General features: G+C 38.4%; 4 protein-coding genes across 4 annotated transcripts; all 4 read right to left on the bottom strand.

The window, feature by feature from the left end:
• Positions 1–16,864: 16,864 nt before the first annotated feature.
• LOC110289410 (olfactory receptor 4F3/4F16/4F29-like) lies at positions 16,865–17,803 on the bottom strand. The gene has a single exon (XM_021155603.2). The coding sequence runs from the start codon at positions 17,801–17,803 to the stop codon at positions 16,865–16,867; it is 939 nt and encodes a 312-aa protein (XP_021011262.1).
• Positions 17,804–32,432: 14,629 nt separating this feature from the next.
• On the bottom strand, positions 32,433–33,371 carry LOC110289476 (olfactory receptor 4F3/4F16/4F29-like). Its single transcript, XM_021155693.1, has one exon. It carries the CDS (start codon positions 33,369–33,371, stop codon positions 32,433–32,435), a length of 939 nt encoding a protein of 312 aa, XP_021011352.1.
• A 9,736-nt stretch (positions 33,372–43,107) lies between these two features.
• LOC110289456 (olfactory receptor 4F3/4F16/4F29-like) lies at positions 43,108–44,085 on the bottom strand. The gene has a single exon (XM_021155666.2). The coding sequence runs from the start codon at positions 44,068–44,070 to the stop codon at positions 43,108–43,110; it is 963 nt and encodes a 320-aa protein (XP_021011325.1). The 5' UTR covers positions 44,071–44,085.
• A 13,630-nt stretch (positions 44,086–57,715) lies between these two features.
• LOC110289503 (olfactory receptor 4F15) lies at positions 57,716–58,678 on the bottom strand. The gene has a single exon (XM_021155731.2). The coding sequence runs from the start codon at positions 58,676–58,678 to the stop codon at positions 57,716–57,718; it is 963 nt and encodes a 320-aa protein (XP_021011390.1).
• Between the last annotated feature and the right edge of the window lie 13,411 nt (positions 58,679–72,089).

The raw sequence follows: 72,089 nt of genomic DNA, 5'->3' as shown, positions 1-72,089 counted from the left end.
CCTTCAACTCTTTTGTAAGACTCACTGAGCTCCATCTAATATTTGCCTGTGGGTTTCTGCATCTCTTTCCATTGGCTGATGGGTGGAGCCTCTCAAAAGACAGTTAAGCTAGACTCCTTTGTGCAAGTATAATAGAGTATCATTAATAGCATCAGTGATTGGTTCTTGCCCATGGGGTAGGTCTCAATATAGGGCAGTCATTAGTTGGCCATACCCTCCATCTCTGCTCTGTCTTTGTCCCTGTACTTCTTGTAGGCAGGACACATTTTAGTTCAAAGGTTTTGTGTGTGAGTTACTGTCCTTATCCCTCCACTGGAAGTCCTACCTGGCTAGAGAAAGTGGCCACTTCTGGATCCATACCATCCACTTCTAGGAGTCTCAGCCAGAGTTTCCCCCATAGACAGACACCTTCCCATCCCAGGACTCTGCCTTGTCCTAGACAGTTCCACCCATCCTGACCACTTTTTTCCTTCTCTCTCCCCTGCTCTCCTTAATATGATCCCAACCCCTGCCCCTCTCTCCTTCTTATTGCTTTTCCCTCCCAGTTCCTTCCTTCCATCAACCTCCTATATCTATTTTGTTTCCCCTTCTGAGAACGATTCAACTACCCCCCTTGGGTCTTTCTTGTTATTCTTAGGGTCTGTTGATTATAGTGTGGTTATCCTGTTCTTTATGGCTAATATCCACTTCTAAAGGGGTACATACCATGCATGTGCTTTTGGGTCTGGGTTACCTCACTCAGAATGATATTTTCTAGTTCTATCCATTTGCCTGTAAAATTCATGATGCTCTTGATTTTAATGGCTCAGTAGTATTTCATTGTGCAAATAAACCACATTTTCTTTATCCACTCTTCAGTTGAGGGACCTCTGGGTTGCTTCTAGTTTCAGGGTATTACAAGTAAGGCTGCTGTGAGCATAGTAGAGAAACTGTCCTTCTGGGATGGTGGACCATCTTCTGTGTATATGCCCAGGAGTGGTATAGTTGGGTGATGATGTTCAACTACCCCCAATTTTCTGAGAAACTGCCAAAATAATTTCCAATGTGCTTGTACAAGTTTGCACTCCCACCAGAAGTGTGAAAACACCACAATTTCACAAGTATATGCTGTCACCTGAGTTTCTGATCTTGGCCATTCTCATAAATGTAAGTTGAAATCTCAGACTTGATTTCATTTGCACTTCCCTGATGACCAAAGATGTTGAACATTTTTTAGGTGTTTCTTAGCCATGTAGGATTCCTTGGTTGACAATTCCCTGTTTAGTTATGTACCCCAATGTTTTAACCATCTCAAAATAAATAGATCATATCAGAAAAAAAATATGTTCTGTTGTACAATGACTTATATCAGCAAAACTTATGCTATCCACATATCATTGTTCCTTTTTGCTTTTTTAATTAATTATGTTATTTATTACATCGTAAATATTGCCCCCTCCCAGAGTTCTTCAACCTATCCCTCCTCCCCTTTGCCTCTGAGAAGGTGTCCCCCACCCTCTTTCCCTAGGACATCAACTCTCTATAGAATTAGGCACATCATCTCCCACTTAGGCCAGACAAGACAGTCTTCTGCTACATATGTCCCTAGGGTGGGGGAAGGGTAAGGGAAGGGTGTCTTAAACGAGCCCATGTATGCTCTTTGGTTGGTGGCTTGGTCTCTGGAAGATCCCAGGGGTCCAAGGTTAGTTGACACTGTTGGTTTCCTATTGGGTTGCTATGTTCTTTAGCTCCTTCAATCCTTCCCCCTAACTCTTCCATAGGGGTCCTGACCTTAGTCCAATGCATGGCTATGAGTATTTGCATCTGTCTCAATTAGCTGCTAGTAGATAGAGGCTACATGCTAGGCTCTGAGGACATACATGTCTCCAGAGGACCATCAGTAACAGTGTCAGAGTTTGTTGCCTGCTCATAGGATTCATCCCAAGTTCAGTCAGTCACTGGTCGGCCATTCTTTCAGTCTCTGCTCTATTTTGGTCCCTGAACTTCTTTAGACAGAAACAATTATGAGTCAAAAATTTTGAAGGTGAGTTCGAAACCCATCCCTCCACTGGGGGCCCTGTCCAACTACTAGAGGTTGTCTCTTCAGGTTCCATCTCCCCACTGTTAGGCATTTTGACTAAGGTCACCACCATTGAGTCCTGGGATTCTCATTCACTCCAGGTCTCTGGGACTTACTAGAGGTTCTCCCCCAACCCCCAAGCCTAAGTGTATCAAAGAACTTCATATAAAACCAGAGACATTGAAACTTATAGAAGAGAAAGTGGGGAAGAACCTCAAAGATACGGGCACAGGGGAAAGATTTCCGAACAGAACACCAATGGCTTATGCTGTAAAATCAAGACTGGACAAATGGGACCTCAAAAAATTGCAAAGTTTCTGTAAGGCAAAGAACACTTTCAATAAGATGAAAAGGCAACCAACAGATTGGGAAAAGATCTTCATCAATCATAAATCTGATAGAGGGATAATATACAATATATATAAAGAACTCAAGAAGTTGAACTCCAGAAAACCAAATAACCCTATTTTAAAAATGGGGTACAGAGCTAAACAAAGAATTCTCAACTGAGGAATATTGAATGGCTGAGAAGCACCTAAAAAAATGTTCAACATACTTAATCATCAAGGGAATGCAAATCAAAACAACCCTGAGATTCCACCTCACACCAGTCAGAATGGCTAAGATTAAAAACTCAGGTGACAGCAGATGCTGGCAAAGATGTGGAGAAAGAGGAACACTCCTCCATTGCTGCTGCGACTGCAAGCTGGTACAACCACTCTGGAAATCAGTTTGGCAGTTCCTCAGAAAATTGGACATAGTTCTACCAGAAGATCCAGCAATACCACTCACTCCTGGGCATATACCCAGAAGATGTTCCAACTGGTAATAAGGACACATGCTCCACTATGTTCATAGCAGCCTTATTTATAATAGCCAGAAGCTGGAAAGAACCCAGGTGTCCCTCAACAGAGATATGGATAGAGAAAATGTGGTACATTTACACAATGAAGTACTACTGAGCTCTTAAAAACAATGAGTTTATGAAATTCTTAGACAAATGGATGGATCTGGAAGATATCATCTTGAGTGAGGTAAACCAATCACAGAAGAACACACATGATATGCACTCACTGATAAGTGGGTATTAGCCCAGAAACTCAGAATTCTTCTTAGAAAGGGAAACAAAATACCCATGGAAGGAGTTACAGAGACAAAGTTTAGAGCAGAGACTGAAGGAACGACCATCCAGAGACTGCCCCACTTGGGGATCCATCCCATAAACAACCACCAAACCCAGACACTATGGCAGATGCCAACAAGAGCCTGATGACAGGAGTCTGATATAACTCTCTCCTGAGGGCCTTTGTCAGTGCCTAACAAATAAAAAGTGGATGTTCTCAATCATCCATAGGACGGAGCACAAGATCCCCAAAGAAGGAGCTAGAGAAAGTACCCAAGGAGCTGAAGGAGTCTGAAGTCCCACAGGAGGAACATCAATATGAACTCATCAGTATTCCCAGAACTGCTTGGAACTAAATCACCAATCAAAAAAACACACGGTGGGACATGTGGCTCTAGCTGTATACATAGATGAAGATGGCCTAGTCGGTCAGCAATGGGAGGAGAAGCCCTAGGTCCTGTGAAGGTTCTGTGCCCCAGTATAGGGGAATGCCAGGACTGGGAATGGGTTTGGGTGGGTTGTGGAGCAGGAGGAGGGGGGAGGAAGAGGGGATTTTTGGAGGGGAAGCTAGGAAAGGGGATAACATTTGAAATGTAAATAAAGAAAATATCTAATAAAAAAAAGTCATGTCATACAATAATAGTGGGAGACTTCAACACACCACTTTCACCAATGGACAGATCATGGAAACAGAAACTAAACAGGGATACAGTGAAACTAACAGAAATTATGAATCAAATGGATCTGGCAGATATCTACAGAACATTCTATCCTAAAACAAAAGGATATACCTTCTTTTCAGCACCTCATGGTACCTTCCCCAAAATTGACCACATAATTGGTCACAAAACAGGCCTCAACAGATACAAAAATATTGAAATTCTCCCATGCATCCTATCAGATCAACATGGACTAAGGCTGATCTTCAATAACAAAATAAATAATAGAAAGCCAACCTTCATGTGAAACTGAACAACACTCTTCTCAATGATACCTTGGTCAAGGAAGGAATAAAGAAATTAAGGACTTTTTAGAGCTCAATGAAAATGAAGCCACAACATACCCAAACTTATGGGACGCAATGAAATCATTTCTAAGAGGAAAACGCATAGCTCTGAGTGCCTCCAAAAAGAAACTAGAGAGAGCACACATTAGCAGCTTGACAACATACCTAAAAGCACTAGAACAAAAGGAAGCAAATATACCCAAGAGGAGTAGACTGCAGGAAATAATCAAACTCAGGGGCGAAATCAACCAAGTGGAAACAAGAAGAACTATTCAAAGAATCAACCAATCAAGGAGCTGGTTCTTTGAGAAAATCAACAAGATAGATAAACCCTTAGCCAGACTCACTAGAGGGCACAGGGAAAGCATCCTAATTAACAAAATCAGAAATGAAAAAGGAGACATAACAACAGATCCTGAAGACATCCAAAACACCATCAGATCCTTCTACCAAAGGCTATACTCAACAAAACTGGAGAACCTGGATGAAATGGAGAAGTTCCTAGACAGATACCAGGTACCAAAGTTGAATCAAGATCAGGTTAATGATCTAAACAGCCCTATATCCCCCAAAGAAATAGAAGCAGTCATTAATAGTCTCCCAACTAAAAAAAGCCCAGGACCAGATGGGTTTAGTGCAGAGTTCTATCAGACCTTCAAAGAAGATCTAATCCCAGTTCTTCACAAACTATTCCACAAAATAGAAACAGAAGGTACTCTACCCAACTCATTCTATGAAGCCACAATTACTCTGATACCTAAACCACAAAAAGACCCAACAAAGATAGAAAACTTCAGACCAATATCCCTTATGAATATTGATGCAAAAATCCTCAATAAAGTTCTTGCTAACCGAATCCAAGAACACATCAAAACAATCATCCATCCTGACCAAGTAGGTTTCATCCCAGGGATGCAGGGATGGTTCAATATACGGAAATCCATCAACGTAATCCAGTATATAAACAAACTCAAAGACAAAAACCACATGGTCATCTCGTTAGATGTGGAAAAAGCATTTGACAAGATCCAACACCCATTCATGATAAAAGTTTTGGAAAGATCAGGAATTCAAGGCCCATACCTAAACATGATAAAAGCAATCTACAGCAAACCAGTAGCCAACATCAAAGTAAATGGTGAGAAGCTTGAAGCAATCCCTCTAAAATCAGGGACTAGACAAGGCTGTCCATTTTCTCCATACCTATTCAACATTGTACTTGAAGTCCTAGCCAGAGCAATTCGACAACAAAAGGAGATCAAAGGGATACAAATTGGAAAAGATGAAGTCAAAATATCACTTTTTGCAGATATTATGATAGTATATATAAGTGACCCTAAAAATTCCACCAGAGAACTCCTAAGCCTGATAAACAGCTTCGGTGAAATAGCTGGATATAAAATTAACTCAAACAAATCAATGGTCTTTCTCTACACAAAGAATAAACAGGCTGAGAAAGAAATTAGGGAAACAACACCCTTCTCAATAGTCACAAATAATATAAAATATCTTGGCGTGACTCTAACTAAGGAAGTGAAAGATCTGTATAATAAAACTTCAAGTCTCTGAAGAAAGAAATTATAGAAGATCTCAGAAGATGGAAAGATCTCCCATGCTCATGGATTGGCAGGATCAACATTGTAAAAATGGCTATCTTGCCAAAAGCAATCTACAGATTCAATGCAATCCCCATCAAAATTCCAACTCAATTCTTCAACGAATTAGAAAGTGCAATCTGCAAATTCATCTGGAATAACAAAAAACCTAGGATAGCAAAAACTCTTCTCAAGGATAAAAGAACCTCTGGTGGAATCACCATGCCGGACCTAAAGCTTTACTACAGAGCAATTGTGATAAAAACTGCATGGTACTGGTATAGTGACAGACAAATTGACCAATGGAATAGAATTGAAGACCCAGAAATGAACCCACTCACCTACGGTCTCTTGATCTTCTACAAGGGAGCTAAAAACATCCAGTGGAAGAAAGACAGCATTTTCAACAAATGGTGCTGGCACAACTGGTTGTTAACATGTAGAAGAATGCAAATCTATCCATTCCTATCTCCTTGTACTAAGGTCAAGTCTAAGTGGATCAAGGAACTTCACATAAAACCAGAGACACTGAAACTTATAGAGGAGAAAGTGGGGAAAAGCCTTGAAGATATGGGCACAGGGGAAAAATTCTTGAATAGAACAGTAATGGCTTGTGCTGTATGATCGAGAATTGACAAGTGGGACCTCATGAAACTGCAAAGCTTCTGCAAGGCTAAAGACACCATCAATAAGACAAAAAAAAAAAAAAAAAAAAAAAAAAAAACACCAACAGATTGGGAAAGGATCTTCACCTATCCTAAATCAGATAAGGGACTAATATCCAATATATATAAAGAACTCAAGAAGGTGGACTCCAGAAAGTCAAATAACCCCATTAAAAAATGGGGCTCAGAACTGAACAAAGAATTCTCACCTGAGGAATACCGAATGGCAGAGAAGCACCTGAAAAAATGTTCAACATCCTTAATCATCAGGGAAATGCAAATCAAAACAACCCTGAGATTCCACCTCACACCAGTCAGAATGGCTAAGATCAAAAGTTCAGGTGACAGCAGATGCTGGCGAGGATGTGGAGAAAGAGGAACACTCCTCCATTGTTGGTGGGATTGCAAGCTTGTACAACCACTCTGGAAATCAGTCTGGCGGTTCTTCAGAAAATTGGACATAGTACTACTGGAGGATCCAGCAATTCCTCTCCTGGGCATATATCCAGAAGATGTCCCAACAGGTAAAAAGGACACATGCTTCACTATTTTCATAGCAGCCCTATTTATAATAGCCAGAAGCTGGAAAGAACCCAGATGTCCCTCAACAGAGGAATGGATACAGAAATTATGGTACATTTACACAATGGAGTACTACTCAGCTATTAAAAAGAATGAATTTATGAAATTCCTAGCCAAATGGATGGACCTGGAGGGCATCATCTTGAGTGAAGTAACACAATCACAAAAGAACTCACACAATGTGTATTCACTGATAAGTGGATATTAGCCAAAACTTAGGATACCCAAGATATAAGATACAATTTGCTAAACGCATGAAACTCAAGAAGAATGAAGACCAAAGTGTGGACACTGTGCCCCTTCTTAGAATTGGGAACAAAACACCCAGGGAAGGAGTTACAGAGACAAAGTTCGTAGCTGTGATGAAAGGATGGACCATTTAGAGACTGCCGTATCCAGGGTTCCTTCCCATAAGCAGCTTCTAAACGCTGACACCATTGCATACACTAGCAAGATTTTGCTGAAAGGACCCAAATATAGCTGTCTCTTGTGAGACGATGCCGGGGCCTAGCAAACACAGGAGTGGATGTTCACAGTCAGCTATTGGATGTATCACAGGGCTCCCAATGGAGAAGCTAGAGAAAGTACCCAAGGAGCTAAAGGGATCTGCAACCCTATTGTTGGAACAACATGATGTACTAACCAGAACCCCGGAGCTCTTGTCTCTAGCTGCATATGTATCGAAAGATGGCCTAGTCGGCCATCATTGGAAAGAGAGGCCCATTGGACTTGCAAACCTTATATGCCCCAATATAGGGGAATGCCAGGGCCAAAAGAATGGGAATGGGTGGGTAGGGAAGTGGGGGGCGCTATGGGGGACTTTTGGGATAGCATTGGAAATGTAACTGAGGAAAATATGTAATAAAAATATTAAAAATTTAAAAAAAATCATGAAATTTGCAGGCAAATGGATTGAACTTGAGAATATCATCCCGTGTGAGGTAACTCAGTCCCAAAAGGACATGTATGGTATGAACTCACTTATATGTGGATATTAGCCATAAATTACAGGATACCCATGCTATGCTCCAGAGACCCAAAAAGCTAAATAAGAAGGAAGGCATAGTGAGGATGCTTGAATCTCATTTAGAAGAGGGAATAAAATAGTCATAAGAGGCAGATGGATAGACGGAACTGAGAGGGAGAGGAGATGGGGAGGAGAATGGGGAGATCGAGTATCAAGTGGGGGAGGACAGGAGACATGTCTACATAACCATGAAAATAAATAGAAATCTGCAACTGATGAAGGTGGGAAAGTGGGGCATCTCAAGGACAAGACCTGGGCTAAGAGATGTCAATGATTTCTAATCAAAAGAAGTATCTGAAACGTTTCCTGGCTTCTAAAATGCATTTTTCTGAATTCTGCCTACCAACTTTACTACCCTGAGTGTAGCTGCTGCCTCATCCTGCTCTATTGGTCACCCCAATGTGAACTCAACCTCGGATTTCTCTCGTCCAGAGTATTTTAACATTTTTTCTAAAGATGACACTTGGCAAAATTAAGAGTAAAATTGTAACTGTTCAGAATTGGACTCTGACAATGGAGATGTATCTCAGCTTGATGGAGAAACTTGTAATAAGCTAATTGTAACTCATTCTAAATGCAGATTCCCAAACCTGGTTTCTTATCTTGAGTCAATATAGGGGGAATGAACTGACCAATGACTAGCTTCACTCCTTTTGCTAAATAGTAGATAGAAGAAAATGATAGGGGTAGAGAGATAGCTCAGTGGTTAAAAGCACTGAAGGCTCTACCTGAAGACCTAGGTCTTATTCCCAGCATCCATATGATGAATCTGTTACTCCAATTCCAGGAAATCTGACAGCATCTCTGGCCCTTGTTTACCCTTGTGCACAAAGACATGTAGTTGCAAAACATCCTTACAAATTAAAATAAAAGTAAATATCATTTTTAAAAACATGAAACTATAGAGCATATAGAACTAATTGGATTTTTGAAGATTTGTTGATATTTTTAATTGTATGTGTGAGTGCAGCCACACACAGGCACATGAGAGTGCAAAAGCTCATCTGTGAGTCCAGATTAGGGCATCTGATCCCTTGAAGCTGGAGCTAAAGACATTTTTAAGCCATTCTGATGTGGATGCTGTGAACTGAAATCAGGTTTCTCTATAAGAGCAGTACTCAGTGTGAACTACTGAACGATCTCTCCAGGATGTCCAGTTGATGTTTGACATATAGATTCTAGTTTTATTCAATTCTTCTTGAACAGTATCAATGTGCTTTACTGATGAATTCCAACAAATTTTTTTTTTCACTTTTGTGGACTATTTGTGGAAATAAGTCTGGCAGTTCCTCAGAAAATTGGACATAGTACTACCTGAGGATCCAGCAATACCACTCCTGGGCATATACCCAGAAGATGCTCCAACATGTAATAAAGACACATGCTCCACTATGTTCATAGAAGCCTTATTTATAATAGCCTGAAGCTGTAAAGAACCCAGATACCCCTCAACAGAGGAATGGATACAGAAAATGTACATTTACACAGTGGAGTACTACTCAGCTATTAAAAACAAGGACTTAATGAAATTCTTAGGCAAATGGGAGGATCTAGAGGATATCATCCTCAGTGAGGTAACCTAATCACAAAAGAATACACATGCTATGTACTCACTGATAAGTGGATATTAGTCCAGAAGCTTGGAATACCCGAGTTACAATTCACAAACCATATGAAACTCAAGAAGAAGGAAGACCAAAGTGTGGACACTTCAATCATTCTTAGAAGTGGAAATAAAATACCCATGGAAGGAGTTACAAAGACAAAGTGTAGAGCAGAGACTGAAGGAATGGCCATCCAGAGACTGCCCCACCTGGGGAACCATCCCTTATACAATCACCAATCCCAGACACTATTGTGGATGCCAAAAAGTGCTTGCTGACAGGAGCCTGATATAGCTGTCCCCTGAGAGCTGTCTGCCAGTGCCTGACAAATACAGAAGTGGATGTTCACAGCCATCCATTGGACTGACCATACGGTCCTCAATGAAGGAAATACAGAAAGGACCCTAGGAGCTGAAGGGGTTTTGGAGCCTCATAGGAAGATCAACAATATGAACTAACCAATACCCCCAGAGCTCCCAGGGACTAAAGCACCAACCAAAGAGCACACATGGTGGGACTCATGGCTCCAACTGCATATGTAGCAGAGCTTTGTCTAGTAGGCCATCAATGGGAGGAAAAGCCCTTGGTCCTGTGAAGACTAGATGCCCCAGTGAAAGGAAATGGCAGGGCCAGGAAGCAGGAGTGGGTGGGTTGGTGATCAGGGGTAGGGGGGGTAATGGGAAACCAGGAAAGGGGATAACATTTCAAATATAAAGAAAATATCTAATAAAATTAGGCAGTCGCCATCTTGGTTCTGGGACTCCGCCGAACTTAGGAACTTAGTCTGCACAGGTGAGAGTGTGCACCACAGAAGCAGACAGCTTCTGGGACAGGCGGGAGCCACAGAGTCGCTGAGGCAGCACCCTTTTCGGGCCGCAGACATCCAGCCACCCTCCCAGCTGGGGAGGACATGAGTTCGCCCTGCACGGGAGCCCTCTGCCTCAGGAGCAGGGAGTGACATCTTGGTTCCGGGACTCCACCGAACTTAGGAACTTAGTCTGCACAGGTGAGAGTGTGCACCACAGAAGCTGACAGCTTCTGTGACCTGCCAAAGCAACACATCACCTGGGAAAGATCCTGTTTTGGGCCTTCTTCTTCGGCCAGGAGGAGGTCCAAACACCAGATATCTGTGCACCTTCCCTGTAAGAGGAGAACTTGCCAGCAGAGAGTGCTCTAACCACTGAAACACAGAGGAGAGAGCCTGTCTCCCAGGTCTGCTGATAGATGATAATCAGAATCAACAGAAGAACAATCTCTAAACAGAGACAACTATAACGACTCCAGAGATTACCAAATGGCGAAAGGTAAACATAAGTATCTTAATAACAGAAACCAAGACCACTCACCATCATCAGAACCCAGTACTCCCACTTCGCCCAGTCCAGGACACCCCAACACACCCAAAAAGCTAGACCTGGATTTAAAAGCATAACTCATGATGATGTTAGAGGACATCAAGAAGGACTTTAATAACTCACTTAAAGAATTACAGGAGAACATTGCTAAAGAGTTACAAGTCCTTAAAGAAAAACAGGATAACACAATCAAACAGGTAGAAGTCCTTAAAGAAAAACAGGAAAAGACAACCAAACAGGTAGAAGTCCTTAAAGAAAAACAGGAAAACACATCCAAACAGGTGAAGGAAATGAACAAAACCATACTAGACCTAAAAAGGGAAGTAGACACAATAAAGAAAACCCAAAATGAGGCAACACTGGAGATAGAAACCCTAGGAAAGAAATCTGGAACCATAGATGCGAGCATCAGCAACAGAATACAAGAGATGGAAGAGAGAATCTCAGGTGCAGAAGATTCCATAGAGAACATCAGCACAACAATCAAAGAAAATGGAAAATGCAAAAAGATCCTAACTCAAAACATCCAGAAAATCCAGGACACAATGAGAAGACCAAACCTACGGATAATAGGAGTGGATGAGAATGAAGATTTTCAACTCAAAGGACCAGCAAATATCTTCAACAAAATTATAGAAGAAAACTTCCCAAATCTAAAGAAAGAGATGCCCATGAACATACAAGAAGACTACAGAACTCCAAATAGACTGGACCAGAAAAGAAATACCTCCTGACACATAATAATCAGAACAACAAATGCACTAAATAAAGATAGAATAATAAAAGCATTAGAGAAAAAGGCCAAGTAACATATAAAGGCAAGCCTATCAGAATGACACCAGATTTTTGACCAGAGAATATGAAAGCCAGAAGAGCCTGGACAGATGTTATACAGACACTAAAAGAACACAAATTCCAGCCCAGGCTACTATACCCAGCCAAACTCTCAATTAACATAGATGGAGAAACCAAAGTATTCCACGACAAAACCAAATTCACACATTATCTTTCCACGAATCCAACCCTTCAAAGGATAATAACAGAAAAAAACCAATACAATTGGGTTTTTTATTACAATGGCTTGTGCAGTAAGATCGAGAATTGACAAGTGGGACCTCATGAAACTGCAAAGCTTCAGCAAGGCAAAAGACACCATCAATAAGACAAAAAGACCACCAAGAGATTGGGAATGGATCTTTACCTATCCTAAATCAGATAAGGGACTAATATCCAATATATATAAAGAACTCAAGAAGGTGAACTCCAGAAAATCAAATAACCCCATTAAAAAATGGGGCTCAGAACTGAACAAAGAATTCTCACCTGAGGAATACCGAATGGCAGAGAAGCACCTGAAAAGATGTTCAACATCCTTAATCATCAGGGAAATGCAAATCAAAACAACCCTGAAATTCCACCTCACACCAGTCAGAATGGCTAAGATCAAAAATTCAGGTGACAGGAGATGCTGTCGAGGATGTGGAGAAAGAGGAACACTCCTTCATTGTTGGTGGGATTGCAAGCTTGTACAACCACTCTGGAAATCAGTCTGGCAGTTCCTCAGAAAATTGGACATAGTACTACCGGAGGATCCAGCAATACCTCTCCTGGGCATATATCCAGAAGATGTCCCAACCGGTAAGAAGGACACATGCTCCACTATGTTCATAGCAGCCTTATTTATAATAGCCAGAAGCTGGAAAGAACCCAGATGCCCCTCAACAGAGGAATGGATACAGAAAATATGGTATATTTACACAATGGACTACTACTCAGCTATTAAAAAGAATGAATTTATAAAATTCCTAGCCAAATGGATGGACCTGGAGGGCATCATCTTGAGTGAGGTAACACAATCACAAAGGAACTCACACAATATGTATTCACTGATAAGTGGATATACCCAAAACTTAGGATACCCAAGATATAAGATACAATTTGCTAAACGCATGAAACTCAAGAAGAATGAAGACCAAAGTGTGGACACTGTGCCCCTTCTTACAAGTGGAAACAAAACACCCATGGAAGGAGTTACAGAGACAACGTTTGGAGCTGTGTTGAAAGGATGGACCATCTAGGGATCCATCCCATAATCCATATGATGCCATATCCAGGGATCCATCCCATAATCAGCTTCCAAATGCTGACACCATTGCATACACTAGCAAGATTTTGCTGAAAGGACCCAGTTATAGCCCTCTCTTATGAAACTATGCCGGGGCCAAACAAACACAGAAGTGGATGCTCACTGTCAGCTATTGGATGGATCACAGGGCTCCCAATGGAGAAGCTAGAGAAAGTACCCAAGGAGCTAAAGGGATCTGCAACCCAATAGTTGGAACAACATGATGTACTAACCAGAACCCCGGAGCTCTTGTCTCTAGCTGCATATGTATCGAAAGATGGCCTAGTTGGCCATCACTGGAAAGAGAGGCCCATTGGACTTGCAAACTTTATCTGCCCCAATACAGGAGAATGCCAGGGCCAAAAGAATGGGAATGGGTGGGTAGAGAAGTGGGGGGGGGTATGGGGGACTTTTGGGATAGCATTTGAAATGTAATTGAGGAAAATACGTAATAAAAAAAATAGGCAGTAATGACTGGACTTAGTGGGTTATTTAAAACAAGGAACTATTTGGGGACAATGGTGAGGGTCATGAGAGGAGTTGAAGGGATGATGGGAGTATATGTACCATTTAATACATGTGTAAAATTTTCAGGAATAAAACAAAGTAAGTAAATCAAGATCTCAATTTCAGAATTTTTATGTTATTTAAGGACAGGTGTTCAGTGTATGAAGTATGTAGAAACATTATGTTAAACATCAGAAACAGTAAAAGACTAAATTCATAATATATGAGCTTTATGGGATATTGTAAGTATAATATTTGTATATCAGATGTAATTATAAGAGTTGGCAAATCTGTTCTTTATTTCTAGTTTATTTCTAAAAATAACATATTTTTCCTGTTGTTTCTAGTATTTCTAGTTCCACTGAGTGTGCATGGGTCCATTCTCATCTTAAAAGCAAGATTATCGTAAGTCAGATCAAAGACTGTTGATCTTTTAAGCATTTATCAGGTCCCTGCCTACTCCTCTTGGGATAACGCTCACGTAATTAGTTTATATTCTTTCAGATATTTCTTGCGTTTTGCATTTACATTGTAAATGAGTATGGCTCTACTTTCACAGATGTCACAGGGAATGAACCAAGGTCCAGGAAACAAGATATTTCAAATTCAAATAATGGAATAGAATTTATAAAAGGAAGAATATACAGTTTAGGCAGCTTTATGGAGGCCAATAACAGGTGAAAAAAATTCAAGACTGACTGGAATAGTGAGTTTCTATCATACTATGGGCAGCAGGTTTAAGAGAAAAATAGAGGCTTACCCAACCACAGGTAAACTCTAGCAGATGAGTGCTGCTAGCAGAAGAGTGGCACAGCTGCTATTGTAGATATGACATTAGAGGGGCACCTTTGCATATCAAGTTGCAGTAGAACTAGCTGCATCTTCTCCAACTGAGGCTAGAAAAGGCAGCCCAGTTATGGGAAACTGATCCAATGGCAGACAACAGAGTCAGAGACAGACCTTGTTCCTGTTGTTAGGGGTTCCACATGAAGACCAAGATGCACAACTGCTACATAAGTGCAGAAGATGTAGGTCAGTACCATGCATGCTCTCTAGTTGGTTATTCAGTCTCTGTGAGCCCCTATGGCCTCAGGTTACTAGGGTCTATTGGTTTTCTTATTCTGGCATTGGTGCTTGACCTCCTTAAATTCTTCCACACCCCTCTTCCACAGAATTCCCCAAGATCTGCCTAATGTTTGGTTGTGGGTCTCTGCCTCTGTTTCCATCAATAAAAAAATTAATAAAAAAATAACAAACAAAACAAAAAGAAGAAGAAATAAATAAATGAAAGAATAGATGGGGGCACTTGAATCACACTGGAAAGAGAAATAGATCAGATGCCAGTGGATGATGGAGAGAGGGGACAGGTTAGGAAAGGGATGGGGATAGAAACAGGAGGGATTAGGTAGGGAGAAGATGGAGGAAGAGAGTACTGGGATAGAAAACTAGACTAGGGGTTGGGATAGCATTTCAGGAGTAAGCTAAAAAAAAAAATAGGGTCATGGAAATTCTCAAGAAGCTATGAGAGTCACCCTAAGACTCCTAGCAATAGGGAAATATGGAGCCTGGATCAGCCACATCCAGTAATGATGCAAGACTTCCAATGGAGGGATTAGGACACCAGGCCAGCCACAAAACCTTAGATCCACAATTTGTCCTGCCTACAAGATGTGTAGGGGTAAAAGGTTCAGCACAATTTGAGAGAAGGGCCAATGAATGACTGGATCAACTTGAGACCCATGCCATGAGAGACAGCCTATCCCTGACACTATTAATGATACTCTGCTATACTTGCAATCAAGAGTGTAGCAAAACTGTTATCAGAGAAGTTTCACCCAGCAAGAGATGGAAACTGATGCAGAGACCCACAACAAAACATTGAGTGGAGCTTAGAAAATTCTGTGGAAGAAAGGATTGAAGGAGCCAGAGGGGTACAGAATATCACAGGAACCCCTACAAAATCAACTATCCTGGGCCTATACCAAATCTTCAAAACTAAACTTCTGACCAGAGAGCCTGCATGGGACTGACCTAGGCTTGACAGTTGTCCAGATAAGACTTCATGTGGAACTGTAAAGTGGGAAAAGGGCCTGTCTCTAACTACATTGCCTGCCTTTAGATCCCTTTCCCCTAGTTGGGTTGCCTTGGCTAGTCTCAATGGAAGAAGATACACCTAGTCTTACTGAAACTTGATATGCCAAGCATGGTTCCTATCCATCAGAAGCATAACTTTTCTCAGGATAAATGAAGGGCTAGGGAGGGGGAAGGGTGGGTGTGCAGAGAGGAGGGAAGCCGCAATCAGGATGTGAAGTAAATAAATAACTTAATGAAAAATACAAAAAAAAAAATAAGATTTTAATGTGTGTGAATAGAATTATGCTAATTGAGTAGAAAAATTGTGTTTTCTTAGTTTCTAGTTAGTTCCAAAATTTCTTTCAAATCTTCTATGAAAAATATGCATCCATTATGTTCCTGTGTGTATTCTCTTGACTTGGACCTCCTTCTAAAACTAAAAAACTCAAAACACATATTTGTACAAACTAAAGGAGACAGACAATTGGTTCTGTTCAGTAAGCCTTTATACGTGCACCAAAATCCATCCAGAAATTACTGCATATGAGACAGATTATAATTTGATATGTTATCCAAGACCAAGGTTATCCTATTGTTCCTAACAGATAGGCTTATTATCAACATTAAATGTATTCAGCATAATTTATACTGATATAAATATATATATATATATATATACATCACATATATGTATATATAAAGTTATACATATGTGTGCTCACATGTGTGAATGTAACAATAATAATTAATAAATCATGAATAGCAAAAGGAATGAAAGAGGTCAGGGATAACTTGTGGGGATACAGAGTGAAGAAATTATTTGAATGTAATATTCATATATGAAGTTCTCAAATGTAAAAAAGAAAAAAGGAAAGAGAGATTTTCCTTGTTCTACAGAGTTTAATGCATCAGTGACTTTAAATAAACATCATTCCTTAGGAATGTAGGTTAAAGATTATTATAATCTTTGCTTTATAAATACATGTAGTTCTCTGTTTTCAGAAAAGATTGTTCCTGCCTGAGTAGATGGGAAAATATACCTATGTAATTCATATGTGAAATATATGTGTATATACATGCAAATGATTTTTCAGATTGATGAACAATAAAATTCTACATTACAGAAGACAGTCCATAGTACATTTAGGAAGTTTTCCTATAACTAACTAGTTGTCTGCATACTCTCTTCATTGCTACCTTCATTTCTTGATTTCTAAATGTATAGATTACAGGATTCAGAAACGGAGTGATAACTGCATCAAATATGGCCAGAAACTTATCAAGGTGTGTGGAAGGAGATGGCCAGGTATAGAAAAATATCAAAGGACCAAAGAATAAGAACACCACAGAGATGTGAGCAGAAAGAGTAGATAAGGCTTTAGAGGAACCACTTGAAGAATGTTTTTGCACAGTGATTATGATGACAATATATGAAATGATCAGTATGAAGAAGGAGCCCACAGAGATGAACCCACTGTTGGCTGTGACCATTAACTCCAGCTGGTAAGTGTTAATGCAGGCTAGTTTGATAAACCGAGGAAGGTCACAGTAGAAGCTGTCCAACACATTTGGTCCACAGAATGGTAAGTTTACTACAAAAGCCAGTTGAATCAGAGAATGCATAAGGCCAACCACCCAGGCAGCCACGGAAAACAAGATGCACATCCTTGGGCTCATAATGGTTAGGTAATGAAGAGGCTTACATATGGCCACATATCTGTCAAAGGCCATGGCTATGAGCAGCACCATCTCCACACCACCAATGACATGAATGAAAAATATTTGAGTAACACAACCTGTAAAGGAGATGACTTTGTGCTTTCTGAATAAGTCATAAATCATCTTCGGAGAAGTAACAGAAGAAACACCCAAGTCAATGAAAGAGAGGTTAGCCAACAGAAAGTACATGGGAGAGTGTAAGTGAGGGTCAGATGCCACAGTGAACACAATAAGGCAGTTTCCCATCATGCTAGCCATATAAAACATAGAGGAGAACACAAAGAGAAATAGTTGAATACTCCAGGAGTTGGTGAGTCCCAGGAACACAAACTCTGACACCACAGACTGATTCGCTCCTTCCATTGGTTGTGTTGACAGTGACTGAAGGAGGAAACAAGAGAAACTATAAATTATATTATTGTAAAGTCCTACCTATATATAAATAAGTGCTGAGCACCAGTAGTAATCAGAGGATTATAACTTCAGACTGCAGTGAAATCACCTCACATTTTTCCATAAATAACAAGGGAAGGTGAATAGGAAGCATTGAGGAAGGGAAGGGAAGGGAAGGGGAAGGGGAAGGGAAGGAGAGGAGAGGAAGAGGAAGAGGAAGAGGAAGAGGAAGAGGAAGAGGAAGAGGAAGAGGAAGAGGAAGAGGAAAGGAAAGCAAAGCAAAGCAAAGCAAAGCAAAGGAAGAGGAAGAGGAAAGGAAGAGGAAAGAAAAATGAGAAAAGTTTTAAAATGAAAAGTTTTAAATTCAAAAACTTGAAAAAATATAAAGATAAATTTGGTTGGATTTTAAAGGAGAGTATCCTTGTAAACTCCTCATGTGAATATAAATTAGTGTTTTCAGGAAGCAAAAATTGTCTTAGGGATACTGAAAAAATGTAAAACTACAAACTGGGTTAGTAGCCCAATAAATTAAAGGTAAAGATGAGTAAGGCCCTATGTTTGATCATCAGCACCACAATTGATAAAAAGGTAGTAGAGGTTTAAGTAGAGAAATAAAAGGTAGAAGTAAAAAGGAAAATAAACAAAAGTAAGAGGTACCAGGCTAGAGAGAAGGCTTGATTAGTAATAGTATTTGCTATGTGATCATAAGAACCAATGCTTAGACCCCAACATCCAAATAAGAAGCTTATTGTGGCTGTGTATCTGTACTCACAGTGTTGTGAGAGGGGAAAATAAAGGTATCACTTGAGCTTGTGAGCTGCCAGACTAGATCAAGGCTCAGTATAAGACCCTGTCTCAAAGGAATAAATTGCAGAATGAGAGAGTAGGAGCCAGGACATTGTCTTTTGTCATCCAAGAAACACACATATGTGATATTGCACACACACACATACACACACATGAACATACACAAACATCAAGTATGCATATTGATATACCACAATTACACATACAAACAAAATTAAGAATAAAATTATTTAAATTTAAATCTTGAAATACCATGTGATATAGCAAGTCTAATTTTGAGAATACATATCCAGAAGAAATTATATTTACAAATAAAGAACAATATGTATAAGATTGGTTAAATGATAGATTATCAGATAACATACACACACACACACACACACACATACACACACTTGGACACAAAGACTATTCTTGCCCCCTTCAAGAAAAGAAATCCTACTTTTCGTTTAACATGAACAATCCTAGAAATCTTTGTGCTACGTGAAATTAAAGAGACACAGAAAGTCAAATACTTAAACATCTGACTTAAAATGAACTCTAAAGATTCTTCATTCATAGAATCTGAGAGTATGACAATTTACCATCAGCAAATGGGATAAAGTAGGAAGGTTAAATTGAAGATTTTTAAGAAGAAAAATATTCAATCAGACAGTATGGGTAGTTTCTGGAAATTCGTTGTTCACTGTGGTCACTATATTTTAAAACTACTCACTGTTCTTCAACTATCCATGTTGATCTCCATGGCAATGACTAAAGACATTATTCAGGATTGTAATATCTTACTTTTGACTTCTCATCTCTTCAAAACATAACCCCAAGGTTTATGAAGTGGTTTTTATTACCTTGAAGTCTTACTTTAAAGTATAAAAATTGATATACTAGCCTTTAATTGAGTTAACTGGACATAATACTAACTCCCCAAAAAGGTAGATTTATATGTATTTGCATTCTGTCAGTCAGTTATCAGTTTGCATCATTTCAAGATTTTTCTTTAACAGTTGACATCATGACAAAATCAAATACACAAACTTGAGTATTAGCCTTGAAGTATTGGACATGATATAAATCACAGCCCTGAAATTATTCTAAATTGACCTGAATGCTCTGCAAGATGACATTATGTAGTAGTAACTATATGCTAAATCTCTGCAAAGTTGTTTATCTCATTATATTGTAGGGTTTTGTTTTATTTAAGGAATTATCAAAGAACAATGGGCAAAATAGGGATTTTAATTTTAAAAAACCAAGATTAGTACCATACTTTAGCTACTGACAGTTTAATATCAGGCTAAGTAATTAAATATCTGAGGCTTGGTATCATTTGTTTTCTTGTTTGTCTGTTGTTTGTTTACTGAACAAATTAAAACATTGTTTTATATTTAACTTTAAGACTTAAACAAATATTAGAACTGTATACTCAATAAATAAGTATTCCAAATGTAGTTTTGCAATAAATGTTTTCATTTTACTTTCTTTTACTTGTCCATAATAATGTTAAACATATGAGATAAATTAATTTTAAAAGAGAATATCAGTTAACAGAAAACACCAAAAACAAAGGTCCAAAATATATTAACTGTTATTTAAAAATATATTTCAATATCTATATTTGTTGTCTTATCAATAAATCAAATTTCAAATGTAAACTTAATGCATTTGTTATCAAAGAACAGTTCATTTTAATTGATGTCATTAGATAATAATCTCAAAAACAAAAAATCTGTCTACTGAAATATTGGAAAGAGCTAAAAAACTGACTTCCTTGAGCTAGGACCACACTTACTATACATAGGGGAATATAAATAGTACTAAAAAAAGTCACAGAACTTCATCATTTTTGCATGAAATTTATGCATCAATCAACTGTTCTATACTCAGAAATGATAAAATGAGAATCTAATCTCCTGCTAAATGACATCATTTTCTCTTCCCTTTCCTCTCCCCAAGACCCTCCATATACCTCTCCTTGATCTTTCTCAAGTCAAATTCATACCCTATGTATACATTAATTTTTGTTAGAATTTTTCTACTGTGTTGTTCACTTCTTTTGTCTGACTGTTCTTCACTTTGCTCTAGACTTCTTCAAGAACTTTAGAATGTAACTCATGTCCACAGCAGTTAAAGTCACAAACTCGCATCTTAGAATAATCCAGTTAAGCACTGCTAAGTTTATTTCCATCCATATAATTTACCTGAATGGGAACAACAGCATCTTAGCAGAGTCAGGTTTCCCTGTGTCCTCTCACATAATACCACATGAAATCTTCCATTAGGAATATATGAAGCTAATTATATACACCTCGAGAGGCCACTGACCAAGAGACACAGCAAACTCATGAGAGCTTTGAAGGAGCTCATGTTTACAGGATTTTTCTTTCTCTAGAGAACTGTTGGTTTTGGTCAGTGTGGCCAAAGAACTCTGAAACTCAGATAGTATGGAGATAGAGGGAAATGAGAGTCTCATTGGTCTCATTAAGCTACTTGTATACAATAAATTGAAAATTACCTATTGCAATTATTCCTTAGTACAGAGTTAATATTTTCCCAAAATTAACTATAACCAATGGTTTAGTAATATTCAGGGTCAATGAGTTCACTAAATGGATAAAGGCACTCACTATTAAACATGAGGACCTAAGTTTGATTCGTAGAATCTATATATGGAAGGAGAGAAATGACTCTGAAGAGTTGACTCCTTACTTCCACACAAGCCATCCTCTATAAATTTAAATATTAATTGTAAAAATATTTAACCTTATAATTTTATTGTTTTCTGCTCAAAAGAAATGTTACTGTGTATATGTACCACATTTTTATTATCTATTCATCTATTGATCGGCCGCTCATTCCATTTCTAGCTATTGTGACCAGAACAGCAATGAACATGAATATACATATATCTTTGTAGTAGAATATAGCCTATGGACATTTGAATAAGAACATCCCCCATATGCTTAAATGTTTGAATATTTGGTCCCGTTTTGGTGCCATTGTTTGGGTAGGTTTAGAAAGTAGAGGGCTAATATCCAATACATAAAAAGAACTCAAGAAGTTAAACTCCAGAGAACCAAATAACCCATTAAAGATGGAATACAGAGCTAACAAAGAATTCTCAGCTGAAGAATCTTGACTGGCCAAAAAGCACCTAAAGAAATGTTCAGCATCCTTAGTCATCAGGGAAATGCAAATCAAAACAACCCTGAGATTCCACCTCACACCAGTCAGAATGGCTTAAGTCAAAAACTCAAGTGACTGCTAATGCTGGCAATGATGTGGAGAAAGAGGAACACTCCTCCATTGCTAGTGGGATGGCAAGCTGGTGAAACCGCTCTGGAAATCAGTCTGGCAGTTTCTCAGATAACTGGACATAGTACTACCTGACGACCCAACTATACCTCTCCTGGGCATGTGTCCAAAAGATGCTCTAACATATAACAAAGTTACATGCTCCACTATATTCATAACAGCATCATTTACAATAGTCAGAAGCTGGAAAGAACCCTCAACAGAAGAATGGATACAGAAAATGTGGTACATTTACACAATGGAGTACTATTCAGCTACTTAAAAAAATGACTTCATGAAATTTGCAGGCAAATGGCTTTAACTAGAAAATATTATCTTGAGTGAGGTAACCTAGTCACAAAAGAACACACATGGTATGTACTTACTGATCAGTCGGTATTAGGAAAACACCTCGGAACACACACAATACAACTCACAAACCATATGAAAGTCAAAAAGAAGGAAGAACAAAGTTTGGATGCTTCAGTCCTACTTAGAATAATAATAATATTATTATTAACAAAATAATCAGTGGAGGTAGGGGGAGGCTAATTATGGGATGGATCCCTGGATATGGCAGTCTCTAGATGGTCCATACTTTCGTCACAGCTCCAAATTTTGTCTCTGTAACTCCTTCCATGGGTGTTCTGTTCCCAATTCTAAGGAGGGGCATAGTGTCCACACTTCAGTCTTCATTCTTCTTGAGTTTCATGTGTTTAGCAAACTGTATCTTTTGAATAGCTGAGTAGTACTCCATTGTGTAAATGTACCACATTTTTTTGTATCCATTCCTCTGTTGAGGGGCATCTGGGGTCTTTCCAGCTTCTGGCTATTATAAATAAGGCTGCTATGAACATAGTGGAGCATGTATCCTTCTTAGCTGTTGGAACATCTTCTAGATATATGCCTAGGAGAGGTATTGTGGGATCCTCCAGTAGTACCATGTCCAATTTTCTGAGGATCTGCCAGACTGATTTCCAGAGTGGTTGTACAAGCTTGCAATCCCACCAACAATGGAGGAGTGTTCCTTTTTCTCCACATCCTTGCCAGCATCTGCTGTCACCAGAAATTTTGATCTTAGCCATTCTGACTGGTGTGAGGTAGAATCTCAGGGTTGTTTTGATTTGCATTTTTCTGATGATTAGGGATGTTGAACTTTTTTTTTTTCAGGTGCTTCTCAGCCATTCAGTATTCCTCAGTTGAGAATTCTTTGTTTAGCTCTGAGCCCCATTTTTTTCTTTTAATAATTTTTATTTTTTTATTAGGTATTTTCCTCATTTACATTTCCAGTTCCAAAAGTCCTCCATACCCACCCACCTACTCCCCTACCCACCCACTCCCCCTTTTTGGCCCTGGTGTTCCCCTCTACTGGGGCATATAAAGTTTGCAAGTCCAATGGGCCTCTCTGCAGTGATGGCCGACTAGGCCATCTTTTGATACATATGCAGCTAGAGTCAAGAGCTCTGGGGTACTGGTTAGTTCATATTGTTGTTCCACCTATAGGGTTGCAGTTCCCTTTAGCTCCTTAGGTACTTTCTCTAGCTCCTCCATTGGGGACCCTGTGATCCATCCAATAGCTGACTGCGAGCATCCACTTCTGTGTTTGCTAGGCCCCAGCATAGTCTCACAAGAGACAGCTAAATCTGGGTCCTTTCAGCAAAATCTTGCTAGTGTATGCAATGGTGTCAGCGTTTGGAAGCTGGTTATGGGATGGATCCCTGGATATGGCAATCACTAGATGGTCCATCCTTTCATCACAGCTCCAAACTTTGCTCTTAAGAAATCTACAAACACCCAATCCACAGGGCTTGTTGGGATCTCTGTGTGTTGGAATTTGAAAGATGAAAATAAATCTACAGACTAAATGGTGAACACATATAGTCTTTTTTCCCTGTGTAATATAAATATTTCACATTGGGTGTGTATATATAAGCATGTATACTCACATATATGTATATATGTATAAGCTGCTTCTGTAGCTACCAGATTGGAGGGCCACCTGTTATCCCAAATGGAGTGCCCTCCAAAAGCATTGTCACTCCACCCACCAAGCTATTCAAAGTTTTCAAGTCACTGGCTTATAAGGAATGAAGCACCTAGGTAGTCTAGTTAGTTCCATGTGTTGTGAGTTCATTATTACATTCCATTTGCTGTAAAAGAATCATATGTATAGATGCACTGTTGTTTACATAACACGGAAATTGATAAAGTTTTATTTTAATTCACAAAAAATAGGGCTGGCACTAATCACTCACAGATTCCTTAGTAGAAACAACCAAGTGATATACAGTATTTGGTTACTTATATTAACAAAACTTAATACAACAAGAAAGTCATTCAGGAGCACAGATAAGAATGATCCCAGTGGACCTCATGTGAATCTCAAGCTAGTGAAGTGTTATGGAAATGAAAATGTCATATACGAAGGTCAAGGACAAACTTACAGTACTGGTAGCAGCACTTGAAGGATCTTAGCACCTACTGTATCTGTCTCAGTGCGCCCAATTTTATGATGCAGATGATTGCTGATCTTGTGACTTTAATCACAGTGGTGATATACTCACACATGACTGGGACTCCACAGAAAGACCAGCAGTCTCAAGAAACCTGGACCCTTGAGCTCTCTCACACACTGTGCCACCACCTGGGCACATACACCAGCTGAAAAAAGGACCCCAACATATGTACAGGAGAGGACTGCCTGGTCTGGCCTCAGTGAGAGAAGAAGCACCTAACTCTCTAGAGAGTTGAGGCCCCATGGAATGGGAAAGTCTGGCAAGGTAGAGTAGGGACGGCATCTTGGAGACAGGGGAGGAGAAATGGGATGAGGAATTATCAGAGGGCAGACCTAGAGGGGCATAATGACTGGACTGTAAAATGATTAAAGATAATAAAAAAGTAGGGATGGTTTTACTCCCATATCACGAAGGTAAAACAAGTACTGGTAGCAGACTTGAAGCACCTTAGTGCCTACTGTGCACAAACTCAAAGTGTGAACACAAGTGTTGATTCAATTTCTCCTTACAAATATCAAAAAAAAAATCTGAGTTTTATTTTAATGGAGAAATATACGAAGAGAAAATTCCTTCTGGTCAGCACCAGCACCGGGTCACCTGGGCATGGAGTTGGCAAACACCCCCAAGGTCCCTAGAGGACTCTCCACTCGATCTTACGACCTCTGGTGAGTGGACCACAACTTCTGTTCCAATCCAATTGCATGGGACCTGAGACAGCATTAGGGAAGCAGAAAACCTAGCCTGACCAAGGCCACAAATTCCTTTCGGTCAGCATCAGCACTGGGCGCAGAGTCAGTGGACACCCCCAAGGACCCTAGAGGACAGCTTCTGAGGCAGACCCCATTTCAGGCTCCAGGCATCTGGGCACCTTCCCTGCCAGAGGAGAGGTGTCCGCCCTGCCCGGAAGGGCTTTGCCAGAGCACCTGGGGGAGCCATCTTGGTTCCCAAAGCCCTCTGAGATTAGTCTGCCCAGGTGAGAGTGTACACTACAGAAGTTAACAGCTTCTGGGACAGGCCCTGTTTCAGGCCTTCATCTTCTGCCAGTAGGCAGGTCCTAAAGCCAGATATCTGTGCACCTTCCCTGAAAGAGATCTTGCCTGCAGAGAGTGCTCTGACCACTGAAACTCAGGAGAGAGCTAGTTGCCCAGGTCTGCTGATAGAGGCTAACAGAATCACGAAAGGAACAAGCTCTAACCAGAGACAACTATAACAACTAACTCCAGAGATTGCCAGATGGCTGAGGCAAACTTAAGAATCTTTCTAACAGAAACCAAGACCACTCACCATCATCAGAACCCAGCACTCCCACCTCACCCAATCCTGGGCACCCCAACACACCCAAAAAACTAGACCCGGATTTAAAAGCATATCTCATGATGATGATAGAGGACATCAAGAAGGACATTAATAACTCACCTAAAGAAATACAGGAGAAGGAGAACACTGCTAAAGAGTTACAAGACCTTAAAGAAAAACAGGAAAACACATCCAAACAGGTGATAGAAATGAACAAAACCACACTAGACCTAAAAAGGGAAGTAGACACAATAAAGAAAACCCAAAGTGAGGCAATGCTGGAGATAGAAACCGTAGAAAAGAAATATGGAACCAGAGATGCCAGCATCAGCAACAAAATACAAGAGATGGGAGAGAGAATCTCGGGTGCAGAAGAATCCATAGAGAACCTAGGCACAACAATCAACGATAATGCAGAATGCAAAAAGAAAAGATCCTAACTCAAAATGTCCAGGAAATCCAGGACACATTGAGAAGACCAAATCTACGGATAATAGGAGTAGATGAGAATGAAGATTTTCCACTCAAAGGGCCAACAAATATCTTCAACAAAATTATAGAAGAAAACATCCCAAAGCTAAAGAAAGAGATGCCCATGAACATACAAGAAGCCTACAGAACTCCAAATAGACTGGACCAGAAAAGAAATTCCTGCCAACATATAATAATCAGAACAAAAAAATGCAGTAAATAAAGATAGAATATTAAAAGCAGTAAGAGAAAAGGGTCAAGTTACATATAAAGGCAGGCCTATCAGAATTAAACCAGACTTTTCACCAGAGACTATGAAAGCGAGAAGATCCTGGACAGATGTTATACAGACACTAAGAGAACACAAATGCCAGCCCAAGCTACTATACCCAGCCAAACTTTCAATTACCTTAGATGGCGAAACCAAAGTATTCCAAGACAAAATCAAATTCACACATTATCTTTCCATGAATCCAGCCCTTCAAAGGATAACAGAAAAAAAAAAAAAAACAATACAAGGACAGAAACTATGACCTAGGAAAATGAAAAAAGTTATCCTTCAACAAACCTAAAAGAATATAACCACAAGAACAGAATGTGAACTCTAACAACAAAAATAATAGGAAGCAACAATTACTTTTCATTAATATCTCTTAATGTCAATGGACTCAATTCCCCAATAAAAAGACATAGCCGAACACACTGGCTACACAAACAGGACCCAACATTTTGCTGCTTACAGGAAACCCATCTCAGGGAAAAAGACAGACGCTACCTCAGAGTGAAAGGCTGGAAAACAATTTTCCTAGCAAATAATCTGAAGAAACAAGCTGGAGTAGCCATTCTAATATCTAATAAAATTGACTTCCAACCCAAAGTCATCAACAAAGACAAAGAGGAACACTTCATAAACATCAAAGGTAAAATCTTCCAAGAGGAACTCTCAATTCTGAATATCTATGCCCCAAACGCAAGGGCAGCCACATTCATTAAAGAAACTTTAGTAAAGCTCAAAGCACACATTGTACCTCACACAATAATAGTGGGAGACTTCAATACATCAATTTCATCAATGGACAGATCATGGAAACAGAAACTAAACACGGACACAGTGAAACTAACATAAGTTATGAAACAAATGGATTTAACAGATATCTACTGAACATTTTATCCCAAAACAAAAGGATATACCTTCTTCTCAGTACCTCATGGTACCTTCTCCAAAATTGACCATATAATTGGTCACAAAACAGGCCTCAACAAATACAAAATTATTGAAATTGTCCCATGCATCCTATCAGACCACCATGGACTAAGGCTGATCTTCAATAACAACATAAATAATAGAAAGCCAACATTCATGTGGAAACTCAACAACACTCTTCTCAGTGATGCCTTGGTCAAGGAAAGAATAAAGAAAGAAATTAAGGACTTTTTGGAGTTTAATTAAAATGAAGCCACAACATACCCAAATTTATGGGACACAATGAAAGCATTTCTAAGAGTAAAACTCATAGCTCTGAGTCCCTCCAAAAAGAAACTAGTGGGAGCACACACTAGCAGCTTGACAACACACCTAAAAGCTCTAGAACAAAAGGAAGCAAATTCACCCAAGAGGAGTAGTCAGCAGGAAATAATCAAACTCAGGGGCGAAATCAACCAAGTGGAAACAAGAACAGGACAAAGAATCAACCAAAGGAGGAGCTGGTTCTTTGAGAAAATCAACAAGATAAATAAACCCTTAGCCAGACTCAATAGAAGGCACAGGGACAGTGTTCTAATTAACAAAATCAGGAATGAAAAGGGAGAGATAACAACAGCTCCTGAAGAAATCCAAAACACCATCAGATCCTTATACAAAACTGGAAAACCTGGATGAAATAGACAAATTTCCAGACAAATTCCAGGTACCAAAGTTAAATAGGATCAGATTAATGATCTAAACAGTCCTATCTCCCCTAAAGAAATAGAATCAGTCAATAATAGTCTCTCAACCAAAAAAAAAAAAAAAAAAACAGGACCAGATGGGTTTAGTGCAGAGTTCTATCAGACCTTCAAAGAAAATCTAATTCCAGTTGTTCACAAACTATTCCACAAAATAAAAGCAGAAGGTACCCTATCCAATTCATTCTATGAAGCCACAATTACTCTGATAGATAAGCCACAGAAAGACCCAACAAAGATAGAGAAGTTCAGACCAATTTCCCTTATAAATATGGATGCAAAAATCCTCAATAAAGTTCTCGCTAACCGAATCCAAGAACACATCAAAACAATCATCCATCCTGACCAAGTAGCTTTCATTCCAGGGATGCAGGGATGGTTTAATATATGGAAATCCATCAACGTAATCCAGTATATAAACAAACTCAAAGACTAAAACCACATGATCATCTCCTTAGATGCTGAGAAAGCATTTGACAAAATCCAACACCCATTCGTGATAAAAGTCTTGGAAAGATCAGGAATTCAAGGCCCATACCTAAACATGATAAAAGCAATCTACAGCAAACCAGTAGCCAACATCAAAGTAAATGGTGAGAAGCTGGAAGCAATCACACTAAAATCGGGAACTAGACAAGGCTGCCACTTTCTCCCTACCTATTCAACATAGTATTTGAAGTCCTAGCCAGAGCAATTCGATACCACAAAACTTCTCCTGGGCATATATCCAGAAGATGTTCCAACAGGTAATAAGGACACATGCTCCACTATGTTCATAGCAGCCTTATTTATAATAGCCAGAAACTGGAAAGACCTCAGAGGCCCCTCAACAGAGGAATGGATATATAGAAAATGTGGTACATTTACACAATGGAGTACTACTCAGCTATTCAAAAGAATGAATTTATGAAATTCCTAGCCAAATGGATGGACCTGGAGGGCATCATCCTGAATGAGGTAACCCAATCACAAAAGAACTTAAATGATATGTACTCACTGATAAGTGGATATTAGCCCAGAAACTTAGAATACCCAAGATACAAGATACAAGTTGCAAAACACATGAAACTCAGGAAGAACAAAGACCAAAGTGTGGACACTTTGCCCCTTCTTAGAATTGGGAACAAAACACCCATGGAAGGAGTTACAGAAACAAAGTTTAGAGCTGAGATGAAAGGATGGACCATCTAGAGACTGCCATATCCAGGGATACATCCCATAGTCAGCCTCCAAACGCTGACACCATTGCATACACTAGCAAGATTTTGCTGAAAGGACTCAGATATAGCTGTATCTGGTGAGGCTATGCCAGTGCCTGGCAAATACAGAAGTGGATGCTCACAGTCAGCTATTGGATGGAACACAGGGCCCCCAATGGAGGAGCTAGATAAAGTAACCAAGTAGCTAAAGGGGTCTGCAACCCTATAGGTGGAACAACAATATGAACTAACCAGTACGCCCCCCCCCCTCGGAGCTGGTGTCTCTAGCTGCATATGTAGCAGAAGATGGTCTAGTCAGCCATCATTGGAATAGAGGCCCCTTGGTCTTGCAAACTTTATATGCTTCAGTACATGGGAACGCCAGGGCCAAGAAGTGGGAGTGGGTGGGTAGGGGATTAGGGGGGAGGGTAGGGGGGACTTTTGGGATAGCATTGGAAATGTAAATGAAGAAAATACCTAATAAAAAATAAATTAATTAATTTTTAAAAAAAGAAAAGTAATAAAGGAATAGAGAAAAGACATCCTGATCACAGATTTCCCTCCTTTCTCTCCTTCTGGTCCCTCCCTCTCACCTCAACTCACACACAACCCCATCTACTAATCCTTTCTTTGTCCTCAGAAAAGAGGAGGCCTCCTAAGTACATCAACCACCTTTGGCATTGCAAGTTGCGGTAGGACTAGGTGCATCTTCTCCAACTCAGGCTAGACAAGGCAACCCAGTGTGGGAAACTGATCCAAAGGCAGACAATAGAGTCAGGGACAGCCCTTGCTCCTGTTCTTAGGGGTCCCAGATGAAGACCAAGATGCACAACTGTTACATATGTGTAGAAGATGTAGGTCAGTCCCATGTATGCTCTCTGGTTGGTTATTCAGTCTCTATGAGCCCCTATGGACGCAGGCTAGTTGATTCTATAGGTTTTCTTATTGTGTCCTTGATGTTTGACATCCTTAAATTCTTCCCCACCCCTCTTCCACAGAATTTCCCAAGCTCTGCTTAATGTTTGGTAATGGGTCTCTATGTCTGTTTCCATCAATAAAACACAAATTATTTTTTTTTAAATCATGACCAGAACAAATAAATAAAATGAAGGCCCAAATGGAGGGCTCTTGAATTCCACTGAGGAGAAATAGATTAGACACCTGTGGATGACAGAGGGAGGGGAGATATTAGGAAGGAATGGGGATAGAAACAGGAGGAATCAGGTAGGAAGAGGATAGAGGAAGAGGGTACTGGCATAGATAGCTAGATTCAGAGTTACCCTTTTGGGTGTGAGCTAGAAAACTGGGGTCATGGAAATTCTCAGGAAGCTATGAGAGTCACCCTAGCTAAGACTCCTAGCAATAGGGAAATATGGAGCCTGAATCAGCCATCTCCAGTAATAAGGCAAGACTTCCAAAGGAGGGATTAGGACACCAACCCAGCCACAAAACCTTAGACCCACAATTTGTCCTGCCCATAAGATGTGCAGGTGTAAAAGGTTGAGCACAATTTGAGGGAAGGGCCAATGAATGACTGGATTAACTTGAGACTATGAGAGAGAATCCATCCCTGACACTATTAATGATATTCTGCTATACTTGCAAACAAGAGCCTAGCAAAACTGTTATCAGAGATGTTTCACCCAGCAATGGATGGAAACTGATTTAGAGACCCACAACAAAACATTAAGTGGAACTTGGAGAATCCTATGGAAGAAAGGGATGAAGGACTGAAGAAGCCAGAAGGGTCAAGGATGCCACAAGAAACCCTACAGAATCAATTAACCCGGACCTATTGGAGATCTTAGAGACTAAACTTCCAACCAGAGAGCCTGCATGGGACTGACCTAGGCCCTCTGAATATACATAACTGTTGTCCAGATAGAACTTCATGTGGAACTGTAAAGTGGGACCAGGGCCTGTCTCTAACTACATTGCCTGCCTTTGGATCACTTTCCCCTATTTGGGCTGCTTTGGCTAGCCTCAATGGAAGAAGATGCACCTAGTCTTACTGCAACTTGATATGCCAAGAATGGGTCCTATCAACCAGAGGCCTCCCTTTTCTGAGAAGAAATGGAGGAGGGTTGGAGGAGAGGGGAAGGTAGGGGGAGGGGTGGGTACAGGAAGAGGAGGAGAAGCTGTAATCTGAATGTGAAGTAAATAAGTAACTTAAACAATAAAAAATACAAAAAACAAATAAAATTTGAATGTATTTGAATAGAATCATGCTAATTGAGCAGAAAAATCATGTTTTCCTAGTTCCTTGTTAGTATTCCAAATTTGCTTTCAAATTTTCTATTAAAAATATGCATCCATTATACTCCTGTGTGAATTCTCTTGAATTGGACCCCCTTCTACAACTAAAAAACGTCCAAACATGCATTTTGCACAAACTACACGTAACACACAAATGGTTCAATTCAGTAAGCCTTTATAAATGCACCAAAATCCATCCAGAAATTACTGCATATGAGAGAGCTTAGAGTTTGAAAGGTTACCCAATCCTAAGGTTACCCTATTATTCCTAAACAAATATGCATGTTAGCAGCATTAAATGTATTCACCATGATTTATACTGAGATATATACATATATATATATATATATATACATATATATATATAAAACATATGTATGTATTATATATGTATGCTCATGTATATAAATGTAACAATTATAATTAAGGAAATCATGAATAACAAAAGTAATGAAAGAAGCCAGGAATGACTTAAAGTGGGGATACAGAGAGGAGAAATTATTTTAATGTAATATTCATATATGAAATTTTCAAATAAAAAATGAAAAAGGAAAGAGAAAGTTTCCTTGTTCTAGAGCATTTAATGCATCAGTGACTTTAAATAAACATCATTCCTTGGGAATGTAGGTTGAAGATTATTATAATCTTTGCTTTACAAATACATGTAGTTCTCTGTTTTCAGGAAAGATTGTTCCTGCCTGAGTAGATGAAAAAATATACCTATATAATTCATATGTGAAATATATGTGTATACATATGCACATGTTTTTCAGGTTGATAAACAATAAAATTCTACATTACAGAAGACACTCCATAGTACATTTAGGAAGTTTTCCTATAACTAACTAGTTGTCTGCATACTCTCTTCATTGCTACCTTCATTTCTTGATTTCTAAATGTATAGATTATAGGATTCAGAAACGGAGTGATAACTGCATCAAATATGGCCAAAAATTTATCAAGGTGTGTGGAAGGAGATGGCCAGGTATAGAAAAATATCAAAGGACCAAAGAATAAGAACACTACAGTGATGTGAGCAGAAAGAGTAGACAGGGCTTTAGAGGAACCACTTGAAGAATGTTTTTGCACAGTGATTATGATGACAATATATGAAATGATCAGTATGAAGAAGGAACCCACAGAGATGAACCCACTGTTGACTGTGACCATGAATTCCAGCTGGTTAGTGTCTATGCAGGCTAGTTTGATAAACCGAGGAAGGTCACAGTAGAAGCTGTCCAACACATTTGGTCCACAGAATGGTAAGTTTACTACAAAAGCCAGTTGAATCAGAGAATGCATAAGGCCAACCACCCAGGCAGCCACGGAAAACAAGATGCATGTCCTCAGGCTCATAATGGTCAGGTAATGAAGAGGCCTACATATGGCCACATATCTGTCAAAGGCCATGGCTATGAGCAACACCATCTCCACACCACCAATGACATGAATGAAAAATATTTGAGTAACACAACCTGTAAAGGAGATGACTTTGTGCTTTCTGAATAAGTCATAAAGCATCTTTGGAGAAGAAACAGAAGAAACACCCAAGTCAATGAAAGAGAGGTTAGCCAAAAGAAAGTACATGGGAGAGTGTAAGTGAGGGTCAGATGCCACAGTAAACACAATGAGGCTGTTTCCCATCATGCTAGCCACATAAAACATGGAGGAGAACACAAAGAGAAATAGTTGAATACTCCAGGAGTTGGTGAGTCCCAGGAACACAAACTCTGACACCACAGACTGATTCACTCTTTCCATTGGTTGTGTTGGCAGTGATTCCTGAAGGAAAAAACAGAAGAAACTATAAATTATAATTATATTAGTGTAATATACTTCCTGCATATATATAAATAAGTGCTGGGCATCATTAGTGACAGTACTTCAAAAATGTAAAAATGTAGACTGTGTTGTGGGAAGTATTAAAAAAATGGCACCATCCTATGCTATCCCTAGCTACTCTTTGCCCCTGTGGTCTCAGTCTCACCTCCTCCATGACTAATCCCATTCGGTGTTCTTCCCAGCTCCAGTTCACCTACCTCAGACCTGCTTGTACATTCCCAGCCATCCACCCCTTGTGGCTATTTGTCACAAATCCCCTTAACCCAGTCAATCAAAACTCTAGATGCTTATAATTATCAGTCAGTTTTATATATCAATAAATGCTCAATTTACAAGTCACCCAAAAAATAACTTTAAAGCCTATTGATAATAATACAAGCTGCCCACCTAGATTGGACAAGTTATCCCAATCATTCTATCCTTTTATGATATTCATAGCTACCTGTGGCTATTTAACACCATGCAGGATCTGAACTGGCTTTCTCTTTCTCCATCTTCCTACCTTCTCCACTGCCCAATCACAGGCTGCTTGTTGCATTAATATTTGAAATAATAGGGGGAAAATTCTGCTACGAGACTGAGTTGATTGTCCAATGAATTAAAACTAAAGATGAGTAAAGTCCTATATTTGATCCTCAACACCACAATTCATAATGAGGTTGTAGAAGTTTAAGTAGAGAAATAAAAGTTAGAGATAAAAAGGAAAATAACCAAAAATAAAAAGTACCATGCTAGAGAGATGGTTTGATTAATAACAGTGTTGGCTGTGTGATCATGAGAACCTATGCTTAGATTCCCAACATCCAATAACAATCTTACTGTGGCTGTGTGTGTCTGTACACACAGTGTTGTGAGAGGTGGAAATAAAAGTACCACATGAGCCTGTGGGCTGCCAGACTAGATCAAGGCTCAGTAAAAGACCCTGTCTGAAAGGAATAAAGTGGAGAATGAGAGTGTAGAAGCCAGGGTATTGTCTTATGGCATCCAAGAAACACATGTATGTAATATTGCACAAACACATACATGAACATACACAAACATCAAGTGTATATAGACTATATTCATTTACCACAATTACATATACATACAAAACTAAGAATAAAAGTAATTATTTAAATTTAAATCATAAAGTGCCATGTGATATAGCAACTCTAATTTGAAGAATATATATCCAAAAGAAATTATATTTACAAATAAAGAACAACATGTATAAGAATTGTTAAATGATAGATTAGCAGATAACATACACACACATACACACACACACACACAAACACACAAACACATGCGTGCTTTGACACAAAGACTATTCTTTGCCCCCTTCAAAGAAAAGAAATCATATTTTTCTTTTAACATGAGCAGCCTAGAAGTCTTTGTGCTAACTGAAGTTAAAGAGACACAGAAAGTCAAAAACTGAAATATCTCTCTTAGAGTGAACTCTAAACATTTTATATTCATAGAATCAGGGAGTGTGACAGTTTACCATGAGCAAATAGGATAGGGCAGAAAGATTAAATTGAAGATTTTTGTCAAAGGGGAAAATATGCAATTAGTATGGGTAGTTTCTGGAAATTCGTTGTACAATGTGGTCACTATATTGTTTTTATTTTTTTAAAGTAGTGCCTACATGAAAATTAGAAAGGTAAAACTTCAACATTCATATTCTGAATAAGTATGAGTGGTCAATATGCTAATTAGATTGACTTAATCATTATACACCATTCACATATATTTACATGTTTTTATATTTTATATATGCACATCTATAAAACACCTCATTGTACACCATTAATATATACAGCACCTTTTTGTTAACTGTCTTTCATAAAAACTGGAGGAGAAAAGATTCTTATTAAGCTCATTTGTATTTTGAAATTGTGATCAAGGAAAGTTTGCTGCCAGTCATGTAGTGGTGTTACAATATTGTTGAATTCAATATCCTCTACTTTCAAACTAGAACCAGTTCAGAGGTGTTCCTCATAACATGGAAGATTAGCCAACAACAAAGACAACAATCCATCCAAATTTTTAAATTTTCATTTGAAGAGTAATGTGTTATCAGTTCAATTACAAAAACAAAAAAGCAAACAAACAAACCAAAAAAACTACTCACTGTTCTTCAACTATCCATGTTGATCTACATGGCAATGACAACAGACATTATTCAGGATTGTAGTATATTACTTTTGACTTCTCATCGCTGCAAAACATATAACCCCAAGGTTTGTGAAATGGTTTTTATTACCATGAAGTTTTACTGTAAAATATAAATATTAATATATTATCCTTTAATTGAGTTAACTGGACATAATACTAACTCCCCCAAAAGTAGATTTATATGTATTTGAATTCTGTCAAACAGTTATCAGTTTGCATCATTTCAAGATATTTCTTTAACAATTGACATCATGACAAAATCAAATACACAAACTTGAGTATCAGTCTTGAAGTACTAGACATGATATATAAATCACAGCCCTGAAATTATTCTAAATTGACCTGAATCTCCTGCAAGATGGCATCATGTAGTAGTAACTATGTGGTTAAACCTCTGCAAAGTTATCTCATTATATTGAAGGGTTTTGTTTTATTTAAAGAATTATAACAGAACAGTAGACAGAATAGGGCTTTCAATTCAAAAGCCAAGAGTAATACCATACTTTAGCTACTGACAGTTTAATATCAGGCTAAATGATTAAATATCTTAGGCTTGGTATCATTTATTGGTTTTTTGTTTTTCCATTGTTTCTTTACTGAACAAACTAAAACATTGTTTTATGTTTAACTTTAAGACTAAAACAAATATTAGAATCGTTCACTCAAAAACCAACTATTCCAAATGTGGTTTTGCAATAAATGTTATCATTTTACTTTCTTTAACTTGTCTATAATAATGTTAAACATATGAGATAAATTAATTTTAAAAGTGAATGTCAGTTAACAGAGAACACCAAAAACAAAGGTCCAAGATGTATTAACTGTTATTTAAAAGTATATTTCAATATCCATATTTATTGTCTTATAAATAAATCAAATTTAAAATATAAACTTAATGCATTTATTATCAAAGAACAGTTGATTTTAATTGATGTAATTATATCATAATCTCAAAAATTAAAAAAACCTGTCTACTGAAATATTGGAAAAAGCTAAACAACTGACTGCCTTTGAGCTAGGACCACAATACTATACTTAGGGGAATATAAATAGTACTAGAAAAGACCAAAGAACTTTGTCATTTGTGTGAAATTTATGCATCAATCAATTGTTCTACACTCAGAAATGATAAAATGAGAACCTAATCTCCTGCTAAATGGCATCATTTTTCTCTTCCCTTTCCTCCCCCCAATCCCTTCTATATACCTCTCCTTAACTTTTACAAATCAAATTCATGGTCTTTGTATACATTGATTATTGTTACAATTTTTCTCCTGTGATGTTCACTTCCTTTTCATGACTGTTCTCCAATTTGCTCTAGACTTCCTTGACAACTTTAGAATGTGATTCAAGTCCACAGCAATTCCAGTCACAAACTAACATCTTAGAATAATCCAGTTAAGCACTGCTAAGTTTATTTCCATCCATATAATTTACCTGAATGGGAACAACAACATCTTAGCAGAGTCAGGTTTCCCTGTGTCCTCTCACATAATACCACATGGAATCTTCCATTAGGAATATATGAAGCTAATTATATACACCTCAAGAGGCCACTGACCAAGAGACACAGCAAACTCATGAGAGCTTTGAATGAGCTCATGCTTACAGGATTTTTCTTTCTCGAGAACTGTTGGTTTTGGTCAGTGTGGCCAAAGAACTCTGAAACTCAGATACTATGGAGATAGAGGGAAATAAGAGTCACATTGGTCTCATTAAACTACTTGTATACAATAAATTGAAAATTACTCATTGCAATTATTTCTTACTACAGGGTAAATATTTTCCCAAAATTAACTATAGCCAATGGATTAGAAATATTCAGGGTCAATGAGTTCACTCAATGGATAAAGGCACTTACTATCAAGCATGAGGACCTGAGTTTGATTCTGAGAAGCCACCTGTGGAAGGAAGGAAATGATTCTGGAGAGTTGACTCTTCACCTCCACATAAGCCATCCTTTATAAAATATATATATATATTATTAATTATAAAAATGTTCACCCTCATAACTCTATTGTTTTGTGCAGACTAAAATTTTATTGTGTATATGTAACACATTTTCATTATCTATTCATCTGTTTATCTGTGGCTCATTCCGTTTTCTAGCTATTGTAAATAGAACAGCAATAAATGTGAAAAAATATATCTATGTAGTAGAATATAGTATGTGGTCATTGAAATAATATCCTCCTTTTGCTTAATTTTTTGAATATTTGGTGGCATTTTTGGGTAGGTTTTGAAGGTATGCCCTAGCTGGTAGAAATATGTTACTGGAGTGGGCTCTGAGGGGTCAAAGTCTTTCACCTTTCCTAGTACTCTCTCTGTTTTGTACTTACACTAAGGATGTAAGTTCTTAGAACCAGTCACCACGCACTCTGCTCTGCCATCATGAATGCTTACTTCTCTGTAACTATAACTCCAAATAACCACTTTCTTCTAGAAGTTGAGTTGATTGTCAAGTTTCATCTAATATAAATGGAAAAGTAACTAAAACAAAATCCTTTGGGTATACAGCCATGAGTGGTAAAGCTAGTAATATGGTAGTTCTAGTTTTAATTTTTTTATTTTCTTAATTTATTGTTTAGACTTTACATATAATATATTTTGTCACATTCTTTCCCCCCTCCAACTTCAACTGCTCCCCATTACCCCACCCAACTTCATATCCATACCCTGTCTTTAAAAAACCAACCATAGTACAAGCAAAAAGCTTTAATAAACACCAAAAAAGTAACAACAACAAAAACATGGAGCCTGTTTTGTACAGCCAACTATTTCTGAGCATGAAGCCCTCTCTGAGGTCACATATCCAGTGTCACTTCACTAGGGGAAACTGATTTTCCCTGTCCCAACAACTATCAATTGCAAATAGCTTCTTGGGTACAGAAACTTGTACCCACTTTCCCTTCTTTCTGATGGGATGTTTTATGGTTTAAAATTGTACAGATATTGTGCATTTTATTGTAGTTTCTGAGTTCCTTCTGTGTCTGGAAACAAGCTGTCTCCTTAGAGTCATCCACCAACCTCTGATTATTATCATCTTTCTGTCTCCCCTTCCACTTAGATCTCTGAGCCCTGAGGGGAGAGGTGTGATACAGTCATCTCATTTAGAGCTGAGTGATCCAAAGTCTCTCTCTCTGCATGTTGTCCAGTTGTGGGTATCTGTGCAGATTGCACTCTACGTCAAAAAGAAGTTTCATTGATAACAGTTGAATGATGCACTGTTCAACATATTGGTATAGCCATATGTTGTTAAGAGACATTTAGATAGCAGAATAACTGTAATATATTTTTCAATGGGGTCTATAGTCTATGTAGTCTCACATTCTTAACATAGTTAACAGTGTCAGGTATGAGTTCTATACCATGGAGCGGGTATTATATCCACTAAAATAGTGACTTTTTTCTCCATGACATTTGTGTTACTATTGCACCAACGGGTTTATCTTTCAGGTGGTCACTAATGTAACTGACAGGGCTTGTGGCTAGGAGAAATTGATTACTACTTTTCTCCTGCAGTAGTGTGCATAGTCCTTCCAGTGCTAGGAACTCTAGTCAGTACTTTTTAGATACTTCCACACTGATTTCCATAGCTACTGCATCTATAACCCCAACAACCATGCCACTTTCATTACATTCTCACTAAGAGCTATTGTCATTTTATTTCTTGATAATAAGGATTCTGACTGGAGTGAAATGGAATCTCAAAGTAGTTCTAATTTGCATTTCCCTAATAGCTAATGATGTTGAACATTTTTAAATGTTTGTTTTCTTTTTCTATACTCTTCTCTCATACAATACATCCCAAACACAATCTCCCCTCTCTCCCTTCCTCCTCACACCCTCCCGCCTTCATTCTTCCTAAGATCCACCTCCCTGTTTCCCTTTAGAAAAGGACAGGCCTCTTATGATACAGGGTATAAAAAAATGCTGCTATGAACATAGTGGAGCATGTGTTCCTATTACCAGTTGGAACATCTTCTGGATATATGCCCAGGAGAGATATTGCTGGATCCTCCGGTAGTACTATGTCCAATTTTCTGAGGAACCACCAGATTGATTTCCAGAGTGGTACCAGTTTGCAATCCCACCAGCAATGGAGGAGTGTTTTTCCACATCCTCGCCAGCATCTACTGTCACCTGAATTTTTGATCTTAGCCATTCTGACTGGTATGAGGTGGAATCTCAGGGTTGTTTTGATTTCCATTTCCCTGATGATTAAGAATGTTGAACATTTTTTCAGGTGCTTCTCACCCATTCGGTATTCGTCAGTTGAGAATTCTTTGTTTAGCTCTGTACCCCATTTTTAATGGGCTTATTTGAATTTCTGGAGTCCACCTACTTGAGCTCTTTGTACATATTGGATATTAGTCCCCTATCTGATTTAGGATTGGTAAAAATCCTTTCCTAGTCTGTTGGTGGCCTTTTTGTCTTATTGACAGTGTCTTTTGCCTTACAGAAGCTTTGCAATTTTATGAGGTCCCATTTGTCAATTCTCAATCTTACAGCACAAGCCATTGCTGTTCTATTCAGGAATTTTTTTCCCCTGTGCCCATATCTTTGAGGCTTTTCCCCCACTTTCTCCTCTATAAGTTTCAGTGTCTCTGGTTTTATGTGGAATTCTTTGATCCACTTAGACTTGACCTTTGTACAAGGAGATAAGAATGGATCAATTCGCATTCTACTACATGATAACCACCAGTTGTGCCAGCACCATTTGTTGAAAATGCTGTCTTTTTTTCCACTGGATGGTTTTAATTGGGAAGAGAGACCCCTTGGTCTTGCAAACTTTATATGCCCCAGTACAGGGGAATACCAGGCCAAGAAGTGGGAGTGGGTATATAGGGGAATGAGGTGTGGGAGGGTTTAGGGGACTTTCGGGATAGCATTTGAAATGTAAATAAAGAAAATACCTAATAAAAATTGGAAAAAGAAAAAAAATGAGATAAGACTAAGCACAAACCCTCATATAAAGGCTAGAAGAGACAACTCAGCATAAGGAAAAGGGTCCCCATGTGCAGACCCTGCAAATGAGTAAGAGATACCTCACTCCCACTACTAGAAATCTCACAAAAAAACTCAAGCTAAATAGCCACAGCTTGTAGGCAGCTGTCAAAACACAGACCCATGCAGGCTCTATGATTGCCACTTCAGTCCCTAAGAATCCCTATGGACCCTGCTTAGTTGATTCTGTGGGCTGTATTCTCTTGGTATCCTTGACCCCACTGCCTTATACAATCCCTCCTCCCCATCTTCTATAGGATTCCAGAGGCCCTGTGTTTTACATAATGTTGGGCTGTGAGTTTCTACATCTGTTTTCATCAGCTGCTGGAAGGAGCTTCTCAGATGATTACTAGGCTAGATGCCAATCTATGAGTATTGCAGAATGTCATTAAAAATCATTTTATTGACTTTTTGTCTTTTTGTCAGTCATATGTAGTTCTACCCTAGGACTCTGGGCTATCAACATTTTGTGGTTCCTGGCCATCCAGGCAATGCAAGGCATGAGCTCCTACTTATGGTTTAGGCCTTAAGTTAGACCACTCATCTGTTGGTCAGTCCCACAAACGCTGAGCAAGCATTGCCCAAGGGCATCTTGCAGGCAGGAGAGATTGTGGGTCTAAAGTTTTGTGGCTGTGTTGGTGTCCCAATCCCACTACTTGGAGATTAGCCCTGTTAAAGAAGATGGATTGTTCAGGATCCATATCCTCCAAAATATTTACTAACATTTGTAACGTTTCCCTTGAGAACTTGCTATTTAGCTCTTTAGCTTATTTTTTTATATTTTTTATTACATCTTTTCCTCAATTACATTTCCAATGCTATCCCAAAAGTCCCCCATACCCTCCCCCTACTTCCCTACCCACCCATTCCCATTTTTTTTTTTTTTGGCCCTGGCATTCCCCTGTACTGGGGCATATAAAGTTTGCATGTCCAATGGGCCTCTCTTTCCAGTGATGGCCGACTAGGCCATCTTTTGATACATATGCAGCTAGAGTCAAGAGCTCCGGGGTACTGGTTAGTTCATAATGTTGTTCCTCCATTGGGGGCCCTGTGATCCATTCACTAGCTGACTATGAGCATCCACTTCTGTGTTTGCCAGGCCCCAGTGGAGTCTTTAGCTTATTTTTATTGGGTTGTTTTCTTCATAAAAATCTCAAGTCTTTATATAATCTAAATAGGAATATTCTGTCAGATATATAGATGGGAAATCCTTTTCCCATGTAGTAGACTACCTCTTCACTCAATTGACAATTTTCTCTGCCCTTCAGCTTCTTAATTTTGTAAAGACATACTTGTCAATTGTTGGCTTTATTCCCTGAGAAACCAGAGTCCTATTTAGGAAATACTTCCCTAGCCTATATTTTATACTACTATGGTGATTTGACTGAAAAACAGACTCCCCTTCAGCTCATGTATTTGAACATTTGGTTAGTAATTGGTGCTCTTTGGAGAGTTATAGGACTCTTGGAATATAGACTTTTTCTGGAGAAGTGCATTTCTGGAGGTGGTTTTTGATCGTTTATAGCCTCACCTTACTTCCAGCTCAGTCTCTACTCTGTGTATTTGACTGGCAATATGATTAGCCAGTTTCCTCATCCAACACCTACTGCAATACTTTCCTTGCTGTTGTGGACATCACCTCTAGAACCATATGCCAAAATAAAATATCCCTTTAGCTGGTTTTGGTCATAGAATTTTATCACAATAAAAATAACCAATTTTTTTTCCTTTGACAGCTTCAGAGTTTTATGTCCATTTGTTCTGTTCTCTCTGTTTCTGCACTTTCTGTTCTCTTACTGCTTTAGCTAATAATCCAATTGCTACATTGAATAATGGCACAGAGAGTATGATTCTTCTGATTTTAAGTACTGTGTTTCAAATTTTTCCCCATTTAGCATAATGTTGGCTATAGATTTACAGAGCACATTTATGTTGAGAAATCTTCCTTCGAACATTAGCACATTCATGATTTTTTATGAAGTGATGAATTTTGTTAAAGGCTGCCTCTGTCTTTACAGATGCAATCCTGAGTTTGAGACTATTTATGTACCAAAGAACATTTATTGATTAACATATGTTGAACAATCCTTTTCTCTATGAATGTAGTCAAATCAGTCCCAACGAATAATCTTTGAGATTTCTTGAAGTCTGCTGACAAGTATTTTGGGGCACTTGTATTTGCATGTACTCATGTAACATACAAACACACATAACTTTAAAAATAAATTATTTGAAAAGAAGAGTAAAAAATGATCCTATACCTGAAGACCTTAAAATATTCCCTCTTCTATGTCTAAGAGCTTCCTTCAGAAAGATATTTGTCTGTACAAATTTAGACTTGCTGTATTTTTGCTATATAAATAAATGCAATTCCTGTTATTCCTTACTACATATAAGACAAAGTAACATATATGATCATGAATACACATATCAAAATAGGCAAGAAATTATTTTTCTCAGAAATTGGTTAACAATGAACATCTATATTTAGTTAAGACTGATCAGAGTGCAAGTGTTTAACAATTTGTCTGTAACCTATTATCTGTCTAAGTACTCTCATCATTGCCATTTTCATTTCTTGATTCCTGAATGTATAGATCACTGGGTTCAGAAAGGGAGTGATGATTGCATCAAATATAGGTAGAAATTTATCCAAATGTGTGAAAGAAGAAGGCCATGTATAGATGAACATCACAGGACCAAAGAATAAGACAACCACCATAACATGAGCTGAAAGTGTAGACAAAGCCTTGGAGGAACCACTTGAAGAGTGTTTATGGACAATAAATATAATGACAATATAGGAAATGATCAATATGAAGAAGGACCCAACTGACATGAATCCACTATTGACTAAGACCAGTAATTTCAGTCTGTATGTGTCTATACAGGCAAGTTTGATGAACCGGGGAAAGTCACAATAGAAACTGTCCAGCACATTTGGTCCACAGAATGGTAAGTTTACTACAAAAGCCAGTTGAACCAGAGAATGCATAAAGCCAACCACCCAGGAGGCCACTATAAACAAGATGCACATCCTTGGGCTCATAATAATTAGGTAATGAAGAGGTTTACATATGGCCACATATCTGTCAAAGGCCATGGCTATGAGTAAAACCATCTCCACACCACCAATGAAATGAATGAAGAAGATTTGAGTGACACAACCTCTAAAAGAGATGACTTTATGCTTTCTAAAGAGATCATAAATCATCTTGGGGGAAATAACAGAAGATACACCTAAGTCAATAAAAGACAGGTTAGCCAACAGAAAGTACATTGGAGAGTGTAAATGAGGGTCAGATGCTACAGTGAAGACAATGAGAGAGTTTCCTGTCATACTTGCTACATAAAACATGGAAGAGAAGACAAAAAGGAATAGTTGGATGTCCCAAGAGCTGGTGAGTCCCAGGAACACAAACTCTGACACCATAGACTGATTCATGCCTTCCATTGGCTTTGTGGGTAGTGATACCTGAGGGAGAAAATGGGAGAAACTGTACATTATAATTGTATAAAGAGAATAGGAGAATCTTCAAGTTCTAAAACTATTTTTACTATACCATTGCAACTAAACTGAATACAAAGATGTGAGCAAGTTCGAAACACAACTAATAACAAAAAATCATAAATCAGTTTAAAGTATGATTAAATACCTATAACAAAATCTTTCATCAAAAACTCAAAAGAAAACAAGGTTTAATGGCTGTTTTTTTTTAATTTTTATTATTTTTTATTACATATTTTCCTCAATTGCATTTCCAATGCTATCCCAAAAGTCCCCCATATCCTCCCCACCTTAATGGCTGTTTTTTAAAGGATATTTGGACCTTGAGAAATGACTCATCCGTTAAGAACACTTGGAACTATTGCAAAAGACCTTAGCTTTGTTCTTGGCAGCCACGTCAAGCAGCTTACAGCAGTTCTAGCTGTAAGAAATTCAAGTCCCGAGAATCAAAAAATACCTCCTAATTTCCATGAGGTTTCCACAAGCATAGAGCATAAACTTGGGCACAAAGACACATACACAATTTTTAAATGAACCTTTATGAGGAAGATTTAAAAGCAAAGTTTACAATTTGTTTTGTTCTATCACTTCACAACTACATTCAACCTTTAATGTTATATAATCAAATTGTTGATGACAATGTAAATTAACACATCCATTTAAAAAAGTATAAAGATGTTTTAAATACTAAAGTCAAGACTAGATCTGTAACACAGTATTGATATGTTTATTTAATATATTTAAGACCTTGAATTTTCCTCAAGAGTGCAATACAAAAAAAGAACTGAACAGATTATAAGGTAGAAAAAGGATAAGAGGAAACATTAAAATGGAATTACCATATAATATAAAAATTCTCACTTTAAGGGTATAAATACAGAAGAAAACATTATCATGTCAAATATGCTTTTCCATTTTCATTGAAGCATTTTTATAAAAATTATGATCAACAACCTTTATTCATTTAGCACTGATAGACACATGGATTATAAACACACATACATATACAATAACGTAGGAGTATTTCTTCATAACTCTATTGGAATACCTATCCTCCATTCAGTAATACATTACATTATTCACATAATTTTATTGACCAAAAACATTTCAAATGTAAAATTAGTATATTTTTCTTATAGAACACCATGTCTATTTTTAGTATCTGATACAAATTTAATTCATTGATTAATTCTCAATAAAACAGCAACCCCTGTACAGTTTATTTGCATTTGTCTCCTCATTAGTGCATTCCAAAGTTTAGAATCAGAAGACCCAGAATGTGGGGGAAAATAAGTATTTGTTGAAAATGAAAAGTTGTGCATTTATGTTCTTAAACCACTTAAAATATATATATATAATTATTTACTATTAAAGATTGTATAGAGTTGTGAAGTGATAGAAAAAATAAATTGTAAACTTTGCTTTAATATTTCTAACTCTTCCCTAAGCTTGTCCTAAGCATGCTTCCTCTGATTCTTTGTCTTCTTTACTCCTCTTTCTTTAAAGTTCCCCTCCTGACTTGTTCCTGATTTGCAAGCTAGCTTAATTAACTTCTCTCTCTCTCTCTCTCTCTCTCTCTCTCTCTCTCTCTCTCTCTCTCTCTCTCTCTCTCTCTCTCTCTCTCTCTCTCTTTCTCTCTCCCTTCTTATTTTTCTTCATACACACACACACACACACACTCAGCTTCCTTTCATTCCTGGAGTGCAGCTGAGATTTAAAATTTGCCTTTGCTAAGATGTTTTTCTTCTAAACACTAATGATAATTATTGTTGATAATTATTATCAAGCTTCAGATAAAATAATAAAATAAAAATGAGAACAAAATGAAAGTGTAGACCTAGGTTATGTGGAATGCACAAATAACAACTATGAAATTTGAAAAGCCAGTATATATCTGGAAAAAGAAAATGGGAAAGCTTACTGTAAATTAGGCATAAAATATTTGAATTATGATTTTATCTCCCCCAATTAAATCTCTATGTATTTTCACTTTGCAGATTGTTTCAAGGTTTTCCTTAAACCTAACCAAATTTCTTAAAATTGGTTTAGAACATACTACACTTATTTAATTGTTACAGAGATATAAATAGTCCTTATATCCTTTTCAAATAAGTATTTATGAGACTGTCACCTCATACCTCTTTAAAAACCTTCATGATCAGATCACTGATCATAATCCAATGAATACAGAAACTCTAGCTATAAACCACTGATTAAAAACAAGAAAATAAATTACACTTTTGGTATTAAGTACCATCTTGTTTTGAAATTTAAAACTGACATTCTATCAGAATGCCTGTTTTCAGCACTAGGATTTGGTTATATGTTAAAATTTACTTCTCATCAGCCATTTATGACATTCTCCCATAGAATGGAATACATGAACATTTCTGATAAATTTGGTCCTATTTTACATAATTCATCAGATATTTCACAGAAGGATAGCAGTTCATTCCCACCTATGTTTAAAAGCCAGTGAAGAGATCGGTACAAAGTCCCCTTTTATTTCCATGTATTACTGTTATTTTTCTTAGTTATCAGTTCATAGAATATTAGATGATTCATCCAGTTAATGATTACTGAGCATAGAATGGTTAATTATAACATAAACTTAGAGGAAAATAACATAAAGTTGTTTGATTTCTCAAGGCCATTTACAATGTGGTTCTAGCTCAAGGGCTGTCAGGTACTTAGCCTTTTCCAGTACTTCAATTGATGTTTAATGACTGTTCTCCTTTGCTGTTCAGTTCTTTCCTGACTGCTTTCTACTTTGCTCTGTGCTCCCACAAACACATTCCTTTAGAATGCAACTCGTGTCCACCACAGTTCCAAGCACAAACTCACATCTGACAATAATCAATTCTAGCATTGCTAAGTTTACTTCTACCTGTTTATTACCTGAATGAGAACAACAACATCTTGGCATAGTTCAGGGTCCCTGTGTCCTCTCAATTAAAGTGCCAAATGGAATCTTTCATTAGGGAGAAAAGAAGCTAATTATATACACCTCAAGAGGCTGCTGACCAAGAGGTACTGTAAAAACATAGTAATTCAGAAGGATCACATGGATAAAGGATTTTCTTCTCTGGAGACTTACTTGGTGTGGCCTTTGTGACAAAAAAAAAAATATTTATAACTCACAGTGATACAAGGACAAAAATAGAAATGAGATTTCTTTTGTATCTTTAGCCTACATAGATATAATTGCTAATAATCATTCATTACTCTTATTCCTTAATATTAGGTAAGTATATCATAAATTAATTGAAACAAACCAATGTGCTAATTATAATGTTCTTTGGGAAGTAAAATGTCTATGAAACTTTTTATTTTAGGTTGTATAATTACAGATGTGTGCCCAGATTTAGATGTATAGAAGCTGATATGGTAAATAAAATAAAAAGTGAATAAAATAACCAAACTAACCAAACCAGTTGTCAATTGATAATAAGATAAACAATGCTACACACAATCAAAGTCCTAAAAATCACTTAAGCAAAGGCTGTGACTGTTTCATAACAGTAACAACACAGTTTATCAAGTGGGTAGATAGCAGAAGAGCATATAATATACTGTTGTACATATAAGTAAAACTGAATGCAGAAGAATACAGACTTATTTTTCAATAAATACAGTAGCACACTAGAGATTTTAGAAACAATGAAGTATATTTTGGCTTAATTTTATGTAACTTGTAAGAAAATGGCTGCTATAAGGAACAGTATACTCATGCCAAGGACTTCAGCAGGTGGTTAATAAACCCAAAAATAGCACAGAAACCGAAACCAGGTATGACTGGAAGGGAGAACTGTTTGTACCCTTTGTTATCTTAATTCCTGTAAAAGTAACTTTTATTCACCAGAAGTAATTGTCTCAGAGGCTTACTGCTGAATATGCTCACTGTTTTAGTTCTTTCTGAACTCTGACAGGCTCGTTCAACTTAGCTTTTCTGTTTCAAAACTCCTCTACAAGCTGAGTGCTTCAAACTGGTTTCTCTTGGCTTCTCACTAAATTGCTGTGTGTGGAAAAAACTGTCTCTGAACTCCATCAACTGAGTGCACTGACAGCATGAACTGAATGGAACTGTGAGACACTGCACAAACTCACTGAAAGTGATTAATCACTTTGTTAGCCCATCAATTAGATGTCATTTTGGGATTAAAGGTATCTACTGAAGGTATATCTGTATTTAAACCAGAGGGATTAAAAGTATGTGGTATGTGCATATGGGAACTGCTGAATTTATTCCTGATATTTCAGAATTAACCTTGTTATTTATGCAGCTGCAACAAACAATCAGAAATAGAAACTACCCATTATATATCACCTAATTCAAACTCATCCAGGTTTTCCATGTCCACTAGGACAAGGAAATGAGGAAATTGATCAATTATTAATAGGAAATATGGTAAAATCTCAACTATTTATGAAAACACCATGTTAACATTAAAGGTTTAAAGAAAAAGATTACTATTACCTGGCAACATGCAAGAAAGTTATAAGCAAATGTCCCACTTGTACTTTTTTTTTTAATATTTTTTATTACGTATTTTCCTCAATTACATTTCCAATGCTATCCCAAAAGTCCCCCATACCCTCCCCCCTACTTCCCTACCCACCCATTCCCATTTTTGGGCCCTGGCGTTCCCCTGTACTGGGGCATATAAAGTTTGCATGTCCAATGGGCCTCTCTTTACAATGATGGCCAACTAGGCCATCTTTTGATACATATGCAGCTAGAGTCAAGAACTCCGGGGTACTGGTTAGTTCATAATGTTGTTGCACCTACAGGGTTGCAGATCTTTTTAGCTCCTGGGATACTTTCTCTAGCTCCTCCATTGGGGGCCCTGTGATCCATCCAATAGCTGAATGTGAGAATCCATTTCTGTGTTTGCTAGGCCCCGGCAGAGTCTCACAAGAAACAGCTATATCAGGGTCCTTTCAGCAAACCCTTGCTAGTGTATGCCATGGTGGCATCGTTTGGAGGCTAATTATGGGATGGATCCCTGGATATGGCAGTCTCTAGATGGTCCATCCTTTTGTCTCAGCTCCAAACTTTGTCTCTGAAACTTCTTCCATGGGTGATTGTTTCCAATTCTAAGAAGGGGCAAAGTGTCCACACTTTGGTCTTCCTTCTTCTTCAGATTCATGTGTTTTACAAATTGTCTCTTATATCTCGGGTATACTAAGTTTCTGGGCTAATATCCACTTACTAGTGAGTACATATCATTTAGATTCCTTTGTGATTGTGTTAACTCACTCAGGATGATGCCCTCCATGTCAAAACATTTGACTAGGAATTTCATAAATTCATTCCTTTTAATAGTTGAGTAGTATTTGCCATTGTGCAAATGTACCACATTTTCTGTATCCATTCCTCTGTTGAAGGGCATCTGGATTTTTTCCAGCTTCTGGCTATTATAAATAAGGCTGCTATGAACATAGTGGACCATGTGTACTTCTTACCGGTTGGGACATCTTCTGGATATATTCCCAGGAGATGTATTGGGGGATCCTCCAGTAGTAATATGTCCAATTTTCTGAGGAACCTCCAGACTGATTTCCAGAGTGGTTGTACAAGCTTGCAATCCCACCAACAATGGAGGAGTGTTATTCTTTCTCCACATCCTCGCCAGCATCTGCTGTCACCTGAATTTTTGATCTTAGCCATTCTGACTGGTGTGAGATGGAATCTCAGGGTTGTTTTGATTTGCATTCCCCTGATGATTGAGGTTGTTGAACATTTTTTCAGGTGTTTCTCAGGCATTCGGTATTCCTCAGGTGAGAATTCTTTGTTTAGCTCTGAGCCCATTTTTAATGGGGTTATTTGATTTTCTGGAGTCCACCCTCTTGAGTTCTTTATATATATTGGATATTAGTCCCCTATCTGATTTAAGATAGGTAAAGATCCTTTCCCAATCTGTTGGTTGCCTTTTTGTCTTTTTGATGGTGTCTTTTGTCTTGCAGAAGCTTTGCAGTTTCATGAGGTCCCATTTGTCAATCCTCGACCTTACAACACAAGCCATTGCTGTTCTATTCAAGAATTTTTCCCCTGTGCCCATATCTTCGAGGCTTTTCCCCACTTTCTCCTCTATAGGTTTCAGTGTCTCTGGTTTTAAGTGAAGTTCCTTGATCCACTTAGATTTGACCTTAGTGCAAGGAGATAGGAATGGATCAATTCCCATTGTTCTACATGATAACAACCAGTTGTGCCAGCACCATTTGTTGAAAATTCTGTCTTTCTTCCACTAGATAGTTTAGCTCCCTTGTCGAAGATCAAGTGAACATAGGTGTGTGGGTTCATTTCTGGGTCTTCAATTCTATACCATTGGTCTACTTGTCTGTCACTATACCAGTACCATGCAGTTTTTATCACAATTGCTCTGTAGTAAAGCTTTAGGTCAGGCATGGTGATTCCACCAGAGGTACTTTTATCCTTGAGAAGAGTTTTTGCTATCCTAGGCTTTTTGTTATACCAGATGAATTTGCAGATTGTTCTTTCTAATTCGTTGAAGAATTGAGTTGGAATTTTGATGGGGATTGCATTGAACCTGTAGATTGCATTTGGCAAGATCGCCATTTTTACAATGTTGCTCCTGCCAATCCATGAGCATGGGAGATCTTTCCATCTTCTGAGATCTTCTTTAATTTCTTTCTTTAGAGACTTGAAGTTTTTATCATACAGATTTTTCACTTCCTTAGTTAGAGTCACGCCAAGATATTTTATATTATTTGTGACTATTGAGAAGGGTGTTATTTCCCTAATTTCTTTCTCAGCCTGTTTATTCTTTGTGTAGAGAAAGGCCATTGACTTGTTTGAGTTAATTTTATATCCAGCTACTTCACCGAAGCTGTTTATCAGGTTTAGGAGTTCTCTGCTGGAATTTTAGGGTCACTTATATATACTATCATATCATCTGCAAAAAGTGATATTTTGACTTCTTCTTTTCCAATTTGTATCCCCTTGATCTCCGTTTGTTGCCTAATTGCTCTGGCTAGGACTTCAAGTACAATGTTGAATAGGTATGGGGAGAGTGGACAGCCTTGTCTAGTCCCTGATTTTAGTGGGATTGCTTCAAGCTTCTCACCATTTATTTTGATGTTGGCTACTGGTTTGCTGTATATTGCTTTTATCATGTTTAGGTATGGGCCTTGAATTCCTGATCTTTCCAAGACTTTTATCATGAATGGGCGTTGGATCTTGTCAAATGCGTTTCCTCATCTAAGGAGATAATCATGTGGTTTTTGTCTTTGAGTTTGTTTATATACTGGATTATGTTGATGGATTTCCAAATATTAAACCATCCCTGCATCCCTGGAATAAAACCTACTTGGGCAGGATGGATGATTGCTTTAATGTGTCCTTGGATTCAGTTAGCAAGAATTTCATTGAGTATTTTTGCATCAATATTCATAAGGGAAATTGGTCTGAAGTTCTCTATCTTTGTTGGATCTTTCTGTGGTTTAGCTATCATAGTAATTGTGGCTTCATAGAATGAGTTGGGTATAGTTCCTTCTACTTCTATTTTGTGGAATAGTTTGTGCAGAACTGGAATTAGATCTTCTTTGAAGGTCTGATAGAACTCTGCACTAAACCCATCTGGTCCTGGGCTTTTTTTGGCTGGGAGACTATTAATGACTGCTTCTATTTCTTTAGGGGATATGGGACTGTTTAGCTCATTAACTTGATCCTGATTTAATTTTGGTACCTGGTATCTGTACAGAAAATTGTCCATTTCGTCCAGGTTTTCAAGTTTTGTGGAGTATAGCCTTTTGTAGAAGGATCTGATGGTGTTTTGGATTTCTTCAGGATCTGTTGTTATGTCTCCCATTTCATTTCTGATTTTGTTAATTAGGATGTTGTCCCTGTGCCCTCCTGTGAGTCTAGCTAAGGGTTTATCTATCTTGTTGATTTTCTCGAAGAACCAACTCCTGGTTTGGTTAATTCTTTGAATAGTTCTTCTTATTTCCACTTGGTTGATTTCACCCCTGAGTTTGATTATTTCCTGCCGTCTACTCTTCTTGGGTGAATTTTCTTCCTTTTTTTCTAGAGCTTTTAGATGTGTTGTCAAGCTGCTAGTTTATGCTCTCTCCAGTTTCTTTTTGGAGGCACTCAGAGCTATGAGTGTCCCTCTTAGAAATGCTTTCATTGTGTCCCATAGGTTTGGATTGTTGTGGCTTCATTTTCATTAAACTCTAAAAAGTCTTTAATTTCTTTCTTTATTCCTTCCTTGACAAGGGTATCATTGAGAAGAGTGTTGTTCAGTTTCGACGTGAATGTTGGCTTTCCATTATTTATGTTGTTATTGAAGATCAGCCTTAGTCCATGGTGGTCTGATAGGATGCATGGGACAATTTCAATATTTTTGTATTTGTTGAGGCCTGTTTTGTGACCAATTATATGGTCAATTTTGGAGAAGGTACTGTGAGGTGCTGAGAAGAAGGTATATCCTTTTGTTTTAGGATAAAATGTTCTGTAGATATCTGTTAAATCCATTTGTTTCATAACTTCTGTTAGTTTCAGTGTGTCCCTGTTTAGTTTCTGTTTCCAGGATCTGTCCATTGATGAAAGTGGTGTGTTGAAGTCTCCCACTATTATTGTGTGAGGTGCAATGTGTGCTTTGAGCTTTACTAACGTGTCTTTCATGAATGTGGCTGCCCTTGCATTTGGAGCATAGATATTCAGAATTGAGAGTTCCTCTTGGAGGATTTTACCTTTGATGATTATGAAGTGTCCCTCCTTGTCTTTTTTGATAACTTTGGATTGGAAGTCGATTTTATTCGATATTAGAATGGCTACTCCAGCTTGTTTCTTCAGACCATTTGCTTGGAAAATTGTTTTTCAGCCTTTCACTCTGAGGTAGTCTGTCTTTTTCTCTGAGATGGGTTTCCTGTAAGCAGCAGAATGTTGGGTCCTGTTTGTGTAGCCAGTCTGTTAGTCTATGTCTTTTTATTGTGGAATTGAGTCCATTGATATTAAGAGATATTAAGGAAAAGTAAGTGTTGCTTCCTTTTATTTTTGTTGTTAAAGTTGGCATTCTGTTCTTGTGGCTGTCTTCTTTTTGGTTTGTTGAGGGATTACCTTCTTGCTTTTTCTAGGGTGTGATTTCCGTCCTTGTATTTGTTTTTTTCTGTTATTATCCTTTGAAGGGCTGCATTCGTGGAAAGATAATGTGTGAATTTGGTTATATCGTGGAATACTTTGGTTTCTCCATCTATGGTAATTGAAAGTTTGGCCGGGTATAGTAGCCTGGACTGGTATTTGTGTTCTCTTAGTGTCTGTATAACATCTGTCCAGGATCTTCTGGCTTTCATAGTCTCTGGTGAAAATTCTGGTGTAATTCTGATAAGCCTGCCTTTATATGTTACTTGACCTTTCTCCCTTACTGCTTTTAATATTCTATCTTTATTTTGTGCATTTGTTGTTCTGATTATTATGTGTCAGGAGGAATTTCTGTTCTGGTCCAGTCTATTTGGAGTTCTGTAGGCTTCTTGTATGTTCATAGGCATCTCTTTCTTTAGGTTTGGGAAGTTTTCTTCTATTATTTTGTTGAAGATATTTGCTGGCCCTTTAAGTTGAAAATCTTCATTCTCATCAACTCCTATTATCCATACATTTGGTCTTCTCATTGTGTCCTGGATTTCCTGGATGTTTTGAGTTAGGATCCTTTTGCGTTTGGTATTTTCTTTGATTGTTGTGCTGATGTTTTCTATGGAATCTTCTGCACCTGAGATTCTCTCTTCCATCTTTTGTATTCTGTTGCTGATGCTCGCATCTATGGTTCCAGATTTCTTTCCTAGGGTTTCTATCTCCAGCGTTGCCTCATTTTGGGTTTTCTTTATTGTGTCTACTTCCCTTTTTAGGTCTAGTATGATTTTGTTCATTTCCATCACCTGTTTGGATGTGTTTTCCTCTTTTCCTTTAAGGACTTCTTCCTGTTTGGTTGTGTTTTCCTGTTTTTCTTTGAGGACTTGTAACTCTTTAGCAGTGTATTTCTTTAAGTGAGTTATTAAAGTCCTTCTTGATGTCCTCTACCATCATCATGAGATATGCCTTTAAATCTGGGTCTAGATTTTCGGTTGTGTTGGGGTGCCCAGGCCTAGGTGGGGGTGGGAGTGCTGCATTCTGATGATGGTGAGTGTTCTTGATTTCTGTTAGTAGGATTCTTACATTTGCCTTCGGACATCTGGTTTTCTCTGGAGCTAGTTGTTATAGTTGTCTCTGGTTAGAGCTTGTTCCTCAGGTGATTATGTTAGCCTCTATCAGCAGACCTGGGAGACTAGCTCTATCCTTAGTTTCAGTGGTCAGAGTACTCTCTGCAGGCAAGCTCTCCTCTTGCAGGGAAGGTGCCCAAATATCTGGTGTTCGAACCTGCCTCCTGGCAGAAGTTGTGTTCCACTCACCAAAGGTCTTAAGATCCCATGGAGGGTCCAGTGAGGAACTTGGGGGTTTCCAGAAACTCAGCGCACAAGGAACCCCGGTGCTGGATTGGACCAATAGGGACTTGTGCCCCTAATCAGGCCGGGTTATCTGCTTCCCTAGTTAATGCAGTCTCAGGTCCAGCGCAATTGGAATGGAGCAGACGCTGGGTTCCACTCACCAGAGGTCTTAGGGTCCCGTGGGGGATCCTGTGTGGGTCCTTGCGGGTGTCCGGAGACTCCCTGGGCCAGGAATCCTGGTGCTGCAGTGGACCGGAAGGTGCTCGGATGTCTGGAGCCCGAAAAGGGCACTGCCTCAGAAGCTCTGTGACTCCCACCTGTCCCTGAAGCTGTCTACTTCTGTGTGCACACTCTCACCTGTGCAGACTACTTTTAGGCAGAGTCCCAGGACCAAGATGGCTTCCGCCGTTCCTGAGGCAAAAGCCTTTCGGGCCGGGTGGACACCTGTCCTCTGGCTGGGGAGGTGGTCGGATGTCTGAAGCCCCAAAAAGGCCGCTGCCTCAGAAGCTCTGTGGTTTCTGCCTGTCCCAGAAGCTGTCTGCTTCTTTGTGCACACTCTCACCTGTGCAGACTACTTTTCGGTGGAGTCCTGGGACCAAGATGGCTCCCGCTGTTCCTGAGGCAAAAACCTCGTCCCACTTGTTCTTTATATAACCAATTTCCATTGACCTCTGGAAGTAAGCCTAGGGATACCAAAAGAAATGATATCTGGCAGACTGATGTGTTTTACCTTGCAGAAATTGGGAAACTAATGTCGTACACAATGCCATTGATACATATTTAAGGTTTCAATGGGCAACTGCTTTGAGTTTTGAAAAGGCTGATTCCATACATTTACTGAAAATAATGGTTACTATGGGGATAACTGCTTGAATTAAAACTAACAACGGCCCCACATATATCTCCAGCAAAATGAAGCAATTCTCTGCATACTACAATATAAAGCATATTAGCATACAATTCTCCAGTACAATCATTTGTAGAAAGGTCTAATCACACTTTAAAAGAAATACTTATAAAATGAAAAGGAAGAGTAAAAACTATCAAGGATAGACTAAATAATGCTTGTTAACTTTAAATTTTCTGAACAGTAATAAGAACAGAACAATAGCAGCTATGAGACACTGGGTTATAGAAAAAACTTTGAAAGTGAATCAACCTATATACTATAAGGATGTGGTAACATCACCATGGAAACTTGCAATAGTTTTGCTTCTGGTCAAGTGGTTTGGTTTATGTTTCTACAGGAAGTGAAAATCTATGGAATACCATCAAAACTTATAAAGATTAAAACTAAGCAAGAAAAGTCTCCTGAAAACTTTAACAATTGATCTGAAACGTTTATTGTAAATGTCTCTGTTTATAATTTGAAATAAATGCTTGGTACAAAAAAACAGAGAGAGAGAAAGAGAGAGAGAGAGAGAGAGAGAGAGAGAGAGAGAGCAATTAATGACAAAACAGAAAAAGGAAATGTACTGAGAATTATGGCTTCTTTAAAAAGCACAGAAATGTTACTTGAATATGTTTTTCTTTTAATCCCAGGTTTGATATTTGGGGCTGCTTCATATTATCCACAGCAGCTAACTATGATTTGTCTTGTGGTCTGGCAGGGTCTTGATTTTGTCACCTGAATATAGTTTACATTTGGAGTTCTGGAGACACTTTAGAGGGTATATAAATATCAGCACCCTGAAGGAAGCAATGCTGCTGCTACTGCTGGTTGCTGGTTGCTGGTTGCTGGTTGCTGGGTGATGGGTGATGGGTGATGGATGATTGATGGATGATGGTCACTAGTTGAAGATATCCTGACAGTGAAGATTTGACTTGCCCCAAAGATCTCAATGCCTCTAATTATTAGGAAGTATTCTAATGATAATGATCTCCCTTTCTCCTCTGTCTTTCTCTCCTACCTAGTGTTGTGAGATTAGAATGATAAAGAAGGGCAGTAGAGAAAAGAACACAATAAAATAGTCAGACTACAGGCCAGAGGACAACATGTGGGGCCATCTCTTTCCTTTCACCATGCAGAATCCAGGGATTTGACTCAGTTATGACCTTAGAACTTCCAGTTTGGTATCAAGTGCCTGAACTTGATGAGACATTTCCCTGGCTTTGATTCTTTTTCTTTCAACCTGTGAAATTTATATCTCTTTTCTTGGACTATTTTCAACAATAAATATGTAATATATTACAGTCTGTAAGCAGTTAGAAACAAGGCAAATAATCTTTTAAGTTCTACTACCGATCTACTAAAGAAATACTGGGTATAAAAGATTGAAAATTGTTGGGGGGGATGGGTAGCTGAACTATAGAGAACTTAATTAATTTGTATAAGGTCTGGATTGATCTCTAGCACTGCAAAAGCAAAAAATAATAAAAGGTAAAAATAAAATAAAATAAAATAAAACATTCTATTAATGAAATCATTCCTAGTTCCAAAGCACTTAAAGACATGGTCTCAATTATAACCATTTGAAACAACAGAAATGTTCTTAGTGATGAGTTTTTAACTCGCAGAGGAAATCACCTAGAGCTGAAAAAAAAATGTAGAATCTGAATTTGAGGAAAGACTCAAATCTGAGAAGGTTCGATTAAGCACAGCGGGTGAAGGTGATGAGATGGAAACCATGACAGGAGAATTGGGAGGACGCGTGCACCTGACACTACCAACAACGCCAGTAGTACTTCCAAAAAGATAAAAACTATCTACTGACTTATTTTAATTGGAACATATCAACAGAGAGTACAGAAAATAATCCTAATTCTCTAAGTGTATTTGGTGCTGAGGACCAGTAAGGAGGAAATAAAAAGTGTTGGTGAGGAAAATAGTTCACATATTTCTTTAAAGTATATCACAAGGAACGAGGTAGTAACCAAGAAAAGGAGGAAAGGTGTAATAATAGTTCCATGCTCATAGGATTGTCATGTAATAAATACTATATAAAACCAGCAAAAAATCAAATTAAAAAAACCTTCTTTTATTAATGATGTAACTGTAAATCTCAACAACCCAAGGCATATCAGTAATACACTCCAGAATATATTTGGGAGTGTACAGCAGGCAAAAGCAAATGACTCTATTATAATATTAAATCCCGTTCTGCAGCATTATGATGGGGTATCTATAGCTCCATTATCACAGTCAAACCATTTATGACATTTTCCTGTAATGCCTAAGATAGCCCCACAGTCTCCCCATTGCCACTTTCATGTCTTTGTTCCTGAATGTATAGATGACTGGATTCAAAAAAGGAGTGATAAATGCATCAAAGATAGCAAGATATTTATCAAGGTGTGATGTTGGTGAAGGCCATGTATAGAAAAACATCAGTGGCCCAAAGAACAAGATGACCACAGTGATGTGTGCTGAAAGAGTGGAAAGGGCCTTAGATAATCCACCAGAAGAATGTTTCCAAACAGTGAATAGAATGAAAATATAGGAAATGACCAGTAGAATAAAGGAGCCCACAGAAATGAGCCCACTGTTGACAGTGACCATGAGCTCAAGCTCTTGAGTGTTTGTGCAGGCGAGTCTGAGGAGTCGGGGCAGGTCACAGTAAAAACTGTCCAGTGTATTAGGACCACAGAAAGGCAAGTCTACAACAAACACTAATTGTACCACTGAATGAATAAGACCAATGACCCAGGAAGTGATTAAAAAGAACAGACACACTCGTGGGCTCATGATGATCAGGTAATGCAGAGGCTTGCATATGGCTACATATCTGTCAAAAGCCATGGCTATGAGCAGCACCATCTCAGTTCCCCCAACTGCATGACTGAAGAAGATCTGAGTTATACATCCCCAGAAGGAGATGGTTTTGTGTTTCTTGAAAATGTCACAGATCATCTTAGGAGCCGTAATTGAGCAGAATATCATATCAATGACTGAGAGATTAGCTAAGAGGAAATACAGGGGGGATTTCAGATGAGGATCCAAGGTTACAGTGAGCACAATGACAAGGTTGCCAATCATACTTGCAAAGTAGAACAGCAAGGTGAAGAAAAAGAGTAAAAACTGAACCTCCCATATATTAGTGATCCCGAGGAACACAAACTCTGATACTACAGAGCAATTCATTCCATACGTTGCTTCCAACGTCAGAATCAGCATTCGTATTTGCTGAGGGGAGAATAAAAATGAGAACAATTTACCGAGGCAAGTTAGTGTTTAGAAAGGAAAGCCTGCAACTGTGGAGGTAATTATTACATTAATATTACACACAGCAACATAATCTCTATCACATACACTAACTTCCACTTAGATGGGTCAGTTGATTTCTGCACAGCATCATAGTTTTTACAACTAGCTACTACTACTAAATTAGTTTCATCTGTAGACTGTGTAGTCTATGCTGTTGCTTAATAGTGAATGGATATTTTCTATTTCTTCTTGTCCAAGATATTCTACCTGAATGACCAAAAAAAAAAAAAGTCATTTTTAAATCTCTTTAACCAAAATTATTTATGGATTGCTATGGTTTCAGCCATTCATCACAGGCAGTTAACAGTTTTCAAAATCTCTACACTGTTGTTACTATTATTACTGAATTAAACTTTAAACATTTCTTTCTTCAACTTCCTAAATTTCTCTCATTGTATTGTACATTGCACAAAGTCTAATTCTCAAACTCCAGGTAAACATGCCTTTTTGGAAAATCACAGGACAATAGAATCTTCGTCACAAACTCAATAATTTTGTCCTGGCTAGTTTTTAATGTCAACTTGACATAAGATAGAGTCATCTGAGGAAAGGGAATTTCAATTGAGAAAATGCCTCTGTAAGATCAGAGAGTAGGCAAACCTGTAGTGCATTTTCTTAATTAGTGACTGACGTGGGAGGGCCCAGTCTATTGTGAGTGATACCATGATACCATCCTGGGCAGGTGGCCCTGGGTTCTATCAGAAAACAGGCTGAACAAATAATGAGGAGCAAACCAGCAAGCCTCCAAGGCCTCTGCATCAGCTTCTGCCTCCTGGTTCCTGACTTGTTTGAGTTCCTGTCCTGGTTTCCTTTGATGAGGAATAAAGATATATATATTTTTTTGCTTTTGATCCTGGTGTTTTTAAAATAGCAATAATAATGCTAAGACTGCTGTTAGTATTTAGTTCACTTTGTAATTCATAATTGTGTAGCTGTCCATTTCTTGAACCAAAATGTAACCTCTCGCTGCTCAGTAGTAGAGTACTTTCTTAGCATATGAGGCCCACTTTTGAATCCTAGGACTGCAAAGTAAAACATAAAATGAAATATAGCTTACTTTGATATTGGGGCCCTGTCTGGTTCTCATGTGTAGTTTCTACCACTATTATGTCACCAACAGGGACTCACAAAGCCAGATGACAAGTGCATCATGCCTGCTGAATGAAGAAATATGTTCATGGGACAGAGGGCTGGCACTAGAGTTCAGAGAATTTTGTAAATCAGTTGGCTTCAAACCAATAGTATGTAAATGGTATGCCAATTTGGGGCTATCACAAGAACCCAGGGTCATTCTTGTCCTTGTTAAACCACACAGAAATAGATGTATGGGAAATTTCTCTCATAAAACTAATTGTAAGGCCTCAAGCATTCATTTACAAAGTCAAAAAAGGTAGCTAATTTGTTTTTAAAATGAAAGAAGTCATTTTACTATATAACCATTATGCACTTTCAACAAAATCTGTTTCTGAGACAAAAACGCTCTCTGATATAGATCTGCACACCCACTTGACTCCCAGAGATAAGAATTACATCACATAGAATTTGTATTTTTAAAATATATACTTGAATCCCCTTGACCTCCTTTTGTTGTCAAATTGCTCTGGCTAGGACTTCAAGTACTATATTGAATAGGTATGGAGAAAGTGGACAGCCTTGTCTAGTCTCTGATTTTAGTGGGATTGCTTTCAGCTTCTCACCATTTACTTTGATGTTGGCTACTGGTTTGCTGTAGGTTGTTTTTATTGTGTTTAGGTATGGGCCTTGAATTCCTGATCTTTCCAAGACTTTTTATCATGAATGGGTATTGGATTTTGTCAAATACTTTCTCAGCATCTAACGAGATGATCATGTGGTTTTTGTCTTTGAGTTTGTTTATATAGTGAATTACGCTGATGGATTTCCGTATATTAAACCATCCCTGCATCCCTGGAATGAAGCCTACTTGGTCAGGATGGATGATTGTTTTGATGTAAATGAAGAAAATACCTAGTAAAATATTGGAAAAAAATACAAAAAAAATCATTTGAGAAAAAAATACACTTGAATTGGATAAATGAAGGGCAAATAAAATATTGGGAAGAAAGAGTAAACTTATCTGTGTGTACTTGGGGACAGGGTGACTGCTGAGTTATGAAGAGCATAAAGGCAACTAAGGAAAATGGTCAGCTCCCAGCACAGGGAGGAGGAGGAGAATAGACCTATATCTTACAGATAAAGAATTGTCTCTGCAGGTGGCTAGAGAGGCAATTGAGAAGAATCAGTTATCACTTAATATGAAACTGTACACCAAGACCAAAATATCCAGACTCTCAATAAATGTTCACAATATACAGCTTTTCAGCTCTCTTTTTATGTATTATGCATGTATGTATGTATGTATGTATGTACCTAGCATTTCTGAGTATTAAACTCAGGTCTCTATGCATGCCTTTAAAACAAGTGCTTTATAGTTGAACTATTTCCTCGGCCCCATAATTAGCTTTTTTATTTGTTCCTAATCTCTGTTGTAAGAAATTATGAAAAATTTTGTGGCTTATAACAGCTATTTTGCGCTCAGCCCACTGTCTCAACTCCTATTTCACTCCCCTGTCTCCTCATCCTTACCTACCCAACACAGTTGTTGTTTTAAAAGTGAGAAAGCTGATGTGAGTCTTGGGAGATAAAATCGAAGTAGCACCAGACATTTATTTTTCCAAAGTTTCCATGATAGAATCTGTTTCCTTGTCATTTTCAGCTTCTAAAGGCTGCTTGCATTTCTTGGTTCAGGGCTTCTTTTGGAATATTTGAAGTGTACATTTCCAGTATCTACTTCTAATCTGATCACTTCCTCTCTCATTCTGACTCTCATGTTTTCTCTTATACTGATCACTGGTATTTTATTGGACAAATAAATGATCATCTTCAATCTTAAAATTCTTGAACCAATTATATCCACAAAACCAACTTTACCATAAGATAGTAATCACAGATCTGTATTTAGGACATTGGCATCCTTGGAGGACATCATTCTGTATGCCACACCATTTTAGTGGGATAACGAAAATCTTACAATGAAGCAACAATGAGTCAGCCTTGAAAACACACAAACAAGTAACACTGTATGGTCTAAATAGGTTGCATATATGTATTTAGGAATATATGTATAATATATACATATGTATTAAAAAAAGAGGCCATGAATTTGAAAGAGAGTGTGTGGTGATACATGGGAGTGTTTGGAGAGAAGGAAAAGAACAGGAAATGATGTAAATACATTATAATCCTTAAAAAGTTAAAAAAAGAACTAATTTATGATTCCTATTCAAACTTTCATTCATGTGAGGAGCTATAAAACTTATCAAAACTTCCATAAAAATGGAAAATTTTAAAGCCTCCCAAAATTCCTTGTGATGACTGAGAGAAATATGCTTTTTTGCAGGCTTGAATGTATTAAGCACAATGAGAATACACTTTTTCCAAACTGAAATTTAAATAGCAAAAAAAAAATTTTTTTAAATATGGTGATATACACCTGTATGTACTCTCATTACTTTGGAAGCAGAGTCAGGAGACATACTAGTAGTTTGAACCCAGACTGTGCTCCATGGTGAGTTACAGCTCGATGGGCTGTAAAAGAGACTGAGGAAAGGCAAATCAAAACAGCCAAAGAATGATACAGAAGAAAAATACTTATGGTGACATTTAAACTATGATATGATACTCCATATAAAATTTATGCAAAGATAGAGCATAGGCAGAGAGCAACTTGGAATTTCAGGGTAATTAAATATGCATTTAAAATTAAAAAGGAATTAAGTGGAAAGGCTCAAAATAAGACAAAGGGAAATTAGATCATTGAATGAGGCAGGAGACAAAGTTGGCCAGTGGGGCTGAAAGATAATAAAGGAAAAGAGATGGCAGGAGGGAAGTTCAAGGGTGCACTCTTAAAAACAGCAGCACCACAAACAATTCCCTGCCAGCATTCACCAGCAGCAGTGAGTCATTTTAGGCACACACATTGCAGTCCCCCGGCTTGCATATGCTGCTGAAAGGCAGCAACCTGCTATTACACAGGAGTTCCATGTCGCTTTCCTGACATATTATTCTGAGATATTATTCATGCAAGAATGGGGGTTGTTGGATAAAAAATATAGTTTCTTTAAAGCCGAGTCGTTATCCAAGAAGGATTAGCATGGCTCTGAGGCTGCAGGAGATAGGATAAGAGGAGCAAGTATGGGTAGCAGAGAGATAGACTGCAGGAATTGCTGCTAGGTAGAAAAGGGGGAGAAATAGGATTGAATACACATTTCCCCATTTCAGAATCTCCCCAAATCAAAGAAGACAAAATAACACATGAGCATTAATGTATTTAGTAACTTACTCAGTTTCTGCCTTCAGATTTTCAGAAATCTTGAATACCAGACAGCCATTTCGGCAAGTTAGTCACTTAAAGACTTCTAGAGGGAGACACTTGGTTCTGAGTACTTCACCACGTTCACACCCTCTTGGAGCAAGTATGTCCTCTTCTGTGACTACTGTCTGTAAGGGGTCCTCTGCTTTGCAGTGACTAGTTCTGTCTTCATTTGTATGTAATTGGATGACACTTTAGAATAGATTATTAATAACTGGACATGCAGAAAATTGGAAAAAATGTGATGTTCACATCAAGTGAAGAAATTACCAAACCATGGGACTAAAACATGTTCTGAGACTGTTCCCTTTATTTATCTATCTGGGTCATGTCATGTTTACACGGTTTCTTCAGTTTACAAGGTTTGAAATTAAGTTATTTCTTGTTTTATTTTTGTTATTTTTGTTAATATAGTAAGCCCAAAGTTCTTCCTTGTGAAAAGGAAATCTGTCATCCTCTTAATAGAGCCAATATATGCTCAGTTCTCTTGCTGTAGACATGAAGAACTTGCCTATGAATGTGCACTCACTTTTGCTATGGACTTGAAGAACTTGCCCATTAGTCTTTCAGTAGTCAATATCTGTGAAGTTAGTAAAAAAAAAAACAAAAAAAAACAAAAAAACAAAAAACAATAAGATCACTTGTCTGTACATTTAAGATTTTAAAATAATTTTTATGAATAAAAAATTTCCCACATGTATATAATATTTTTGATCATATCTACCTGTCCACTGGCAGGCATTCATGTTCCAGTGAAGGCTCACACACCATGGAAACACACACCCCAGTTAGTGCTCATCCTCTCTGTCCTTTTGACTTTTCTTCATAAGATCCATTTCTGGCCCCTTTTCTTTGTTGCTGCTGCCCAATGATCCCAGTTCATCAAACCTCTCTTTGAGTTGACCTTGAAAAATTATGATAAGTATTTTAAAAAATAAAAAAGTCTAGAAGTTTAGTCAGTTAACAATTAAACATTGAATATTTACATTACAGCATTTTCTCTTTCTTCCACCATGTAATTGTAGCTGATCTTACATGGTTTTAGCTTGGGGTAAATCTGTACCTTAGGTTTTTTTTTTTTTTTAAGTACATATTCAATTTCTATATTATCATGTTCTTTACAGGACACTGTTTTTTTATTTTGTTTCAAACCTGCACTTGTCAGTAATGAATTTTCTCTTCATATCTTAGCTCTTCTCTTTGAAAACATCTAAAGTAAACATGTTTTGAAGAAGATAGAAGATTTCTCTTATTTGCTGTCATAAAATTTCCCTAAAGAGCCATGACTGCAGTCACTAACTTGTCTAGTCCTGAAATGAGCCAGGGTGAGTTACAGACTACAATGCACCTCAGACGAATCTTGAATCTCTACGTGATTTCGCTGAGGATTACTTCTTGTCTCTATAGCCACAACAACTCTTTTGGTTTGATCAGCATTCCTCTCACCACCCGGTTCTTCCTGTCTACAAACCAAACCATAATTAATGTGCAAAAAGCAAGCTGTTACCCAAGTCTTCCTTGTTGTGGAAGCTTACTTATCACAATGTCCTCTTGCTGTGAAATTCATGGCATCTCTCCATTGTGACTACTCACAGACTATTACTTCAAGCACAGAGAGTGTATAAATGTTTCTATAAAAGGAAAACATAGCTCATTAACTGTGGGGAGGATAGTTATCAAACCAAGACGGAATGATGAGGTCCTGCAAAACTAAAGTCAATTAACCAAGAAAAATGTCTTCGAAAACATATTTATTGTGGTCAAGGCAACAAGGGGAATGTTATCATGGATAATAGGTCACAGGAGGGCAAGATGACACCAAGATCTGCATAGAAATCAATTTCTCCCATTTGTCAAGTTAAACTCATGATGAATACAAATATTTCAACATAACATGGCTCCACACACTTTATACTATGTAATGACCTACGTAGCATATCCATCATCTCAAACATTTATTATGTCTGGAAATATTCAGCACAATCACACTTTCCATCCACAGAATGTTATCAGCATGAGTTGTAAAGTGACCCTCTTCTTTTAAACATGTATTGTCTTGAATACTTATTTCCCAGTCTCAAGCCTTTTCCTCAATCAAAAGTTCTGTTCTTTTAAATATGTGCTTCCATCTGCAAGAATAACAGAATATTATTTATAGTGTCAAGGATTGGTTTTTGCCCATATGATGGGTCTCAAGTGTGACCCATCCCATGACTAGCCATTCCCTCAGTCTACTCCATCTTTGTCCATGCACATCTTGTATTCAGGACACATTTTTGAGATGAAGGTTCTCCTCTTTACTGGCAGCCCTGCCTGGCTACAAGAGGTGGTCACTTCAGGCTCCATATCCCCCACTGCTAGGAGTCTCAGCTTAAGTTTCCCCCATAGACCTCCTGGGGCCTCCCCACCTTTGCCTCAAGTATCTGGCAGGTCTTAGAAATGTTCCTGGCCCAGTAATGATACTCTGTTATACTTGCAGACAGGAACCTAGCATAACTGTCCTCTGAGAGCTCCACCCAGCAGCCATTAGAAACAGACACAGAGACCCACAGCCTGGGAATCTTGTAAAAGAGTTGAGGAAAGGATTGAGGGACCTCAAGGGGATAGGGATGCCATGCAATCAACAGAGTCAACTAACCTGGATCCTTGGGGGCTCGCAGAGACTGAACCACCAACCAAAGATCAAGCATAGGCTGGATCTAGCCTCCCCCTACATATGTAGCAATTGTACAGTTTGATCTTCATGCTGGTCCCCCAACACTTGGAGTGGGAGCTGTCCCTCAATCTGTCACATGCCTGTGGATCTCATTCCCCTTGTCTGACCTCAGTTGGAGAGGATGTGCCAGCATCGGATCATACGCAAGGGGGCCTCCCCTTCTCAGAGGGGAAGGAGAAGGGTGATGGGGGAGGGACTATGTAAGAGGAAGACCAGGAGGGAGGTCTATGATGGATATGTATAGTGAAAAAATAAATTAATGAATGAGAAAATATACAATTTTTGTGTTATAATGATATGTGGGATATTTTTTGTAAAAATAAATGTGTGAAATGATGTTCTGCATCTCATTTAATTACTCCCCACCACACTTGCCCTATGTTACTAAGTACAAGTCTAGAATATTTTGTTTACACATACTGGTATGGTATACGTTACTTACTGCCCATCAGATTGCCAAGATAACCTCAATGTTGTTTTATTGTTGTAATTGCCCTATGTTACTAAGTACAAGTCTAGAATATTTTGTTTACACATACTGGTATGGTATACGTTACTTACTGCCCATCAGATTGCCAAGATAACCTCAATGTTGTTTTATTGTTGTAATTGAAAATTTCTTACATGTACATAATGTTTCTTGATCAAATCCATTTCTCTTTCCTGCCACAGCCATATCTAATGGGAAGGGCAAAAGGCATTAAACAAGCACAGCTGCTTGACAAAGATTCAGCAAAGCTAAGCTGGGTGATGCAATGGCTGTCTTTCATTTTAGCCTTGATATCCATGTGCAGAAATTGAATAAAAGCTGCTGCAGCTTTGACCCGAAGATTTTTCTTGGGTCCAAAGATAATTGGCTGTCTGACCACTAAGAATTAATAATATACTGCTTGAGACATGACAGTCTGCCCATAATAGCTTAGAGATTTTTGCTGCCTCATGCCTTGAAACTGTAAGAACTTCCAGCCTAAGAATGGGATTTTTTCATGGGTATTTTGTTCCCTATTTAAGGAAGAAAGAAGTATCCATACATTGGTCTTCGTTCTTGATTTTCTTGTGTTTTACAAATTGTATCTTGGGAATTCTAAGTTTCTGGGCTAATATCCACTTATCAATGAGAGCATATCTAGTGACTTATTTTGTGATTGGGTTACCTCACTAAGGATGATATCCTCCAGATACATCCATTTGCACAAGAATTTCATAAATGCATTGTTTTTAATAGCTGAGTAGTACTCCATTATGTAAATGTACCACATTCTCTGTATCCATTCCTCTGTTGAGGGACATCTGGGTTCCTTCCAGCTTCTGGCTATTATAAATAAGGCTGCTATAAACATAGTGGAGCATGTATCCTTATTACCAGTTGGAACATCTTCTGGGTATGCCCAGGAGAGATATTGCTGGATCTTCTGGTAGTACTATGTCCAATTTTCTGAGAAGCCAACAGACTGATTTCCAGAGTGGTTGTACAAGCTTTTAATCCCACCAGGAATGGAGGAGTGTTCCTCTTTCTCCTCAACCTCACCAGCATCTGCTGTCACCTGAATTTTTTATATTAGCCATTCTGACTGGTGTGAGGTGGAATCTCAGGGTTGTTTTGATTTGCATTTCCCTGATGATTAAGGATGTTGAACATTTTTTCAGGTGCTTCTCTGCCATTCGGTATTCCTCAGGTGAGAATTCTTTGTTTAGCTCTGTACCCCATTTTTAATGGGCTTATTTGAATTTCTGGAGTCCACCTATTTGAGCTCTTTGTACATATTGGATATTAGTCCCCTATCAGATTTAGGATTGGTAAAAATCCTTTCACAATCTGTTGGTGGCCTTTTTGTCTTATTGACAGTGTCTTTTGCCTTACAAAAGCCTTGCAATTTTATAAGGTCCCATTTGTCAATTCTTGATCTTACAGCACAAGCCATTGCTATTCTGTTTAGGAATATTTTCCCCTGTGCCCATATCTTCGAGGCTTTTCCCTACTTTCTCCTCTACAAATTGCATTATCTCTGATTTTATGTGGAGTTCTTTGATCCACTTAGACTTGAGCTTTGTACAAGGAGATAAGAATGGATCAATTCACATTCTTCTATATGATAACCGCCAGTTGTGCCAGCACCATTTGTTGAAAATGCTGTCATTTTCCACTGGATAGTTTTAGATCCTTTGTCAAAGATCAAGTGACCATACATGTGTGAATTCATTTCTGGGTCTTCAATTCTGTTCCCTTGATCTACCTGTCTGTCTCTGTACCAGTACCATGCAATTTTTATCACAATTGCTCTGTAGTATAGCTTTAGGTCAGGCATGGTGATTCCACCAAAGGTTTTTTTATCCTTTTTTTTTAATTTTTAATATATTTTATTACATATTTTCCTCAATTACATTTCCAATGCTATCCCAAAAGTCCCCCATAGCGCCCCCCACTTCCCTACCCACCCATTCCCATTCTTTTGGCCCTGGCATTCCCCTATATTGGGGCATATAAAGTTTGCAAGTCCAATGGGCCTCTCTTTCCAATGATGGCCGACTAGGCCATCTTTCGATACATATGCAGCTAGAGACAAGAGCTCCGGGGTACTGGTTAGTTCATCATGTTGTTCCAACTATAGGGTTGCAGATCCCTTTAGCTCCTTGGGTACTTTCTCTAGCTTCTCCATTGGGAGCCCTGTGATACATCCAATAGCTGACTGTGAGCATCCACTCCAGTGTTTGCTAGGCCCCTGCATAGTCTCACAAGAGACAGCTATATTTGGGTCCTTTCAGCAAAATCTTGCTAGTGTATGCAATGGTGTCCGCGTTTAGAAGCTGATTATGGGATGGATCCCTGGATACAGCAGTCTCTAGATGGTCCATCCTTTCATCACAGCTCCAAACTTTGTCTCTGTAACTCCTTCCATGGGTGTTTTGTTCCCAATTCTAAGATCTCTCAGAAATTGAGCCAAGCAGGTAGCATACTGCCGCAGACCCTCTGGGTCCCTTTGTCTGCGTGGAACAGGTCTCTGAGACAGGTGGACAAGGCGTTGGCAAGTGACAGACAGATCAAAATGCGAGATTGTGCAGAATCTGGATGTATTGTCACAAAGTGAACACCAATCTTATATAGTACAGAAAATACAAGGGGTTGGAAGTCACAGCAGGCAAGGTACATTGAAGTTACCTGATACAAAACAAAGGAATGACTACAAAAGGACTTACAGGAACCAAGTAAATGTTTACAGTGAAGATAAAGCAGTCCTGCCTAGGGTCAGCTTAGTGACAGGTAAGGATTTCACACTCTAGTGCTATACCTTTGAACTTTGTGAAGGCTAGTACCAGGGAGTTCTGTATTTGGCAGGCCTCATGAATAATGCAATACCACAACCCCCTATCTCCTAGGCCTTGCTAAATTCTTATATGAGTGTAACTTTTAAGTATCTGGAAATTCTCCATTTGTCAGAAGAATTTACCAACTTGCTTCTAATATGCAATGTAGCCTGTACTGAAGATTTCTATCTCAGTGGGATTCCCTGGCTCTATTATTCCCTTGTTTAGGTGCAATTTGCTACTGTCCTTGGTAAATATTTTGCAGACCAGCTCTGAGTTACTGGCTCCATCTTTTATAATGCTTAATGAGTTACTGAATAGGTTAACTTCCTTATTGCATTCTGCCTGATTCTAAGCTCATAGTTCCATACACCAGACTAATGCTGGAATAGGGTATGAGTATACCAGTAAATGAGAACGCCAAAGCTCCAGGAGGTGAGTTTCCTTGAAACTCTTTTCCTCCTGACTGGCACCCAGGCTTTTCAGCCTGTCAAGCAGACCTGACCAGAGTGTGTGGCATTTCCCAGTGTGCATGGCAGCATACATGAGCTAGTCCAAGGCACATACACTGCAGAAGACTGCCTGGTCTGGCCTCAGTGGGAGAAGATGAACCTAACCCTCTAGAGACTTGAGACCCAAGGGAGTGGGGGAGGGGGGGAGGGAGAACATCCTCTTGGAGATGGGGGAGGAGGAATAGTATGAGGAAATGTGTAGTAGCACTGACTGGGAGGGGAACAAAGATAGTGAAAAAAATAAAAGTTTTTTTTTAAAAAAGCTTTAAATGAGTCACAAAGGAATGTATGGAAGATATAGATAAATGTATGGATATGAAAGGACTTAAGCATCTATCTGAGTACTAAGATAAAGCTGACTAGACACTGAAACCAAACTATCTTCTTAAGTATTCATGGAGATAGTATATGGGACCATATATATTGTATGCACGTAGGATAGTAAGGTTTAAATTAAAATATATTAAATATATTAAAATATAAGTACATCACGGCCCTCTTTCTTTTCATTGTCTTTCCTTCCTCTAATTCTTCCACTGTGTCCACACCTGGCTCCTTCTCAAATTCATGGATTCTTTTTTCTTTGTTATTCACACACACACAAATATAAAAATATAAAAATATTATTATCTCAGGCTGTTTAGTGTTACTTGTATGCATATGATTTCAGGGTTGACCACTTGAGGCTCATTCATGGAGAAGTCTATTTTTATACTCTCAGTATTCCTTGGTTGTCTATAGTTCTTTCTCTATAGGTTATGGAATTTCCTCTTTCATGTTAGCAGGTTTATTGGTGCTGTGTTTTTATCAATTCTTTTTTTTTAATATTTTTATTACATATTTTCCTCAATTACATTTCCAATACTATCCCAACAGTCCCCCATAGCGCCCCCCACTTCCCTACCCACCCATTCCCATTCTTTTGGCCCTGGCATTTCCCTATATTGGGGCATATAAAGTTTGCAAGTCCAATTGGCCTCTCTTTCCATTGATGGCCGACTAGGCCATCTTTCGATACATATGCAGCTAGAGACAAGAGCTCCAGGGTTCTGGTTAGTACATCATGTTGTTCCAACAATAGGGTTGCAGATCCCTTTAGCTCCTTGGGTACTTTCTCTAGCTTCTCCATTGGGAGCCCTGTGATACATCCAATAGCTGACTGTGAACATCCACTCCTGTGTTTGCTAGGCCCCAGCATCGTCTCACAAGAGACAGCTATATTTGGGTCCTTTCAGCAAAATCTTGCTAGTGTATGCAATGGTGTCAGCGTTTAGAAGCTGATTATGGGACGGATCCCTGGATACAGCAGTCTCTAAATGGTCCATCCTTTCATCACAGCTACGAACTTTGTCTCTGTAACTCCTTCCCTGGGTGTTTTGTTCCCAATTCTAAGAAGGTGCACAGTGTCCACACTTTGGTCTTCATTCTTCTTGAGTTTCATGCGTTTAGCAAATTGTATCTTATCTCTTGGGTATCCTAAGTTTTGGGCTAATATCCACTTATCAATGAATACATATTGTGTGAGTTCTTTTGTGATTGTGTTACTTCACTCAAGATGATGCCATCCAGGTCCATCCATTTGGCTAGGAATTTCATAAATTCATTCTTTTTAATAGCTGAGTAGTACTCCATTGTGTAAATGTACCATAATTTCTGTATCCATTCCTCTGTTGAGGGACATCTGGGTTCTTTCCAGCTTCTGGCTATTATAAATAGGGCTGCTATGAACATAGTGGAGCATGTGTCCTTTTTACCGGTTGGGACATCTTCTGGATATATGCCCAGGAGAGGTATTGCTGGATCATCCGGTAGTACTATGTCCAATTTTCTGAGGAACCGCCAGACTGATTTCCAGAGTGGTTGTACAAGCTTGCAATCCCACCAACAATGGAGGAGTGTTCCTCTTTCTGCACATCCTCGCCAGCATCTGCTGTCACCTGAATTTTTGATCTCAGCCATTCTGACTGGTGTGAGGTGGAATCTCAGGGTTGTTTTGATTTGCATTTCCCTGATGATTAAGGATGTTGAACATTTTTTCAGGTGCTTCTCTGCCATTCGGTATTCCTCAGGTGAGAATTCTTTGTTCAGTTCTGAGCCCCATTTTTTAATGGGGTTATTTGACTTTCTGGAGTCCACCTTCTTGAGTTCTTTATATATATTGGATATTAGTCCCTTATCTGATTTAGGATAGGTGAAGATCCTTTCCCAATCTGTTGGTGGTTTTTTTGTCTTATTGATGGTGTCTTTAGCCTTGCAGAAGCTTTGTAGTTTCATGAGGTCCCACTTTTCAATTCTCGATCTTACAGCACAAGCCATTACTGTTCTATTCAGGAATTTTTCCCCTGTGCCCACGTCTTCAAGGCTTTTCCCCACTTTCTCCTCTATAAGTTTCAGTGTCTC

The sequence above is a fragment of the Mus caroli genome, unplaced genomic scaffold, assembly GCF_978045245.1.
Source record: "Mus caroli unplaced genomic scaffold, Mus_caroli_1 scaffold_2, whole genome shotgun sequence".
Classification (NCBI taxonomy): Eukaryota; Metazoa; Chordata; class Mammalia; order Rodentia; family Muridae; genus Mus; species Mus caroli.
This window is presented reverse-complemented; position numbering and strand designations above follow the sequence as displayed.

Coding starts and splice junctions, on each gene's coding strand:
- LOC110289410 (XM_021155603.2), bottom strand. CDS start 17,803: ATGGAAGGAGCGAATCAGTCTGTGGTGTCAGAGTTTGTGTTCCTGGGA.
- LOC110289476 (XM_021155693.1), bottom strand. CDS start 33,371: ATGGAAAGAGTGAATCAGTCTGTGGTGTCAGAGTTTGTGTTCCTGGGA.
- LOC110289456 (XM_021155666.2), bottom strand. CDS start 44,070: ATGGAAGGCATGAATCAGTCTATGGTGTCAGAGTTTGTGTTCCTGGGA.
- LOC110289503 (XM_021155731.2), bottom strand. CDS start 58,678: ATGCTGATTCTGACGTTGGAAGCAACGTATGGAATGAATTGCTCTGTA.